At 36.5% G+C, this 72,089-nt stretch overlaps 1 protein-coding gene, 1 non-coding gene and 2 pseudogenes across 3 annotated transcripts; 3 read left to right on the top strand and 1 right to left on the bottom strand.

Moving 5' to 3' along the window:
• The first annotated feature begins 10,188 nt into the window (after positions 1-10,188).
• On the top strand, positions 10,189-11,072 carry LOC148874516 (protein IQ-DOMAIN 13-like). Its single transcript, XM_088961737.1, has 2 exons — positions 10,189-10,260; positions 10,362-11,072. The coding sequence occupies exons 1-2, from the start codon at positions 10,189-10,191 to the stop codon at positions 11,070-11,072; spliced, it is 783 nt and encodes a 260-aa protein (XP_088817863.1).
• A 10,730-nt stretch (positions 11,073-21,802) lies between these two features.
• Positions 21,803-23,739, top strand: LOC148874515 (cytochrome P450 CYP82D47-like; annotated as a pseudogene). Its single transcript, XR_016094898.1, has 2 exons — positions 21,803-22,909; positions 22,988-23,739. The product of XR_016094898.1 is annotated as a cytochrome P450 CYP82D47-like (transcript).
• Positions 23,740-25,785: 2,046 nt separating this feature from the next.
• LOC148874514 (short-chain dehydrogenase reductase 3b pseudogene) lies at positions 25,786-27,034 on the bottom strand (annotated as a pseudogene).
• A 29,103-nt stretch (positions 27,035-56,137) lies between these two features.
• On the top strand, positions 56,138-56,244 carry LOC148874513 (small nucleolar RNA R71). Its single transcript, XR_016106389.1, has one exon. It is a non-coding gene; the product is annotated as a small nucleolar RNA R71 (small nucleolar RNA).
• Positions 56,245-72,089: the final 15,845 nt, after the last annotated feature.

Raw genomic sequence — 72,089 nt, 5'->3', positions numbered from 1 at the left:
TTACCTTTTTTCTCCACTCATTTAATATCAAGAACCAATTACCCTATTTGCCCCCATTTTATCAAAATATTTAAATATAGAGGGGTAAATTTTGTCCTAAGAAAATTCTAGAAATATTCTTAAGGCCATTCATGCTTTTTAAGAATATTTTTTTTTCTCAACTCATTTAATTTCCACTTTTCATTCCAAATGTTTTATTGCGGTCAACTGTTATTAGTATTTATATATTTTTTTTCAGAAAAAGAAAATATTCCTAAAAGTCTAAAACTCTTGACCCATTCAAAATCTCACTCAAAATATGAATAGAGAGAAAATAAATTAGTATGGCCTTCCCTTTGATTTGGAACTTACATTTTTCTTTGATATTCATTGATAGCAAAAAACGAAGCAAGTGGAATGAATTTTTCTTATTATATTCTTACTAAGTTTTCCCTTCTTTTGTTCTTATATCTTTTTATGTTTTTCCCCTTTTTATTGATACCATACTTGAAAATCCACGACCCAACCTAACATCCATTCTTATTGTTTCGGATTCGGGTGGTGTTTATGTAATCTGCATCCAATTAATAATTTGATCAGATTCGGATTTGGCTGCATCTCATCTGAGTAAACACGAAATCTGATTATATTATATTTGTATTTAAAATTGTAAAATGTATTTTTATATATTATATTATAAATGACTATATATGTATGTATGTATGTATATATATATATATATATATATATATATATTGAGTATGTTATAGTTAAACTAATTTGTTAAGCATTGAAGTCGAAAAGCAATTAACTATTTAATTTTTCCGTATTTTAAAAATCAATGTGGAGTTACATAAATTTCCAATCAATTGTTGAGGATTCAAATTCAAATCCAATCAGAGTTTGAATCAGATTTGGATGCAAGTTTTTAAAAATCAAATCGGACTTGAATTTTAATAAATCCGATCCAAATCCAATCCACTTGCAGCCCTAAAGAAAACATTAGTAAAACAATCTATTAGTTTGATTAGAAATTATTGATTACAGTGGCTTTCAACTTCAATGGATTGGTTCCACTTAAAACTAAATCATCTTTACACACTATTGTTACCAAGTAACCCATGGTTCGTAAATTTGAAAGTGAGCCCTAAAAAGCAAATCACTTCCCAAGATAGATATTTTGGCCCTTCTTACAAACCTTGTATGCAAATGGATGGAAGTGCAGCCTGCGTTGTAACATGTAGATGTGTAGTCCATTCGTACTCTACAATAGTATGGAGATATAGAGATAAGGGAGAAAAGTAACATGCATGGGCACGCCATGTTACTGGCTAACACCCCCCTCAAGTTGAACGGGGGTTCTGGATGTAAAGCTTGTCCCTAAGAGCACCAAAGCATGTACTAATTGGTTTCATGAAGACATCAACAACTTGATCTTTGGAAGAGATGTAGAGGATTCTAAGGTTCTTCTTGGTAACATGGTCTGGAACATAATGGACATCAATCTCAATATGCTTGGCCATGCATGGAGTGGAGCATAGGACTACTAAAGAGATATGTGAATTCCGTATCAGGTATTGCTTTCTCTTATTTTGGTTTCAAATTTGGTCTGATTTGTTTTAAGAATGACTTTAGAAAAATGTAGTTTTTCTAAAATTGGAAATACAATTCCCAAAGGGAGAAGGAAAATTTTTGAAATTTTGCCCAGCTACCCTGCATGGTTCAGCCATCCATGCAGCTGCAACTTTATAGAACGTTTAGCAACGGTTTCATCTAACTGTTGTTAAATGTGTAGTTTTCATTTAAATTTTGAATGAATGCCATTACAAAAAAAATTTAGTGTCACCCTGTATGATAAAAGGGTTTTTACAAATATAACCTGTATAAATTTACACAAAATATCCATAGTAATCTTTGTTCAATATACTCATTTAATAATTTTTTTCATCACCAAAAAAAGAAAAGAAAATTGACAAAATTATACTCCTCGCATTTGAAAAGATGCTTATATGCACATGCAGTGCATCATACTCATGACCTTCGCTTTGGATCATAAACTTTAGTTTGTCAAGTTCAACAAAAATGAATACATAAGGACTGATATCAATATTAACTATATAAATTAAATAATGTAAGAGTTTTATATGCATTATACACTTACTATTGATTTAACCTATGTTGTGTGAGATCCAAGTGCAATTCCAAGAGTTACCATATTATCACATTTCCTTAACAAAACTTAATCATTAATCATTAATGATTTTAAAGATATCTCACACCATTTATGACCAAGTGCTTCATCACCCACCACCTTTTTAAGATTTTTACTAACAAGTATACCTCTAGCCACGTCTTTCTTATCATATCCGGTAAAGGAGCTTCACATGTTTTAATGCCTGTACATTAAACCATTTTATGATTATAATCATATTTTTAGAATAAATGTTTATTATATCATACTAAGAATACACTACAAAAAAAATATTTCTAGCGGCAGTTTTTGAACTAACTATTTGGCAACCAATGCTAGAAATATTAATCTTTAGTGGCAGTCAATTAAAACTGTCGCTTAAGACTAAACAATTGCTGCATAAGTGACACGGGCTGTGATGGTTTTCCACTTTTCCTCCATGCCTCTTCCTCTTCCCGCCCTCTCCTTCTCTCTCCTCTCTCAATCGACTCTCTCTTAGTCATCTTTCTCTATCTCAGTCATCTCTCTCTCTATGTTTGTATTCAATCTGAGCCTACGGTGATGATTAATGTTAAATTCTTCACACTAGAAGTGGCTTTGCATTTAGGCGATCAGGTCTTCTCTCCTCTCCCAATCTCTCTCTCTCTCTCGATCCCAATAGTCTAGATGAAGTAGCGGTTCAAATGGAACAATAAGAACAAGGTCTTTTCCCTTGAATTGGGCACCTTTGAAACTTTCACAATTAGTTCACAATCCTGTAAGCAAATAAAAGTTTCACTAAGAATTCAGGTTTGAAATGAGAGCATCTAACCAAAGTCTATATTGGTTGGCAGAAATTTGTCAATACTTTTCAAAGATTATTTAGTAACATGAACATAGGCGATCAGGACACCTAGAAATCTAAGCAATATTCAACAAAAAACAAGATCCATGCATATAGAATCCTCTAATCAGAACTGTCATGCAACCAAGCTGCCAAACCTCACATACAGATTGGATAATAGAAAAGAGGGCCTTGGAGTATGAAGATGTACATAAGTTCAACTCAAAATTCAATTAAAAAAAAAAAAAAGAAAACATCAGCTAGATAGCTTGTTTTCACAGATAAAAAGAAAAGGAAATAGAGGTGAGGAATCAATTTTTTGAGTGGTTATGGTTGGATTGAAGCATCGTGCATTTATAATTGATTTCCGCCTTTAGTTTTGCTTCTTCAATTTGATATGATATTTACCTGGTGAAGTTAAATATTTGGTTTCTATGTATGCAGGCAAGTGTACTTCAATGGCATGGTGACTGTGGTGAGCCAGCAGATCAAGTTCCAATTCACTCACTTTTTCAGAGAACCATTTAGAGGAAAGCCTGCTGGTTCTTGGAAAACCTACTGAAGATTATGGCAGTGTAAGTAGTTCAAATAATTCTCTCCTTATGATTGATTGATATGAACATGATATGGGGTCATCAATCAGAGTTGTGTTTCAAGCTTACCCTTCCTTAATCAGTCAACCCTGAAATTTCTATGTGGGTCTCAATAAAATGCTTTTTTTCCCTCGAGCTCTCAACCTAATGGGTCACAAAATAATACATTATTGAACCCCCTGGATATGTATGTAGGGGTTCACATGGGTTCCTAATCCTGTATTGTTTTTTTTTTTTATTTTATTTTATTTTATTTTATTTGAATTGCACATCACAGTAGTAAGGGCAACAGGGTTTGATGGGTCAGCTATGAAACCACCTACTTCTTCACTGAACCTACAGATAGACACCCTACTCAACCCACCAGCATTGTGGTTGGACACAATTCTGATATTTGGTAATCAAATCAGCAGATTGGAATTCCATTAATGCGCCATTAGACTGCTATGTTGTAGGGCAAATCTAGCCTCATTAGAGGTTAAATCCTAATCTTTTGAAGCTTCTTGTCAAAAATCAAAATGGAAACCCCAGCTAACTCTACAAGGATTCCAAACACTGATTTCCCCTACATTGAAGTGGGCTGAGGTATTGAAACCCCAGCTTACTCTACAAGCGAAGAAAAAGGAAAAGAGAGGGGACCCAACAAATATTGGCATCATCACCTCCAATGCCATTAACCACAGAGGTCATTGATTTTGTTTCCTGTGTGGGCCATGGATTTCCTTTCAGAGTGTGCAAAACAACAACCCAAACAGCATTTGAACAGAGCTATTGATTTCCCCTACAAATTTCAGCACAGGGACCCACCCCACTTGCACTGCTACTTCTCTTTGCTTTTCCTATATACTAATGTTCAACAGATCTAGATTTTCAGTATATCCAACAGATCTAGATTTTCAATCTAGTTTTAGTATTCTCTACTCTTTTCAGTATATCCAACAGAATGAAGCAACAGATCTAGATTTTCAGTATATCCAACACAAGTACAAGAACCAACAGGATTCATTAACCCAACCCATATAGTTGGGATAAGGGTTGGATGATGACTACCATAAACTGGGCTTCTTCTATCATAATGATACATGCCAGTAACAGATATACTGAAGTACTTATACCAACTGTCTTCATGAAGTACTTGTACCTTACCAGTAACCTCAGCAAGGGTTGGATGAAGTACTTATGCCAGTAACAGATAATAATAACAATTATTAATTTTCTAAAAACTAATATTTGTTTATCTGTTTAGAATTCCTAAAACCTCAGCAATCAAAGTGAAAAAAAAAAGAACTTGGACCTTAATATGCACCAATTCTATTTTACATAGTCTTCTTTAGCAAATTAAGTGCATCCAACAGGGATAAATAGTTGAATTTTGTGATGTAGAAAGTAAAGGAGAAGGTCCTACCACTTGGTAATGGTTTTCTGGAAAGATGAAAAAGAAAGAATTCAGATCTGACATAAGGGGAAATTAAAGAGTTTTATATCTGAAATATACAAGAAAATAAAGAAGAAAGGAGATATTGCACACACCTTTAGTAAGACAAAAAAAAGGAAGGTTTAAAGAAAGAAGAGATACTAGGAGAGAGCTCTCCTAACCACAATTAATAAAAGCATAATTATTGTTCATCAAATCTACTCTAAAATTTTAATCACAAAAACTCTATTCATAAACTCAGCATAAGGGCTCAGATTTTCTTTCTTGACTCATTGGACAGTCCTGATCCTCTAAACATCAAACATGTGGCAAGTTATGGCAATTTCTTTCTTTTTTTATCAATATTTTCTCTTTGTAAGGAACTTGTTATAGTTTCTTTATGGTCTTGGGGTTGGATGTATTTGAGTATACTGGTTTTTCCTCTAGCACAGGTTCTCTTTATACAGGGGTTCTATTGTATTTGGTTTTTGGATATTAATGAATTAATTTACCTTACAGTTTCTTTTTGGTATTTGGTTTGGATGTATTTGAGTATACTAGTTTTTCCTCTAGCACATGTTCTCTTTATACAGGGGTTACAAAAACAGTAAAGAATTTTTTTCAATCATAAAATAGGTATGAGCTATTAGAAAAACCATAAGTAGTAGTGGTTGTGGGAAGGGACATTGGGAAGTAGCCCAGGTATCCCACCACCTCAACAAGACTAGAATCATTCTTTCAACCTTTCCTCTACAAAGAAGGTTAGTTTACCTGTAGATAAAAAATAAATAAGATTCCAAAACAAACAATGGAACTAACTTTTATGGAAGAAACATCAGTAATCCGGATCCTCCTGGAGTAGGTGGGATGTTTAGGGATGGTAATGGCAGAACTCTAGTACTATTCTCAGGACCAATTAGAATTAGGAACTTTGTAAAACAGAATTAATGGATTCTTTTGCAAGAGATCGGGCTAAAGCAACTAATGAATATCAATAAAATAGTAATAGAGGGATTGCGCAGCATTAATGATTTTACAGGGATTGTGCAGCATTAATGATTTTACAGGGATTGTACAGCATTTGATTCTGCAGAAGCTTCATCACCAAAGATCAGAAATCATGGATAATAGCAGAAGAGGATAAGAAAACCATTTTGGTCTATTAGGCTTTCAGTAGCCAAACAAAAAAAGACCGTTTTGGTCTATTGGGCTTCTAAAAGCCCAAAAGATCTTTTAACTTTTTAGTTATTGTATTGTATTCTTTATTTTTTTTTTGTTTTTCCTCCAAGATTTCTAGAAGCAGCAAAGAGAATGGGAATGGAGGAAAGTCACCGTCTGGTGATTGAAGACTCCCTGTGAGAAATATAAACTCAAGAAATTATTATTTGCATATTCTATGGCTCTGCAATGCATTAATTGTTCCTTTGTATATTATTGTGATATAGCTGTTGCAGTATACTAACCTATTGGATCAGTTAAATCATGAATCATCTTGAAAACTAGCTGATGATGTCTTAACATTACCATGATCTTGAAGCATCCTACTCCTACTTGGTGCATAAAACATAGTATTTTATTTCCATTTAAGTCTCTTCTGCATCTGTTAACATTTGTATGACCAACAAAATAATTGATAACAACATAAACAACATCTGACTTACTGGTGGTAGTAAGTTATTGAAGTCCAACTGCTACTAGGAATTTGGAATTTAGGAACTAGTAAAAAATGTTAATGAGTTTGGTTATCTTGGTTGAAGAGTTGGAAAAGCTGTACTTGGGACCAAATAGAAATTTTCTTTCAAGTCATATATGTTAGACAGTGTATGCCTTTAGCTCCAATCAGAATGATGTACATTATGACATTTATTGTAAATGAATAAAATACATATTTGATTCATGTTACTATGGTGTGTTTCTGTTTAATACTCTTAAATTAGACACATATGAGATTCGTGTTAGTTTAAAATTTTTACAACTGTTGGATAGATCTAGGGAGATTTATCTTGCCAAAGCTGACATCGATGTGTCGTCAAATTGGTTAGGGTGACTTGTCTCAGTTGCCAGGGTGAGACCTGATGTACATGCAGTGTGAGTTTTCTTGAAACCCTAAACCAGACCAAAATTTCAGTATTGCCCTAGACTTTGGAGATAGATGGGCAAAACTGAAATGTTACACCTGACCCTTAGACTCGATTATGATACTATACTAGGTGTCAGATTGGGCTATCTTTGATATGCCAATCAGTGAAATCCTTAGATATGGTCAAAACCTGGGTATGTTGGTATAGTCCGAGAATTCGTCTGAGTGGGTGATCATAGTGACAGGATCAGGCCCATTGTCAGACAAAGTGAATGATTAGGGATGCACTCTCTAATGGAAACCAAAAGTACCGACAATCGATTTCAACCATTGAAATTTATTTTGCAAAATATATTTATATAAAGATATAAATATATATATATGTATATATATATATTATGGTTTCAAAATACTTGCAAAAGATTTTAATTCCTAAGATCCATGTGAGTAGAAAGTGTAGCACTGTACCTTGCAGCCGAGAGAGATGTCATCTTTTGTCGGGCAGTGTTTGATCATTATGGGCAGAGAGGTTAAGTGTAAGACCATTGAGGGTAATACCTGATGGCCTAACCTTGCATCTGCCCATAATCCTTAGGTTTTTATAAGGTGGATTGACCCAAGAACCATTTGGTGTAAATGTTGAGCCCATTAAGAGCCCATGGTGATGGACTCAGGGGTTCACTGTCTCCTACAGTGAATTTGGCCATGCCTTGTAACAAAGGCTAAGCTGAACCCATGTGGCTGATGTGTAGATTAATGTTTGGGTCCCACGCCATACAAAGATAGCCAATTGGGCAGTAGGTTAAGAGGTTAAGTAAGCACATAGACTTAATGGGCCTAAATCCCAATTTGAATTAGCTTAATAGATTAATTAAATAAGGACGGTTCTAGGATTTGGATCAATAAATATGATAAGGGATTATCCCTATCCACTCAAAGAGTCCAGATCCAAATAAAGATTTGAATAAGGAAACTCTTAATTTGATTAGGAAGGTTGAACTTGATCTACAAATAAGATAAGGGATTATCCTTATTTCTTAAAGAGAGTCCAAATCCAAATAAAAGATTTGAATTAGGAAGCTCCTAATAGGGTTAGAAAAACCTTTCTTTAAGGCTATAAATAGGAGAGCATGGCGAACCCACAAAAACACAACAGATAGTCTATTGAATCAAGAGATAAGATAGTATACAGTTCGACTGCTTTTGTCTTTTGCTCTTGTTCCTGTTCTTGCCGCCCTACCCAGCTCGATTTCTACCAGTGGGAGTGATCAAGAACAGTTCTTGATATTGCCTTTTGTTTGAAGAGGCAATCTAAAGTCGCGTTCATCAGCCATTTGTCATATTCTTGCTGAAGAATTCAGTTCTTGTTGAAGAATCGTCCTGCTGATTCTGTTTCAACTCACACTTTGTCATCTTAGGTGGAAGCAATCTTTGGTTTTTCTCCTTGGGCGTGAACACCTTCATTGGGGGTTTACTATTACTCTATATCAGGTATATCCCTCTACTCCCTTTTGGTTTCAGATATAGTCCAATTTGGTTTCATGATTGATACTTGAAAATACTGTTTTCTAAAATAGGGAATGCGATTTCCACATGGGAGAGAAAATTTTGAAATTTCACTCAACCTTCTTGCATGGTTCGGCCATCCATATGATGGATCTCTCATCCCTTCAATATATATCAATGAATGGCCCGTATAAGACCTGCAATAATCATAAATCTATATAGGTAGTACTTGGATTTAACTGAAGTTGAAGGCATTGTTGTTATTAACATCTTAAGACTGGACCATTTGGCAAATAAATGAACCTTGAAGCACTCATTTAAGTTTCATTGTTACATTTGATTTTATATTCTTTGAGGGAGCTTGTGACAGAATTAGAAACAGGAAACCCATGGCCATGTGTTTTACCCAATACTCATATTCATCTAGCCTAATTACCGTAGATGAGAAGCTACTTTATTTTATATACTAGATTCCAATGTTTGAGCAGGATACAAGTTAGTACTTGGTAAACTAAAATAGTAAAAGTTAGGTTAATAAGTTCCATAAAACTTGTAACTTAGGCATGGCGAGGGCTGGGTGGTTAACGGGGTGCATCAATGGAAAGTTTAGGGGATGCACAATACCCATTACAATTAGCTCTGATGAAGAGAGGATGAAGAGGATGACGTGGATGTGCCTAGAATAGATGGGTGAATGGGATACATAAGCTATTGGTTTGGGCATGGTGGATTCTTCATTGGGTCATGGAGTGGTGGTGAGATATGTCAAAATGCATTTGGTGGTGAAGCATGTTTTTATGTATCAGATGGTTTTGTTAGGGTGGTATTCTTCCTCAAGACCATTAAATCTTCCACTTGGTTAGGATTTTTAGTGAAACTCTTACTGTTTAGTTCCTTCACTGCAGTGACCCAAATGTACAACTGGCTAAATGTTCCTGTTTTAATCCATAATTAGCATGTAAGCTTTCTTTTAAAGAAATTATTTCAGCAAATAGAAAAAGAGATGTACATGAGAGGATGTACACAGATTTGAATGGATATAGCCATGCTATTAGAAATTTTTTTGTTGTTTTGGTTGTTTTAAGAAACTGCTGTGATTAACATTTCATAATGAAGGCAAAAAGGCATTTATATTCAAATATTTTTTAGCTGAAAAGATAAATGAGGGCCTGAATTAGCTAAGGTGTCATGTAGAGATTCCCAAAACAGCCAAAGTGAACTTCCTACTAGTGCCTTCACAGTTTCCTTGTGACCTGATCTGAAATATTAGGGGATATAGGCCCCTGGTCCCTACCTATTTGTTCTTTCTGCCTTAATAAAATGTCTCACTTTAAAGGAATAAGAGAATATTATCATAGTATATAACCTGGATCTTAACAGATGAGATCTCTGTTATTTTGAGATGACTTGTTCAGCTCCAGTTCTGCTTCTCTGCTATCAAAGTCATAGCTTTTGGATAAAATCCAAAATTGAAGTGCAATTGTTCTATTGTGATGGGCCATATCAAATCATTTCTTACTACTTCAACCACCCATTCAGGTTCAGGTCTTACCTAACAAAAAAATCAGGTTCAGGTTCAGGTTTGTCAACACTGGTTTTACCATGAATGAATTCATGGTAGCAGGGAGACTAAGATGCCTAGATGAAACTTTAGGTTATAGTGTGTCAACACTGGTTTTACATTATCGAAGTTCGCAACCTTGTTCTAGTCTCTAAAACTGCTTAAGGACTTGTGGACTTATGGAGTTTAATATGCCTGTTTTGCTTTCAACCAGTTATGGAAGGTCCCTCTTAAATCAGCTCATGCAGCCCTTATGGATATCAGATCAGGAGGACTCCCCTGGTGGTGGAACTGGATGGAACGACAACTTCCAGGATATCAATTCTTTGAAAGCCAAACAATTCCTGCAAAGAATGGTCTAACACCATCCAAGCGCATTTCGGAGCACAGTCCGCAACCACAATCAAGTAACTACAAGCAAGGAATGTTTGGCTTTGAGAACCTTGAGGCCCTTACACCAAGATCTTCAAAATCATCCATGCCCACAAGAACGAAACTTAGACCAACTCTATCAAGCCGAGCGCTACAAACGAGTAGCTCCACCCCAGTGAAGCATCCAAAGCAAAGAACAAGTGCAGCTGAAGTTTATACATTGAGAGATGATGAGAGCCTCACAAGCTGCCCGCCATTTTCCATGCCCAATTACATGGCACCAACAATTTCTGCTAAAGCAAAAGTGAGAACTCTTAGCAATCTCAAAAAAGGGTTACCAACTCCAAGTCTTGAAGCAAAGAGACAACTATCTTTTCCTTTAACCCGAAGCATTGGATCTCTGAGGTGGAACAAGGGCTTTCTGTTCTCAAACAAGGATTCCATGTCTCAAAAGATATCAGGGAAGCATAAGTCTACCCCTTCAATAGGTAATCTGAGTGTGGATTCCACCATATCTTTGCCTGTTGGAGTTGGAAGGAAGCCATTCAAGTGAATTTGTGTGATTTTTCTATCTTTAGTCTTATATTTCTTTTTCTATTTTATTCTTTTTTTCTTCTTTGGTGGGTGTTTTGCTTGAGATGTTTAAACTAAAGTCTTGTATAATTAGTGCTTGTATCAGAAATAATAAAACAACATTAGGGAGTGAAAAATTGAATACAAAGATCCTCACTGTTAAATAGTAATGATGTTTTTCCTCTGTCTTATTGCCTGTATAGCTTGAAATTCCCTCTCCTTACTTTTATGAAACTCCCATATTTTCACTATTGAAATGAACAAGGGACTAAGGGAATAAAACACTGATTCCATCAAGTTTCTTTAGGCTGCATTTGTTTGCAATGCAGATCAAAACCACATACAAATTTTGCACCCACTTCAGTTTTTTGTTTGTGACTATAATTCACACTTTTGCCTGATGTAAAACTTGCACTTTTTGTCTCCTTTTCATTCATTAGCAGTGCAAATTTTGCATATGAAAACTGATGCAAAATTTTCACCATTTCATCCTACCTTAATTCTCTCATGTAAAGTGGGGACCTCATCAATTTGCTTCCAATCTTACTCCCCTAATATGGTGCAAATACAAAGTTTAGAAATACCATATAGGAGGTTTTGCACTGTACATATTTGTATTTGCACTCTTCCCAAACTGAGTCTTAATAAATTTCTCCCCGCCTCAAACCACATCATTTCACTTTTTACAAACAAACAAAACAAAGTCAAATCAAAAGCAAAAATAAACAAAGTTTTATAGTCGATTCATTTGTACTATAAGCCCTATATATCTACACCAGTTAAAATGAAATTTGCAGCAACCAAATGGAACTAAGTATCATAACACTACTTCACAATGACATTCGTACTATAATAAAGTATAAATCACTGAAGAAAACTTACACTGTCATAATAGAATCAAATGAAAACGGATGATATTTTCATAAATAGTGAATGGGGAAGATGATAGGGCTCAGTTTCATAAGAGTGAAAATACAAATATATACAGTGCAAATAAAAGGTTTAGAGATACCATATACAAGGTTTTGTGTTGTTTGTATTTGTATTTGCACTCTTCCCAAACTAAGCCTAAAAGTTATGGATGTTGTGAAAATAGTAGCAATCTAAATTATTAGTTCCTACTGGCGCAACAAAATGAACCAAATGAAGAAAAAGGAACAATAATACCTGATTTTTCATGGCAAATGAAATCCAGACCAACCCTGAGCAAAAAAAAAAAAATGCACCATATCTTTATTGAGTAATATAGATTAATAATATATTAATAATTATGAAATCAGTAATAATAATAAGTATATTATTAATATTTACTAATAATATTCTTATTATGTGTGTATTGATTTTGAAATTAGTAATATTAAATTATTATTATTATTATTATTATTATTATGAAATAATTAATTTGCTATAATTATGATTTCTAGTTAATTCCTGAAATAATAATTGCTTTTATATTTTTTTAGTTTAACAATAATGGATAATTGAAAGTTTATAACTTAACTTTAACCAAATAAAATATTTATTAGAGAATAATAATAGTATTAATTATAATTAATAATAATAATAATAATAATAATATAAATAAGTAACACTAATTACTAATAGGATTGGCTGATTATCATTAATAATTAGTAACACTAATTATCATTAACTAATTAACATTCTGAAGTAATAATTATCATTGTTATAATTAAGGAATTAATTATAAGTATGTAATTATATTCAGTAATTAAATTTGATCAGAAATCATTATTATTAGTAAAAATTAATTATAATTATTGATAATAATAATATAAATATATAATTATATTAATTAATATACGCCTTAATTATAATTACTACTACTAATAATAATATAATTAGTTATTTCATATAAATGTATGATTTATAATTTCTGATAATATTTCTAATATAAATAATTAACATTAAAAATTTATTTTCAAAATAATAAATATGAGTTAATATAAATATAAAATGATTATTTTCGAATTATTAATTAGCATTATGAAAATCGTTATTAATTATCATTCCAAATTAATAATGAGAAATATTATCAATAATTATTTAAAATCAATAATTAAGTATTAGCAGCAATTTTTATAAAAAATTATTATTATCAGTGAGTTATTATTATTAGTAATTAATAGATGAAATTAATTAACTATAAGTCATTAATTATTATTAGTACTCCTCTCTTTCAAAAAGCTGACTCATCATCATCGTCATTATCAATGACAACAACTTGATAAATATATAATTTGATAAAAATAGATAAATATCATTAATTTATATTTTTATCTTTTGAAAAACTGAATAAGAGAAAAATAAAATGGTCAGAATTGCAAAATAAAAATTATTTGGATTTTTGCAAAAAAAAAATATTGAACATAAAAAAACAATTATTCAAAAATAAGGTCGTTAATCAAAGAGTATTTAAAATTATTTAGTAATAATCATTTTAATAAATTAAAATTATTAATTAATTATCCATCCGAATTAAAATGGGTAATTTCAGCAAATATTTTTAAGTAATTAAATTTTTCTATTAACATTTTTTTAATAATAATCGGTATTATTAATAGATTAATAATATATTAATAATCATGAACTCAGTAATAATAATAATAATATATTATTATTATTATTATTATTATTATTAAACTAATAATATATTCTTATTATGTGTGTATTGATTTTGAAATCAGTAATAATAATAATAATATATTATTATTATTATTATTATTATTATTATTAACTAATAATATATTCTTATTATGTGTGTATTGATTTTGAAATCAGTAATATTAAAGTATTATTATTATTATTAAGTAATTAATTTATTATAAATACGATTTTTAGTTAATTCATAAAATAATTTTTGCTTTTATAATTCTTTAAGTTTAACAATATTGAATAATAGAAAGTTTTATAATTTAACTTTCACTATATGAAGTATTTAGTGGAGAATAATAATAGAATTAATTATAATAATAGTATTAATTATAATTACTTGTAATAATAATAATGAGTAACACTTATTATATATTTATAAAATAATTAATATGAATTAAAATTAATATAAAATGATTATATCTCAATTAATAATTAATATTATTAAAATACTTATTAATTATCATCACATTCTCTAAGGGCCTTCACAACAGAGGCTCCACTTCAGTCACATTGTCTAAGGGCCTTCACAACCAGAGGTTCCACTTCAGTCACGTTGTCTAAGGGTCTTCACATGGCCTTTTTTTTCCTTTAGGCTCAGTTTGGAAGGAGTACAAATACAAATTTGTACAGTGCAAATGCATACAAAATAATACAAAATACAAGGTTTTGTACTCTACAAATTTGTATTTGTACTCCTTCCAAACATAGCCTTACTATCAATATACGATTGCAATTCTCTATCCACCCCTATCCAATCGGCAATTCTAGATCTTCCTAGTTAAACCGTTCGAGTTGGTTTCTGACAAAACTCCACAACGAACCATGTCGTCTTCACCCTTTTCAGTTGTAACCGTTTTGTCCACCTCAGTCACCGGAAAACTGACTGTATCAACCTCCATTCCCACCGCCATCGAGTTCATCAGCGACCACCTCATTTGTTGTTTCCCTTACTAAAGATGCAGTTCTCACAGCCTCCGCGGTCATTCCTGAACCATCATGATTATTGGGGGGAACACCACCACCAAAGTATCTCACTTCTATTACTGCCCACCGTCTCTGCTCGTAGCCATGCATGGTCCCCATTGTAACTCCGAATCAATAGACTTGTCATCATTCTCTTCATCAACCTTACGTATACAATGTTTTACATTATGGCCCACTCTAGACTCTACCACAGTAAAAGCAGAAGACTGGTAGATGTTCATGCTTAATATCAGCCCAGATTGCTCTTCCCTCTCGACCAAACACTGGTGCCCTCCTACGAAGATGTCCACTCAAACATCTGGACACCAACGCTGCAACACCAAGATGAACCCATTGACTGCCCACGGGCCTTGTGAAAGGGTAATCCTAATATCCACCTTATTTGAGAAGAAGAAGAGAAACACCAATCCATCAGGGTTGGATTCAACTTGCACTAGACGTTGCAATTCCCAGACTAAAGGCTCCGAAGTCCGAACTACAACAGGGTGTATCACCTTCTCCCCGACCACCATTCCTATCAAACACTTCCTCCATCTACTTAACCCTTCCTCCAATTCAACACCCACATGTACTCCATCCTCTTCAATCCCCAACCTCCAAAATTCTTCATCTAATGCATCCACTCTAGATCCCATCATCAAATCCTCACAACCTACTCTTGAGCGTTTGCTATTTGGTTTGGTTCAATTTCTGGTTGTTTGGCTAACCAAATTGATCTGGTTGAGTTACGGAGTTGGTCACTCGAAATTGACCAACCACTAGTGAATGACCCCCGTACTAAGTACGGGGAAGTTAATCATATATATAAACATTAATGATTTTTATTACCATTTTTTACTACTGTTTATAAACTGCCATTTTTAAGACACACATAGTCTACGAGTCCACATAAATTAACCCTTATATGTCAAACCCGTAAAATTACATGGGTCATTAAATTCAACTTGAAATGTTTATTAGTTTAATTTAACCATTATTATTATTATCATTATTATTATTATTAATTTATTTCAGTATTTAATTAATTTTTTTTTGTTATTTGATAATAATATTAACTAAGTTTGTAATTATTTAAATATTAACTTAAAATATATTTTTTCCAACCGAGTATAATTATTATATAATAGATTTGTTAGTTCATATTTTTCATTTAAGAATAAACATTAATGGTTAACAATTTTAATGACTATAAATAAATATTGATTTTTATTTAAGGTTTATTATTGTATTAGGTAATTATTATGGGGCATGCTTTGAATAAACATTAATGATAACTGATTATTATTATTATTTTTAATTATTTATATAAATAATTAATTGTTATTATTATTTACTTAATTCAGTAATTTGAGTAACTATTTGATTTAATCAGAATTATTTCATTTTTTAATTATTTATAATAGACATTTAGGGTAGGCTCTTTATTTGATTTAAGAGACTTACCATGTTATATCTAGACAATGACCCCATACTAAGGGGCAACTACAGTATCATTTAATTTGAAATTTACTATTCAATAATAAAAAATCAATGTCCTATTGAGCAACCCACCCCCCAAAAAAGTATCAATAACTTTGAAATCATTAGTCTATTTATAAAATAATAAACTTAGATGGATGTTTACAACAATATCACCAATACGGCTTAATATTTAGAGACATATGAATGATAAAAAGCATTTATGATGTCCATTCAAAGAGGCAAAGAAGGAAGAAAATCATTCAAAGAGCTACTAAGAAAAACAACCCATGCTAAACAACATTTGCAGATGCATACATCCTCTAGAGTAAGAGATGAAAAATATATGACTACAATCAAATCATCATCATGTATGGCTACAATCAATTGATAATATAATTAGGACTCCGAAGCCCATCCAATAGAGGAAACATGAAAGAAAGGAGAATAATGAGACCATCCTAAGTATGGAAGCCACCCCCAAGTTAGGTGACAATGCTTCTTTTGGTTGATAATGGTTATGGATTTTAAGTCTAAGCTCCCCACAATGCACGTAGACTAGCTAGAATTTATCTTTAGGAAAAAAATAGGGAAACCTATTCATAACCTAATGGTATGTTTGAATTATGGGAATTGGGAGATAGAAATAGGAAATGTAGGTTGAAATTATAATTTTGGGCAAGTTGATGTGTCAAATTCAAGTCAATTAGAATACTCATAAATTTTTAGTTCATTCATTTAGTGGTAATTTGAATATTTTTTATTCCATGTCTTTATTGAGTAATATAGATTAATAATATATTAATAATTGTGAAATCAGTAATAATAATAAGTGTATTATTATTACTATTATTTACTAATAGTATATTCTTATTATGTGTATATTGATTTTGAAATCAGTAATAATAAATTATTATTATTATTATTATAAAATGATTTTATCCCGATTAATAATTTACATTATTAAAATACTTATTAATTATCATTAATTCATTAGCATTCTGAAGTAATAATTATCATTATTATAATTAAGAAATTAATTATAAATAAGTAATTATAATCAGTAATTAATTTTTATCAGAAATCATTATTTTTGGTAATAATTAATTATAATTATTCATGATAATAATAATATAATTATATTAATTATAATTGTTGATAATAATAATAATATAATTAATTATTTCATATAAATGTATGCATTATAATTTCTGATAATAATTCTAATATAAATAATTAACATTCAATATTTATTTTCAAAATAATTAATATGAGTTAATATAAATTAAAAATTATTATTTCTGAATTATTAATTATCATTATGAAAATGATTATTAATTATCATTCCGAATTAATAGTGAAAAATATTATCAATAGTTAAGTATTAGCAGTAATTATTATAAGAAATTATCATCAGTGAGTTATTATTATTAGTAATTAATATCTGAAATTAATTAATTAGAAGTCATTAATTATTTTGAGTTCCCCTCTCTTTCAAAAAGTTGACTCATCATCATCATCAATGACAACAACTTGATAAATACATAATTTCATAAAAATAGGTAAATATCATTAATTTATTTTTTTATCTTTTGAAAAACTGAGTAAGTGAAAAATAAAATGGTTATTATGGCAAATGAAAAGTTATTTGGATTTTTGCAAAAAAGAAAAATTATTGAACATAAAAAACCAATTACTCAAAAATAAGGTCATTAATGAAAGAGTAATTAAAATTATTCTGTAAATTATAATTTTAAGAAATTAATAATTAATAATTGTCTGAATTAAAATGGGTAATTTCAACAAATAATTTTAAGTAATTAGATTTTGCTATTAACATTTTTTAACAATAATCAGTATTATTAATAAATTAATAATATATTAATAATTGTGAAATCAATAATAATAATAATAAGTATATTATTATTATTATTATTATTATTATTATTATTATTATTGTTGTTGTTGTTGTTATTGTTGTTGCTATGTGTGTATTGATTTTGAAATTAGTAATATTAAAGCATTGTTATTATTATTATTATTACCTACTACTATTATTTTTATTATATTTTTTATTAAGTAATTAATTTTTTATAATTATGATTTTTAGTTAATTCATAAAATAATATTTGCTTTTATAACTCTTTAAGTTTAACAACATTTAATAATTGAAAGTTTTATAATTTAACTTTAACTAAATGAAATATTTATTGGAGAATAATAATAGTATTAATTACAATTACTTGTAAATACTAATGTAAATAAGTAACACTAACTATATATTTATAAAATAACTAATATTAATATAAAATGATTATATCCCAATTAATAATTAACATTATTAAAATACTTATTAATTACCATTAATTAATTAACATTCCAAAGTAATAATTATCATCACTAGTGTTAGTAATAATTAATTATAATTATTGATAATAATAATGTAATTATATTCATTAATATAATATTATTAATTATTTCATATAAATGTATGAATTATAATTTCAAATAGTAATTATAATATAAATAATTACCATTAAATATTTATTTTCAAAATAATTAATATGAGTTAATATAAATATATAATGATTATTTCTGAATTATTAATTACCATTATGAAAATATTTATTAATTATCATTTCGAATTAATAATGAGCAATATTGCCAGTAATAAATTATTAGTGATTAAGTATTAGAAGTAATTATTATAAGAAATTATTTTTTTTGAATTAAAAATGAGCAATATTATCACTAATTAATTATTATCAACAATTAAGTAATAACAGTAATTATTTTAAGAAATTATTTTTAGTAATTAATTATTATCATTGAATAATTATTATTAGTAATTAATAATTGGAACTAATTAATTAGAAGTAGTTAATCATAATTAATAGCTGTAATTAATTCAATAGAAGTAGTTAACAGTAATTATTATTATTAATTAGTAGCTGAAATTAATTAATTAGTTTTTAGTTTAGTAGTTAACAGTAATTAATAACACTTCCTCTTTTTAAGGAAATGATTGAAAGTGGGAAATTCTCATTTCTCACAACTCTATATGGTGGTGCATTCGACTCTGCATGTTAGTGGGCTTTTTTCTTGAACTACCAATAATCAAAATTTGACACATGTCTAGTGGGTTCTATTCTTAAACTATCGCTATTCAGATTTTGACACATGTCCATTTTGTTCAAATCCTTGAAATGATAGGTGTCTGAATGTAAATGGGCCACATGTCTGATTAGGGAGACTTATATTAGATTTCCAACCGGCTTTCTAATCCCGCTATATAATAATTTAATATTTGATGTGATAAGTGGTCTGTCAGAATGTCAAACCAAAACATAAAGGAAGAAAAAAATAAGTTTGGTGCAGACCGGATCTGCTTACGACATACTTTTTCAACACTTTTACCATGAGACAAGGACCCACGATATGTGTGGACACAAATCATGTTGGAAATTTTTTTTTAAGCATATTTCATCTTGTTTCAATGAGCCAAAGCTCTTGTACGCAAATTTTGTGTATCGAGTATTGAACAACGTTTGTAATGACAATTCCAACCATAAAAGTGTTGAAATAAATTTATGTATTCTTTAGAATGAAAAATAAACTGAGCTAGACAGCAGCATCATTAAAAATCAGGTCAATCCTAAGTGAAACAAGAATGTCCCCATACACAAAAAGGAGGCATATCCAAATTCGAATTTTAATTTGAATTGAAATTGTTCAGTCACAGCTTTTTTTGCAGCCAATTTCACAAGTATATCGCATTGAATATGATCATTTTGCATGTCTACATGAAAAGTTCTAAAAGTTTACCATCCAACACATCAACCAAAGTTAGATTTTGACTTATCTAGGTGAAGTTATGGCTTGCTAATTCTTCTAAAGGGTGCAGTTTGACTACCAGATTCTAAAGGTCCACAGGAGTGAGACCTTCATGATATCGAAATAAACAAGATGAAGAGGCAAGTTCAGCAACTCCAACAACATCTAGACAACTTTGAAGTCTTGAGCCATGATGAGTCCCTTCATGACTCAGAGGATGAACACTCTCATCAAGATGAAGAAGATATTAACCCCTTCTATCATAAGAAACGAGCAAAGAGTCTTTTCCTCGTCATCATGCTCAAAGGATCAATAACTTCCAACAAGATCTTAACATCAAAATAGAAACCTTAGAGTTTGAATGAATAATTCACAAACCTAGTTAGTTAGATTCATTATTAATTATTCAGCTTGGATTGTAAGTAGTCATCTTATTAATTAGTTAGGTTCATTGTAACCTGTCAATTCATCAGTGGAAGATTGATCCTAATCAGGCTCCACGTGGAATTCTAAAGAAAGCCGAACAAGTAAGAGTGGTGATCGACAGAAATATACAGCAATGGAATTCATTTAATCCCTAACAAATACGACTATTTGATTAGTGTTTAGTTTTTATTTTTTTCTTTTCGTATTTATTTTATACATTAGTAATTAAGCACATGAAATGCACATGATTTTTTTTTATATTAATTACTTGAATTTTAAATATATCATAATTAAGATAAAAATTGAAAATTAACAAAAATAATAATATGATTAAAAATAAATTCAAATTTTTGTTATAAATGCGCATGTGTATCACATGTGAAAATTTTAAATTACAATAACAATTATTATTATTATTATTATTATTATCATTATTAAATTTTGTATTCCATTAAGTTTTGCCATGAATAAAAATAAATTTTATTTTAACAATTGTTTTTATTTATTATGATGAATATATAACATTAAAAATGTTCCTAAATGTGATAGAATTTTTAACTTTTTCATTGTTTGTGTTTTATCTTTTTTAAATATTTATTATCCAATTATGATATCATGAGTTTCTTTGAAAAATTGGATCATTGACCCATCATCTAAATAAGAAAATAGTTTTACTTTTGAATTTGTTTTAATTTATATATCATCTACATTATATAAATAATTTTTATTTATTATACTTAATTTTTGTTTGACATAATTAATATATAGTTTTTTATATATTATTTTAATTATTTGTACTTTTTTATTTTTTTAAAATTTATTATTTAACTATCATATCATCCATTGATTTATTTGACCCAAATCACTAACCCACAATCCCAAAAACAGAATAATTTAATTTGTCATCGTTTATTTTACAACCAAAGATTTACGTGCCCTGCCCTTGTAGGCTACTAAAAAACACAGAAAAAAACAAATGTAAAGATCGAAAGCTAGCGTAAATTGTCAATATTAAGGTTAGTAAGAATGAGACGCAACCCTTGGCTTTTCTGAATGCAATTAATCTAGACTTGCAGCAGCCCTTTGCTTATCTGAGACACTCATGAGTCCCATCAATCAGCCAACAAAATTGGTGGAATTTTTTTCCGGATACAAATTTTGTACTCCAATCAGCTTTGCATCTATTTATTTGTGACTATAAATATTTTGCATTCTACTCATTGCAAAATTCTCACAAACAGAATCAACCAATTAAAAATGTCATCATGAGAAGATGTTTCTAATAGACAGCGACCGGGATATACTGTGGGGCGGAGATGTGATCTCCCAAATATTGCGTGTATGTGTCCACAAATTAACTATGACGATAAGATAAAACCAGCCAGTGGAACTTCTTATACAAGTAATTAAGTATTACAATACTGTCTCCCACCTCAACTTCATTTCCATTTTGGCCACCATGGATTCTCTTCTGCTCCTGGTGAAATCCCTAATAGCTGGCCTCCTTGTTTTATCCTTCTTTCTCTACTCATGCCTACGCTGGGCAAGGACTCAGAAGAGCACTACCGACGGCAAAATCAAGACAGCAGCCCCTGTAGTGCCTGGTTCATGGCCTATTATCGGTCACAAAGAGATACTGGGTGGACATGTGCTGCCACACATAATATTTGGAGGCATGGCCGATAAGCATGGACCGGCCTTCATAGTCCGGCTCGGTGTGCATCGACTTCTGGTGGTGAATAGCTGCGAGGTAGCCAAAGAATGCTTCACCATCAATGACAAAATTTTCTCCAACCGTCCTAGCACCGTAGCAATAAGGCTCTTGGGGTATAACCGTGCAATGTTTGGCTTGGCCCCTTATGGGTCATACTGGCGTGAGATACGCAAGATAGCCACTCTCCAGCTCCTGTCCAACAATCGGCTAGAGATGTTGAAGCATATTCAAGCCTCAGAGATTGACATGTCCATAAGACATCTATATGAGCTATGGGTTAATAAAACTACTGCTACAGCATCCCTAGATCAAGGCCGCCCGAACCAAGTCCTAGTGGAAATGAAGCAATGGTTTGGGAACTTAACACTAAATATTATAACTAGAATGGTTGCAGGAAAGCGAGTTGCTGGTGTTACTGATGAGGGAGATGATGCACTGAGGTGTCAGAAGCAATTAGGGATTTCTTCCACTTGCTGGGGTTATTCATACTGCCTGATGCAATCCCTTTTCTTGGCTGGTTGGATCTGCAGGGTTACAAGAGAGCAATGAAGAGAACAGCCAAAGAACTAGACTGTTTTCTTGATGTATGGTTGCAGGAGCACAAACATAGGATTCTCTCCAGCGATGCCAGAGATGAGAAAGACTTCATGGACATCATGTTGTCCATCCTGGAGGATTCAAAGCTCCCTGATCACAATCTTGGTACCATCATCAAATCAACATGCCTGGTATGCATATTTGATATTAATTAATACCTCTCTCTCTCTCTCTCTCTCATGTGTGTGCGTTGGGTTATTATTTTGCAGAATCTCATCTTGGGTGGTAATGATACTACAGCAGTGACTCTAACCTGGTGTATCTCCTTGCTACTCAACAACCGTCATGCCATGAAAAAGGCCCAAGAGGAGCTGGACATCCAAGTTGGAAGAGAAAGAATTGTGGAGGAATCAGATATTGAGAACCTGAAATACCTTCAAGCCATCATCAAGGAAACATTTCGCCTATACCCAGCTGCTCCACTATCAGCACCACGCATCTCTACCGAGGATTGCACTATAGCTGGCTTCTATGTACCGAGTGGCACACGCCTAATAACAAACATTTGGAAGATTCAAAGGGACCCAGCAGTGTGGATGGACCCATCCAATTTCAATCCTGAGAGGTTCCTTACAAGGCATACGAATTTGGACGTTTGGGGTCAACATTTCGAACTCATCCCTTTTGGCTCAGGTAGAAGGTCATGCCCAGGAATCAACTTAGCCCTTCGGGTGGTTAACTTGACACTGGCTCGTTTGCTTCAGGGATTCGAGTTTGCAACCCCATCAGATGCACCGGTTGATATGACGGAGAAAGCTGGGTTGACAAACCATAAAGCAACTCCACTCGAAATCCTTCTCACCCCACGTCTTCCTTCCAACTTTTATGGTTTTTAATGACTATAGTATATAAAACTTGGGCAACCAGTAATTTAATGTTTCAAGCACTTATGTATGCACATGTAACTATCAAATATGTTCTAATTGCGTGTTTATCCAAAATCATAATCTATATTTTATTAGGTCCTTTCTCTCCCCCCTCTCAATGATTCATTTGGTTAAGGGGAATCTCTTTCCCTACATACCGACCTAGTGTCGTATTATAAGATTGTTGGATTTTAATCTTATAAGAGATTAAATTCAATGGATTTGATTGGTCAATTACACTCCTTAAATTGGAAGTGCTTTTCAATCCAATGTGTTTGATTGTTGGGAGAGTTTGGAAGCGCTTTTCACTAGATTTAAGGAATTCTTAACAATCATTTATATTGGTTTTTCACTACAAATTGAGCCTAAAAATCTCCCGTATTAGGTTTCCACAACAGCTTTGAGATAAATGTACTTAACATCTTCCTTCTTTCAATCCTTGGAATCCAAAATCTCTCGTAATGCCATTCCCATGGAGAATTGAGTCATTATTTCGAAGATAAATTCAAATTTCAAAATTAAAATAATGACTCATTTCCTCTGAAAAATGGGTGATGACTTTGTCTTCTTTGAACCAGCCATGAACTTCCCGGAGCTCATAGTGACCAATAAGAGGATTGTCAGAAAATTTCATAGCAATTCTTGCTCTTGGCTTTTCAAATATTTCCTATATCCGTGCTTGGATGCAATAATGGTATTTTCCTATTTTCAGCATTCACAGTTTGTTTTTAGCTACTTATTATTGGGTCCAACCACTTGAGAAAGTGAGCAATGTTCCTTGAGACTTGATATGGTGTTGCTTCTTGTGTAAGTTAAATGTAAAAGAAAGAAAAAATAGTTTTAAGATCTCTTTTCAAGTTTTTATTTCAATTCCTTTGCATTTAAAGGTGTTTCACTATTAGGTAAGTGGTGCAATTGTCCATACTCATTAGAAAGCATTATCACCGACCGATAAACATGAAGATTTGGCAAATTATAATCTCAACATCCATGTAGTCCCCTTCTTCAAATTTTACAAAGGGGCTGAGAGTTTAAGAGGACAAAATGTCCATAAACCGTTGCCTTTATTGTATATCCATTTCAGTTTACTTCATAGAGAAGACAATGAACAATACAAAGTATAAAAAAAAAGTAAGTTGATTTCATAAATTAAAGAAAATGGTAGTTTAGGTATTTAAAAAACTTCAAGCAGTTGGATGAGAATCTTTTTCAAAGTTTACTGATGGAGCACTAACGAAGGGGATCTTTATCTAATGGCTAAAGTTCAAGGGGTGTTTGTCACAAATTAAAGTACAAGGGGCTTTGTCACTATCCCCATAGTACTGGGGGTGTTTGTAATTTATCCAAAAAGCTTTTTTGCCCTTAACTGCTCTTTAAATCTTTAAAATATACCATACCCAAATCAAGTTCCAAACCCGATTCGTTATTTCTTACTCAAGATTAGATGTGGTCTTTTCACTGGTGTACATCAAATGTTGTTTAGAGGATTGCTACCGCTATCAACCACCACATGGAAACTTTGCAATCCATGTTCAAGCACCAGAGAGATAAGGAAAGCCTTCCACTTATTGTCGTTTTTGAAAAGCAGAGCTCTATCTTGTTAGAATTAGTCAGGTGCCATGGTCATTCAAACTAAGGGTGCAAGTTGGGTGGGATGGGCTGGGTTTATGCCCAGGCCCAATCCTAAGATTTGGGCCTAAGGCCTGAGAATGGACCAAGCAAGAGGTCAAGCCTGATCTTTCCAACCTGAATCCACTCCACATTGTAAATTGATCACACAACTTGGGCCCGCTCAAGTTGCATCCCTAATTCATCCCAAGGAACAAACCCATGGCTTTGTGAATCACCTCAACTCCTTAAGCGAGTGCTCCTAGACTCTAAAACACTAGTGATCTGCCTTTTACTTGGGTCCCAAGTATGTCATGTTTTGTTCAGAGGTCACAATCATATGCGAATTCCAATATTATTTTTCACAAAGTTCCTACTCAGAGAGAGAGAGATGCTAATTTTGCAATCTGTTAATATATATAAAATCCTCCTGAAACGATCTAGACAAAGCTTAAATTGGATAACAAATTGGTTAATCGAGACACAAGAATTGTCCAAATTTTGGGGTTTGCTGAGTTTGTTGGATTTCAAGATACGGAACAAGGACTGCTTTTATAGAACTTGGGCTTCACACAGGAAGTGGATACATTTAAAAATGATGTTCCAAACTCAACAAAATAACATTTAAAATTTAAAACACCACTTCATTTTAGTATCTTCGTTCTCTCTACCCCCTCCTCCTTTACTGTATGTCTACCCAACAACCGTCCTTGATATCGATCGATTTAGAAGTTTCCAATTTGGATTTACAGGGAAATAGCACAACGGAACCGTGAAGAGCAAAAGCAAAAATTAAGCATTCCTGAATGAAATATTATATATGAGCAACGACAGTGAACCCCCCATCAACGGCCAAGTTATGTCCAGTGATATAAGCCGAATCATCGGAAGCAAGAAATAGAGCAGCGTCTGCTATATGGCTAGCTTTCAACACGATACCCTTCAAGTTGGATACAGCACAGGCCGAGCCTCGTATCTTTCTTGCCACCATGACACGAGCCGCGTGCTTTATGGCGGATGCCATCCCGCCCACATTGATGCCCATGGTCTTGTCCAACTCTTCCATCTCCAATTCCAAAATCCCACTTAAAGGACCCACGATCCCTGCGTTGCTGAACAAGATGTCCAGGCTTCCATACTTGTCCAAGGTGAAGGCCACTGTCTCCTCCACCTGCTTCTCGTCCCTCACATCACAGTGCTTGTATGTTGCTCTATCTATGCCTATGGAATCCACAACCTGTTGACCCAGTTCATCCTGGATATCGGCGATCACTATTAGAGCACCGTTTTGAGCGAATAATCTTGCAGCGGCCTCGCCGATCCCACTCGCAGCTCCGGTGATTAAGGCAACTTTGCCCTTTAACCTAAACAATATTATATTCATGAATCATGATCAGATTGTGGCATTAATTAATTGTTCAAGAAATTATTCAATTCCTTCTCTTAATTGGGTTGGGAGATGTAGAGACTAGAGACGAGTCGAGCTCGTCAAGAAGGATGGGATGATAAGAGAAATTAAGATGACTTTACCTTTGGCTAGACATTGCAGTAGGGGTCCCTGTGATGATCCTTTGGCTGTTGAGAGCTAACCGTAAGTGAAGATATGAGTCTTTAATGATCTTAGCTTTCAGCCAGGCTCACCATTTCCAAAGATATATGGATCAGGCACATTGATACCCTTGTGCAAAAGCACCCACATGCTAACTTGACTTTGTCATTACAACGAAAGCAATCTGTGAATTGACATAAACATTGACAAATAAGGGGTGCTTTAACACGAATGTTGGTTTCTTTAACTATGAGTCTATGAATTTGAATTTTGTTTGTATATAAAAAATAAATAAATAAATAAACTATGGACTTTTCTATATATAGTCCTTGTTGCACGCTTGATTAATACGCCGCCCTAAGACTGTGGAAACTTGAAAGAGATAAAATCAAAGGAAACATCCCAGCAATTGAAGAAATGAAACAAAGAATGTTGAAAAGTAAGGCTGCATTTGTTTTAAGTGTAAATTCAAATTTACACGTATGGAAAATTTGATCCCCGTTTAGTGATCAAAGGAAAACTGAACTGGAGCATTTTGAAAATTTTCTATTATGTTGTTTGGTTGTTCCAATGTAAAAGTGAAACTTTGAAACTCTGCTCTGCTATTAACCTTGTCATGGGTCTCATCCCTGCTTTGCTCTGCGAGGAAGAAAGAAAAAAGAGCCTCTGAAGTGCACTTTAAGCTATGTTCTGGTTTGACATTCAACACAAATCTGATCCCATCCCTCCCCTCCAGCATTCGTCGGATTATCTACTTCGATTCTGATCTCATTGTGGTCGACAACGTGGCTATGCTCTGGGAAATCGATCTGGGCACCCACGTTCTGGGTGCACCCGAGTACTGCCACGCCAACTTTACCAGCTACTTCAATGATAAGTTCTGGTTCGACCCATTGGTTTCTTTTCAACATATGGATTGTATGTATAGCAAACAAGAATTGAATGATGCACTCACCATGACTTGAACCAGACATTTAGAAATTACAATAAGCTTTTGTTCATGTAATTATTGTAGATACATACAAAGAGCATTACAAGGTTTTGTAGGTACATAATAGTGACAATAGGACGAACTCTTACATATTGCAATATCAAACTAGCTCGGACTCGATCTTATCTGTTGGAGATTAAAATTCAATGGGTTTGATTGGTCAATTACATGAGAAATTGCACCTATACACTTGTTTGGAAAATTAGCTTTTTCTCTTACAAAACCCAGTTTTGAATTTGTTCCACATTGAAAAATTATAAGCTTTGTTTTTAGTATTTTAATAGGAGTTGTTTTAAACTCCTTAGAAATAGTAGAGGAGAGTATGGAGGTTTGATACCATGGAACGCGTGTGTACATGTGTGCGCGACGCAATGAGGCGCACTTTGCTCGCAACACGCACTTGCGTGGCTTGTGAAGGGCGACTTTGGTTTTGGTGCAATTTTGACTGTTGATGAGATCAACGGTCATGATTCAATCGGGTGTGATCAAGAGGCACAATTCAAAGTTAACAGTCATTAACTGTTAACTATTTTTTAAACAGTCACAATTTCAAAAATTGTGACTGTTCAAAGTGCCTTCTCTGAACCAGCACCTACCTTTTCTTCATACATCTTCATAAACTATTTAAGGAGCATGAATTAGACTTCAAAAATACACATTTTTGAAATCCACTTTTTTCTCTCTCTCTCTTAGTCCGGTCTGCTATAGTCTCATAGAAGGTTTTTTCGGAGATTCTTCAACTTTGTTGGTTGCAGATTCTCACCCAAGGCTCTGTTGTATGTTGGGAACGGATTTGCTTGTAACCCAACAGCAAACTCAGTAAAACTGAGTGGGGGCAAATAACGTTCTAAAGACAATGTCTTCAGACGCGCCTCAGAGCTTCTCCTCCAAAGTTACAATTACCCCATTTCCCAGCAATTTTAGAACATTATTCTACAATGGAGGTAGAAGCAAGCATGACTTCGATCAAGATGATGAACCGAGATCTTGTTCCATTGGACCAGTTTGATGGAGCAAACTTTAGCTGATGACAAGACAAGATGATCTTCTTTCTGACCACACTAAAACTATACTATCTGTTGGACCTGAATCTGCAATCATTTCCTAAACCCACTGACAAAGACTTAGAAAAACTAAAGAATGAAAGAGCTAAACGAGAAGATGACTCACTTCTATGCCGAGGATACATACTGAATGCCTTATCAGACTAGCTCTACAACTTCTACAAGAAACTTACATCTCCAAAAGAAATCTAGAACACCCTAGAATTCAAAAACAAAATGCAAGAAGCAGGTACTAATAAGTATCTTATTGCAAAATACTTTTTCACCATGAATGACCATAAACCCATACTAGAGCAAGTTCATGAAATGCAGGTGATAGTCAACAAAATTCGATCCCTTGACATCACACTTCCTAAGTCTTTCCAAATGGGAGCAATCATTGCCAAACTTCCACCCTCTTAAGAAGAAGATTCTGCACAAGGATGAAGAACTTACCTTGGAGCAAATTCAGCAACACCTTCGTATTGAAGAAGAGTCTCGGATTAGAAACAGTAGGGATAAGACCCTAGTAGGTATGCTGAACTCTAAGGTTAATTTTGTGAAAAATGGATCGAAGAAGACTAACCTTGCATTACAAGTAAAGAAGAAGGATGGAAACTTCAAGAAGAGCAACAATAAGAAAGGATCCTGCTATGTTTGTAGAAAGAAGGGGCATTATGCTCGAGTCTGCCGACATCGAAAAGGTAGAGCCAAGTTTGCAAGCATGGTAAAAGACAATCTAGTGGCCATGATTACTGAAGTCAACATGGCAGAACCATTTTCTGGATGGTGGTTTGATTCAGGCGCCACAGTCCATGTTTGTAAGGACAAGTCCTTGTTCAAGACTTCAAGACATATGAAGAAGTGATTGATGGTTAGGAGGTACAGATGGAAAACCAAACATGTGTCAAAGTTGCTGGAAGATGCAACATAGAGTTGAACTTCACCTCTTGAGAGACATTGACTCTGTTGAATATTCTCCATGTTCTTGACATTAGAAAGAACTTGGTCTCAATAAATCTTGTCTGTAAGAGGGGATTCAAAGTTGTTTTTGAATCCGACAAGCTAATCCTAACAAAGAATGGGATGTTTATTGGAAAGGGATATGGTTGTAATGGTATGTTCAAATTAAGTATTTATGAAGGAAAAATTTATACTTATATTGTTGATTCTTTCTCTTTATGGCATGATAGATTAGCACACTTGAATTTTAAATCCATAAAAAACATGGGCAGACTTGGTATAATTGCTTATAGTAATGAATTAACTGAAAAATGTGAGATATGAGTAAAATCTAAAATGGTTAAGAAACATTTCCCTAGGGTTGAGAGAAATTCTCAACTTCTAGAACTAATTCATTTTGACATTTGTGAACTTAGTGGTGTATTAACTAGAGGAGGTAATAGAAACTTCATAACATTTATAGATGACTTTTTTATGTACACCTATGTCTATCTTATGAGAACTAAGGATGAAGCCTTTGACATGTTTAAACTGTACACGTTTGAAATTGAAAATCAACTAGAAAAGAAAATTAAAATCCTTAGAAGTGATAGGGGTGCTGAATACTTTAAAAATGAGTTTAATTCTTTCTGTGAAGAATTTAGAATAATACATCAGTGTTTTGCTCCCTATACCCTTCAACAGAATAGCTTGGCCGAAAGAAAAAATAGAACACTTACAGAAATGATAAACTGCATGTTGTTAAAAGCTAATACACCCTTAAACCTGTGGGGGGAAAAACTCCTAACAACCTACCATTTATATAACAGAATTGTTTCTAGAGTTAATAACAAATGCCCATATGAATTATGGACAAGAAGAAATCCTAATTTAACATATCTAAAAGTGTGGGGGTGCTTAGCATATTATAGAGTTCCAGATCCTAAAAGAACCAATTTAGGACTTAGAGCTAAGAGAAGTATGTTTGTTGGATATGCAGAACATAGCAAGGCCTATAGGCTTCTAGACTTAGAATCCAACATAATAATTGAAACTAGAGATGTTGAATTCTTTGAAAATAAACTGTGTTCTAAATCTATAAAAAGTGAATCTACAGAAAATGACAGAGAACCTGAAAGAGAAACTCATATCTCAATACCTGTTGATAATAATGAGACTAAAAGAAGAAATGATACAACTGTAACACTTACAATAGGACCTAGAAGAAGTCAAAGACAAAGAACAGAGAAACACTTAGGTTTATATTTTATCTCTACTCAGTCAATTGTATTTTTGGTTGAGGCTGATAGAGAGAATATTTTAAATAAGATACCCATTGTTCTAAACATTGAAAATGATCCAAAAACGTACAATGAAGCTATGATCTCTAGAAATGCTGTCTTTTGGAAGGAAGCTATAAATGATGAAATGGATTCAATAATGTCAAATAACACTTGAGTACTAGTAGACCTGTTCTCTAGGATCAAAACCAATAAAATGTAAATGGGTGTTAAGAAGAAAATACAACATTGATGGAATTGTACAAACTTTTAAGGCTGGATTGGTAGCCAAAGGATTTAGTCAAAAGGAAAGGATTGATTACTTTGACACCTATGCACCAGTAGCTAGAATAACTTCTATTAGAACACTCATAACATTAGCATCAATTTATCACTTATTTGTTCATCAAATGGAGAGGTTTATATGGAACAACCAAAAGGATTTGTTCTTCCTGGAAATGACAAGAAAGTCTTTAAACTTGTTAAATCACTATATGGATTAAAGCAAATACCTAAATAGTGGCATGAGAAATTTGATTATTGCATTCTAGGTTTTGGTTTTAAACATAATAGTGTTGATAGATGCATCTACTCAAAATTCACTAAAAATTATGGAGTAATTGTATGTCTTTATATCGATGATATGCTTATTGTGGGTACAAATATGGTTGGCACAAATAAAACTAAAAACTACTTATCATCTATCTTCAAGATGAAAGATTTAGGAGAAGTAGATACCATCTTGGAAAAAAAATTAAAAGGAATAGTAGGGGTTATGCATTAAGTCAATCACATTATATTGAGAAAGTACTTAAGAAATTTAAGCATTTAGGGTTTAAAGAATATAACATGCCATATGATTCTAGTATAAAGCTAGTAGAAAATATTGGTAGAACAATTGCACAACTTGAGTATGCTAGTGCAGTAGAAAGTTTGATGTATGCTATGCTTTGTACTAGACCTGATATTGCATTTGCAGTAAGTAAATTCAGTCGGTTTATAGGTAATCCCGATGCAGAGCACTGGAAGGCAATGGGAGAGTTCTTGGGTATCTCAAGAGAACCTTAGAACTTGGCTTGTTTTATTGTGATTATCTAGTTGTACTAGAAGGGTATACTGATGCAAGTTGGATTACCTATAATGGAGATAATAAGTCCACCTCTGGATGGATTTTCGTCTTTGGTGGGGGTGCGATCTCTTGGGCATCCAAGAGACAAACTTGTATATCTCACTCGACTATGGAATCTGAATTCATAGCCTTGGCGGCGGCTGTAAAAGAGGCTAAACAGATTATGAATTCATTATTGGATATAAAACTTTGTCCTAGTCCTATGCCTCCACCAATTTTCATTTACTGTGATTATTGGATATAAAACACGTGCCTACGCGTGTGTGTGGCACAATGAGGTGCTTTAGAGGCGCAATGTTTGAAATTGTGACTGTTCAATGTGCCTTCTCTGAACCGGCACCTACCTTTTCTTCATACCTCTTCATAAACTATTTAAGGAGCATAAATCAAACTTCAAAAACACACATTTTTGAAATCCACTTTCTCTCTCTCTCTCTCTCAGTTTGGTTTGCTACAGTCTCACAGAAGGTTTCTTTGGAGATTCTTCAACTTTGCTAGTTGTAGATTCTCGCCCTAGGCTCTATTGTATATTGTGAACGGATTTGCCTGTAACCCTATAGCAAACTCAGTGAAACTAAGTGGGGGGAAATATTGTTCTAAAGACAGTGTCTTCAGACACGCCTTAGAGCTTCTCCTCCAAAGTTACAGTGACCCCATTTCCCAATAGAGATTGTTTCATGTATTTATATACACCGACCGGTATGTACAACTGCATATGTGTATTGATAAGATAAATACAGGTAATGATAAGATAAGGTATATACAATAGTGCAATCGGATGGGTTACACATCTACATGTAACAACGCGGGCTGCACTTCCATCCACGTTGTAACATAGATGGTTTAAGTGTGGTACAAAAAGTAATGGAAAAGAGTGTTAACTCCCATTACTTATTTCTTCTATATATTTTCAACCCAAAAAATAAAAGGAAAAAACTTTCAACTTATCCACCAAGGCTTTTATCGTCGATGAGGAGCTGTTTTAAAAACGCAAAGAGGAAACAATCTCTGCATTTTCAGAAGAAACAACGAACAAGGTGGAACATTGAACAACTAAAAATCTATTCAGTCCAAAAACTTATAGTCTATTGGTTTAAGTGACGTACAAAAAATCTATAACAATAGTTTGTATCTACAGCGACTTCAATGGATTGAACACTGGATTATCACCCTTTTTCATAGTTGTTTCCACATTCTAAAATATCATGCCTAATAACTCAGAGTTTTTGAAGAAACGACGAACAAGGGAAACCAAATTTTGAGAAACTATTATACTGGTTGCGATGACAGTAAGATTTCTGTTCTAGGCCTGATTCAATCCATTAATTTTACTAGTAATTAGGCATATGTGTTTCACATGAGAAATTTTTCTTCATATTAATTATTTGAAGTTTAGATATATCATAGTTAAGATATAAATTTAAAATTAAAAAAGTAACAATATGATCAAAAATAAAATTAAATATTTATTATTCAAATATGACATTATGGATTTAATTTCTTTGAAAAGTCGGATCACTAACCCACCATCTAGATAATAAAATATATTTTCTTTTGGATTAGTTTTAAATTTAAGGAAAATTATAGTCGGAGCAAGCTGTACATTTAAAATTAGGCTACAAGTTGGTTCATAAACCAACATAACTTTGACAACTAGCTCTGCATTTCAAATTATAAAAACGCTTGCCATGTCATCGGGTTTGGACAAGATTTTAGGCCCATGAGCTTGGGCCTAAAATATTGGGACTGATTTTTTTCCAACCAAACTCGGGTTTTCTCAAAAAATCCCGGCCTGAGCCCGAGCCTGGCTTGATAATGTATGATATAATAAAAATATATTTTATATAATAGAAAAACATATATAATACATTTTTTTCTTTATTTTTCTTCTCTTTTTCCAAGTAATAATGAGATCTTTACACCAACTAGAGAACGATAGAGATTAAGGGAGGAGATGTTGACTGAGAGAGAGAGTGAGGGAGAATAATGAGAAGGATTAAGGGAGAAGAATATAGAGAGAGAGGAGAGAGGAGAGAGAAAGTTTTTTGATTTGGCTACAGATTGAAGCTGAGAGGGTGGGAAAGATAGATAGAGCAGGAGATTGAGAGATGATTGTGAGAGTGAGAGAGAAGGAAGGGTGATCGAGAGACAGATGGAGTGGGCGAGAAATTGAAAACCTATTTTTGGTATAGGTTTTTTGTTGTGTCCAACATGGACTAAGAGTCCCATGTTGGCAACAACCACATAAGCCTCTAATGACATGGTAGGGGATTTTATAACTTGAAATGTAGAGCTGGTTGTCAAAGTTTTATCGGTTTTTGGACCAACCTGCATCCTAATTTTAAATGTACAACCAACTTTGACTATAATTTTTCCTTTAAATTATATATTTCATTTACATTATATAAAATATTTTTTACTTATTACACTTAATTTTTGTTTGTCTATGGTATCATTTAACTCAAACCACTAACCCACTATCTAAAAATGAAAATTGTTTGATTTCTAGGTTGACATTAAATTTTGTATTACATTTTCATCATTGATAGAATTATTTCTTATGTATAAAACTTATTTTTGTTCAATATAATGAATGCACAATATTAGAGATGTACCCAATATTTTATTTTGTATAAATATAAAACATTAGATATGTACCCAAAATTTTCTCTATCTTCTTTTTTTTTGTCTCTTTGTAATTTCTATTATTAAAAATTTTATTATTTGACTATGACATCATTTCATTTCTACGTAGATTTTGAATTTGGCATTCCATTTTCATCATTAATAAAAATACTTATTACATTTCATAGTTATTTATTTTAATTTTTTATTATATTATTATGGCATTTTTTATTAATCCATTTGACCCCCAAATGATTGAATTGCTTACCCACCACCGTGAGGGAAGAAAATGGTTTTGTTTTCAAATTATTTATTTTTATACTATTAAAATTAATATTGTGGATTTAATTACAAGAATTTAATGATGAGAAAAATATATCTTAAATATAGGATTTAATAAGAGAGAATAGGAAAATATTTTTATTTCCAATTGATTTTAAATTTTACATTCCATTTCCATCATTAATAAAAATTTTTCTTATTTATCATACTTATTATTGTTTAATATGTATGTTAAAAATGTTTCCAATTTTTTTAATTTCTATTTTTTTCATGTTATCTATTTTTAATTTTATTATTTAATAGTGGCAACATGGATTAACCCATTTGACCTGAAATGATTTAATTTCTTACAACCACGTAGATGAAAACACTATTTTTGGTAGGTAGATTTTAAAAGTATAAGCTTTTATGTTATTGGAATTATTAATCTATTAAGTATGGATTTAATTAATAGAACTTAACGATGACAAGAAATAAAAATGATTTAAGTACATGATTCAATGAACATGAATGCAAGTTAATAACTTAAATGTTGGATTTAATGAGAGAGAATTGAATGCATTGAATATCTTTAAATTACCTTTTTCTCAACTCATTTAATATCAAGAACCAATTACCCTATTTGCCCCCATTTTATCAAAATATTTAAATATAGAGGGGGAAATTTTGTCCTAAGAAAATTTTAGAAATATTCTTAAGGCCATTCGTGCTTTTTAAGAATATTTTTTTCTCAACTCATTTAATTTCCACTTTTCATTCCAAATGTTTTATTGTGGTCAACTGTTATTAGTATTTATATTTTTTTTCAGAAAAAGAAAATATTCCTAAAAGTCTAAAACTCTTGACCCATTCAAAATCTCACTCAAAATATGAATAGAGAGAAAATAAATTAGTATGGCCTTCCCTTTGATTTGGAACTTACATTTTTCTTTGATATTCATTGATAGCAAAAAACGAAGCAAGTGGAATGGATTTTTCTTATTATATTCTTACTAAGTTTTCCCTTCTTTTGTTCTTATATCTTTCTATGTTTTTCCCCTTTTTATTGATACCATACTTGAAAATCCACGGCCCGACCTAACATCCATTCTTATTGTATCGGATTCGGGTGATGTTTATGTAATCTGCATCCAATTAACAATTTGATCAGATTCGGATTTGGCTGCATCTCATCTGAGTAAACACGAAATCTGATTATATTATATTTGTATATAAAATTGTAAAATGTATTTTTATATATTATATTATAAATGACTATATATGTATGTATGTATGTATGTATGTATGTATGTATATATATATTGAGTATGTTATACTTAAACTAATTTGTTATATATAAAAGTCGAAAAGCAATTAACTATTTAATTTTTCCGTATTTTAAAAATCAATGTGGAGTTAGATAAATTTCCAGTCAATTGAAGTCTTTGAGGATTCAAATTCAAATCCAATCAGAGTTTGAATCAGATTCGGATGCAAGTTTTTAAAAATCAAATCGGACTTGAATTTTAGTAAATCCGATCCAAATCCAATCCACTTGCAGCCCTAAAGAAAACATTAGTAAAACAATCTATTAGTTTGATTAGAAATTATTGATTACAATGGCTTTCAACTTCAATGGATTAGTTCCACTTAAAACTAAATCATCTTTACACACTATTGTTAACAAGTAACCCATGGTTCGTAAATTTGAAAGTGAGCCCTAAAAAGCAAATCACTTCCCAAGATGGATATTTTGGCCCTTCTTACAAACCTTGTATGTAAATGGATGGAAGTGCAGCCTGCGTTGTAACATGCAGATGTGTAGCCCATCCGTACTCTACAATAGTATGGAGATATAGAGATAAGGGAGAAAAGTAACATGCATGGGCACGCCATGTTACTGGCTAACACCCCCCTCAAGTTGAACGGGGGTTCTGGATGTAAAGCTTGTCCCTTAGAGCACCAAAGCATGTACTAATTGGTTTCATGAAGACATCAACAACTTGATCTTTGGAAGAGATGTAGAGGATTCTAAGGTTCTTCTTGGTAACATGGTCTAGAACATAATGGACATCAATCTAAATATGCTTGGCCATGCATGGAGTGGAGCATAGGACTACTAAAGAGATATGTGGATTCCGTATCAGGTATTGCTCTCTCTTATTTTGGTTTCAAATCTGGTCTGATTAGTTTTAAGAATGACTTTTGAAAAATGTAGTTTTTCTAAAATTGGAAATACAATTCCCAAAAGAGAGAAGGAAAATTTTTAAAATTTTGCCCAGCTACCCTGCATGGTTCAGCCATCCATATGATGCATCTCTTCCTTTCAGTGGTATCAAAGCCAAGTTCATGTCTTGAACCAAATTTAGACCAGATCTGAAGCTGCACAAATGGGCAAAAACTATTCTACCCAATTTGTGCAAACTGGCAATTATTTTGAGAATCCGGTTCTCAGATTTGGGCAAATGATCTAAAAATTAATTCTTTAATATTTTTTTATAATTATGGAATGGTTCTGTGATCATTTCTTGGATATTTGGGCTGTATGTGGGATGGAGATCGAATTCTTTTTATGGTGCCAAGATTTGCACACCCTACATTTTATTCTATTCAATTTGGTCTGTAAATAATTTTTTTTAGACAAAATGTATAGGATTCGATCTAATGTAATTAATAGAAAATTATGGTTTTTATTTTTTTATATTGGAAGAATTGCTAGAGCGTGCGGAGGAGAAGAAGAAATTTTGCAAATACGAGATCCACAATCTGCGATTTGTAGAAAGTAATTCTGCTATCTACGATTAATCTTTTCTTGTAGGTTTGTAGATTGTCCAAGATCATCACACTTATAGCCCCATGATTATGTTTTCTTGATGATCTTGATTGTTAATTCAGCTGTAATTAATTTCATATCATATTCTTGATAATTGCATCATGTATTGGATACCAAACCCTAGGCCGATTTGACCTAGTTTGGTCCAAATTGTTTGGACCGAACCCATGGTTCAATGGGGTCTATTCTCAACCCCATGGGTCACGTTTTAGGTGACCCAAATTCAGTTATGGGCCAAGGGTTTGATGGCCCATCACATGATACAATTCGGCCCACTCCTGTAAAATCTTAAGTTAAAGCAGAATCAGCCAATTTTTAAGATAACAGCTATATGCACCAAACTACCTTTTGTAGTTTAGGCCATATACCTAGATGGTATTATTAGATAATACATGGGTTTTTAATGGGCTGATAATGTGTTAATTTTAATTAATTAGGGTTTTATAGTTTATTTAATTGATTGGATCAATTTATGCATGTAGATGTATGTGATGTCCTAAATGTGATTCGTACATGGGCCATAAGTACTTGGCCCATGTTTAATCATTAGTGGCTCTCTACGTACATCATGGTTGAATGAAGATCATTGCCATAATGCCCATAAGATCATTGGATGATCTCCCTTCTTAATGGGCTTCAATTCAGCTTCCTCCCCAAGAGGAACTGTGCAGAACCTAAGCACGTTTTTGGCCCATTTGAATCTAACTTTAAGAAAGTCAGTGGGAGCCACTTTGGTTTGACCTAAATCAGATCTAGGGACGTTTAAACTTGTTCCCTCCAGTAATATAAGTGCAAGTGATAGGGAATTTCATATGATGAATTCTTTAAAGGCCTTTTGTCATTAGCATGAAGATGGGTTGTATTAGCAATGAGGAGATGCACCATAAAATTGGGTTATCCATTTACTAGTCCAATTTGTTAGATTGCTTCATAAGATGATAAGGGCGTCATAGACCGATGTGGGAGGGGCCTATCCTAAAATGGAAGACTCTCTCATGGTACCTTGGGGTCCACGAATATGACGGGTCAGCACTTACTGGACAAAAAGATTTAACCTAAAATGGCAATGAACCTTGTCTAACAGAGGCCAAAGGGAAAGCTCATAAGATGAATGGATATGATCCTTCAAAGAAAGTGGTGGGGTTTTGCAGCTGAAACAGTTGACTCCATGCACCTATGTGATTTCTCACATTTCTAGAGACATAACCACATCTCTGCCACTGAAATGGGAGGGGAATCTCAAAGATGAAGAAATAAAATGAAATATTGATAAAAGCCCTTTCTACGTAAGTATCTTGAATCAGTTTTTAGGTCATGGACTAATATTTTGCCTTTTATTATAAATGGCAAATGGATAATTTGCCAAACCATTGGATGATAACAAGCTTAAAGGACCAAATTATGTTGACTGGTTCCGTAACCTTATGTTGGTTCTGACGTTCGAGAAATTGGACAAGGTAGCCAAAAACCGTGCATCGAAACATCCAGGTGATAGGGCTTCCAAGGCTCGTAAGAAAGAGTATCAAGAATGGGAGGAGAAGAACTCTCTTGCCCGGTATTACATCAGAGCTTCCTTGAGAAATCTAATACAGAGACAATTCGATAAGATCGAAGTGTCCAAGGATATCATGGATGGTCTGAGGATAATGTATGAAGAGCAGAATTTTTCTACTCGAGAAAAGGTCCTAAAGTTATTTATAACTGCACAGATGTTTGAGAACCAACAGCTTCATGACCATTGTCTTAAGATGATAGGCTATATCGATGAAATGGTGGCTCTTGGTTATGGGCTAGATGATGACACCAAAATTGATGCCATCTTAAACTCTCTACTTCCCTCCTTCAGTTAGTTTATTATGAATTACAACATGAATAAGCTAATGGTTAACCTTCAGAAACTCAGCAATATGTTGCAAAGGGTTGAAGAACTAATAAAAAAGGATAAGCCGATAGCCATGCTTGTTGAAGGTGGCAAGTCAAGTAAGAAAAAGAGGAAGACTAAGAAGAAACCTCAGAAAAAAACTGGCAAGCCTAAAAAGCAGAATAAGGACAAGACATCAGATGCTTGTCATTTCTGTAAATGGATCGGACACTAGAAGAAGAGCTGTCCTCAATATCTGAAGACCAAGAAGAAAGAAGGTAATTTTGAATCTTTTGACATAGAGACTAATATGTTGGTCATTTCTGCATCCTAGTGTATTGACTCTAGGGTTTCTACTCATGCTGTTAGACAGTTTTGTATGCCCTTAGCTCCAAAAAGTTTTGATGTACTTTAAACATTTAGTGTAAATAAATAAAGTACATGTTTGATTCATGTTGTGTGGTATGTTTCTGTGTAAGACCCTTAAACTGGACACTTAGTGAGACTCGTGTTAGTTTAGAATGTTCATAGCCATTGGATAAATCTGGGGAGATTTATCCTACCAAGGTTAACACTGGTGTGTTGCCAAATGTTGGGGTGGCCTGTCTCAGCCGCCAGGGTGAGACCCAAGGCACATACAATGTAGGATTATTTGAATCTTTGAACTGGACCAGATTTCCAATATTGCCCTGGATCTTGGAGATTGATGGGAAAAACTGGAAATTTACACTTGACCCTTAGACTCGATTATGATACTGCACTAGGTGTTGGATTGGGCTATCTTTGATATGCCAATCAGTGAGATCCTTAGCGGGGGTCAAAACCTGGGAATGTTGCGACAGTCTGAGAATTCATCTGAGTGCGTGATCATAGTGACAGGATCAACCCCTTTGTCGGACAAGGGTAATGATCGATGCACTCTCTCTGATGGAAACCAAACTGCCGACAGTTGATTTCAATCGTTGGAATTTTGTTTTGCAAAATTTATATATAAGATATATATATACACGGTTTCAAAATGTTTGCAAATGGTTTTAATTCATGGGATCCATGTGAGTAGAGAGTGTGACATTGTTCCTTGCAGCTGAGGAAGAGGTCCTCTCTTGTCGGGCAGTGTTTGATCATTATGGGCTGAGAGGTTAAGTGTAAGGCCATTTAGGGTTATACCTGATGGGCTAATCTTGCATCTGCCCACAGTCCCTGGATTTTTATAAGATGGCTTGGCCGAGGAACCACTTAGTGTAAGTGTTGGGCCCATAGAGTCCATGTGATGGGCTCAAGGGGTTCACTGGGCTTTCTAGTGAATTTGGCTAGGCCTTGTAATAGAGGTTGGGCCAAACCCATGTGACTGATTTGTAGATCAATGCTTGGGTCCCACGCCATACAAAGAAGCCCAACTGGGCAGCAGTTTGGAAGCCTATTGAGCACTTGATACATATTGGGCCTAAAGCCCATTTCGAATTGGGCTGATTTGATCAGTCACCTGAAGGGGCAGATCTGAGGTTAGGTTAAGCCAAAAGGATTGGGTCTTAACCCTATCCACTCATGGAGACCAAATTCAAATTAAGATTTGAATCTAGTAACCTCCTTATAAGATCAGGAGTGGCCTGATCTAATCTGCAGATAGGATTAAGAAGACTCCTTATCCAAATACAGACTTGGATTAGGACAACTCCTAATGGGATTAGGAGGTTTCTTAATCACTAAGAAAGAAAGAGGAGAAACCCTAATTCGAATTACAAGAATTCAAACCCTAAGGGATTTCGTAGATTACACTACATTCTTGAGATATGATCTCAGAAACACTAGAGAGAAGAAAGCAAGCATTCTCCTCCAGCAACTACCACCATCTACTGCCAGTTTGACATCTCTGTGAGGGAAAGATCAAGAAGGCTTCTTGATATCAATCTTTTGCTGAAAAGGTTGATCGTGTGTAGTGCTCATTGCTTACATCGAGTTCTTCAGAAGAACTTGGTTTGTGGGACGAACACTGCTGGTTCTGCTCCATTATCACTATGTCATCTTCAGTGGGAGCGGTTCTTGGAAGTTTCTTTGGGCGTGAACACCGACATTGGGAGATACTATTTCTCCGGATCAGGTATAACCCTTCCTTTCTCTTTTGGTTCAGATCTGGTTCAGTTTTGGTTCAAGTTAGATCCTTGAATATTATATTCTAAATATAGGGAATGTGATTCCCAGTTGGAAGAAAGGTAAAATATTTTTGAAATTTGCCCACCCATTTTGCACCCTTTTGGCATCCATATGATGGATCTTACCATTCTTTCAGTGGTATCAGAGCCATAGTTTCGAATCTTGAGTCAAATAAAATCAGATCTGAACCTGTGCAAATCGACAGAAGGTGTTCTACCCGGATTTGCGCAGATTGAATTTTATTTCTAGAAATTTGTTTCTTGATGTGGGTGATTGATCTGAAATTAATTTTTATAAATCAGAAATTGTTTTAGAACTTTATTTATTTATTTGTTGATTTATTGGGTTGTTCGTACATGGAGATCGAAGTGCAGATTTAGCGCAGATTGTCTACGCATTCTTTTAGCAGTTTCTATTCATTCGGTTTGTAAATAATTTTTTTTCTAGACTGAATGTATAGGATTCAATCAAGTTGTAATTAATTAATAGAAATTAGGATTTCTATTTTTTATTTCTTGATTGAAGATGTCGGCGGTGCTGGTGGATTTAGTACAACCTTGTAGTTTATGAAACTACAACCTTGTGTTCTAATCTCTGTTTTGCAGGTGGATTTAGTACGAATAGCCCCATATCTGATTTGTGATTGTCTGTATTCAGAATTATTAATTTCAGATCTTTCTTGGAATTGATTCTTGAATAGAAAATTAGTTTCGGACCATTTTGGACCAGATTGGACCAAAACTATTTGGACCGAATCTAGGGTTCGAAGGAGACTGTTTTTAGTCCTAATTTCTCCCACTTTCAGATCTGAAACTAATGTTTAATTGTAAGAATCAATTCGGCCCAACCTATAAAGCCCAATTTTAGAGAGTTAAAACTGCAAAAGCCCACTTTTGTGTGAAAGCTATATGGGCCGAATTGCTAACTGCTATTCAGCCCATATACCTAGATAATGTTAGTTGTTAATATTATGAACTTTCAATGGGCTTATTAATGGGCTTTATAGCAAGTGATTGATTGGATCCATTCTTCCATTTCATGTGATGTATGGATGTATGATGTGCTATGACCATGGGCCATAACCACTTGGCCCATGATGATACGATAGTGACTCTTGCGCACACCATGGCTGAATGCACATCATTGCCATGGTGTCCCTTACGGTCATTGGATGACCCCTCTCTTCATGAAAGTCAGTGGGAGCCACTTTGGTTTGACTTAAATTAACTAGGGCATAAATTTTGTTCCCTCCAGCAATATGAGTGCATGTGATAGGGAGATTCATGTGATGAACTCTCTAAAGGCCTTCCGTCATTAGCACGATGATGGGTCCTTCAGTAATAAGGAAACACACCATAAAATTGAGCTATCCATTTGCTGTTGGATCTGTCAGAGTATTTCATAAGATGATAGGGGCGTCATAGACAGATGTGGGAGGGGCTTCACCAGAAAATGGGAACTCTCTCATGGTACCTTGGCGTAACTCGAATATGATGGGTGAGCACTCACTGGACAGAAAGGTTTACCCTAAAATGGCTCCATGCACCCTATGTGATTTCCCACATTTCTCCATCTCCGTCACTGAGATGGGAGGGAAGTCTCAGAGATGAACAAATGGAAATGGAACATATATTAAAAGCCATATCCATGTAGGTAACATGAATCAAACTAAGGTTGTGGACTAACATTTTGTTGTTTTACTAGAAAATGGAAAACAATCAATTTGCAAAGCTTCTCGATGATAATAAGCTTAAGGGCCCAAACTATGCTGACTGGTACAAAAACCTTATGCTGGTCCTAACTTCAGAAAAATTAGATAAGGTGGCAAAGAATCCTGCACCGGAACGTCCGGGAGATAGAGCTTCAGAAGCCTGTAGGAGGGACTACCAAGAGTGGGAGGAGAAAAACTCCCTAGCCCACTGCTATATCATAGCCTCCCTAGATAATCCGATACAGAGGCAGTTCGATCAGATCGAACTCGCCAAAGAAATATTGGATAGTCTAAAGACTATGTATGAAGAGCAAAATCGTTCTACTCGCCAAAAGGTCCTGAAGTAGTTCATGACCGCGCAGATGACCAAGGGGCTGCAAGTTCATGACCATTATTTTCAGATGATGGATTACATAAACAAGCTAGAGGCCCTTGGCTCTGGGCTAGATCTGGTCACACAAATAGTCACCATTCTTAACTCCTTGCCTCCGTCCTTCAATCTGTTCATTATGAACTATAATATGAATAAGTTGAATGTCAGTGTTCAAGAGCTCAACAATATGTTGCAACGAGCTGAATAACTCATTAAAAAGGATGAGCTGATAGCCATGCTTGCTGAAACTAGCAAATCTGGAAAGAAGAGGAGGGCAAAGAGAAAGCCCCAGAAAAAGGCCACCAAATCTAAGAAGCAAAAGAAAAACAAGGCATCCGATGCCTGTCACTTCTGCAAGCCGGCCGGCCACTAGAAAAGGAACTGTCCCGCCTACCTGGAATCTAAGAGAGGTAATTTCAAAACTTGTGTCATAGAGACTAATCTGTTAGTTACTTCTATGTCTTGGTGTGTTGACTCTGGGGCTTCAACTCATGCATGTAATTCATTGCAGGGGTTCAAAGTAAGTAGAAGGCTATGTGAAGGGGAAGTGATGCTTTTCTTGGGAACTTCTGCAAGTGTTGTAGATGTGGCAATAGGAACCGTAGAATTAGTTTTTAGAAAAGGAATTCTTGTACTTAAGGTTGTCTTTACGTGCAAAACTTAAGAAATTTGATTTCTGTTTCCAAACTGTGTGCTGATGGATGTACTGTCTATTTTAGTAATATGATTACTATTAAAAGGAACAATAAATTCATCACATGTGGGGAACTAGAGAATGGTCTCTATGTTCTACGTCCTTCTCTAGAATCTAACTTAACCGAAACTACGTTGGTCAAAATCCCCAAGAAAAGAAATCGTGATATAGTTAGTCCAACGTGCCTGTGGCATTACCGACTTAGCCATATCGGTATTGATCGTATCACAAGGTTGGTAAAGGATGGTCCTTTGGATTTTCTAATCGTAGAAGATCTTTCCACTTGTGAGCCTTGCCTTCGAGGTAAGATGACAAAACGACCATTTAACGATGAGCCTGAAAGATGTACAGGCACGCTTGACCTTATTCATACTGATGTATGTGGTCCCCTGAGTGTTAGGACTCGTAACCAATACATGTATTTCATCACCTTTACCGATGATTATTCTCGGTATGGTTACGTGTACCTAATGAGACATAAGTCCGAATCCTTTGAAATGTTCAAAGAGTTCAAACAGGAGGTCGAGAAATAGTTAGGGAGAGAAATTAAGACCCTTCGATCGGATCGAGGAGGGGAGTATCTCTCTGACGAATTCAGAGACTACTTGAAGGTCAATGAGATAATATCACAATTAGCTACTCCTGCTACGCCACAGCATAACGGTGTTTCAGAAAGGAGGAATAGGACCTTGTTAGACATGGTCCGGTTACTTCTCATACGCTCGGAATTACCCACATCCTTTTGGGGATATGCATTAGAGACTGCTATCTACGTGCTGAATCAGGTTCCAACCAAATCGGTTCTAAAAATTCCATATAAACTTTGGACCGGAAAGAAACCAAGTGTTAGACACTTGAAGATTTGAGGTTGTCCTGCGCACGTTAAAAGAATGAGCGCGGACAAGTTGGAATCCAAGACCAGTCATTGCCTATTTGTAAGCTACCCAAATGACTCGGTGGGCTATCTATTCTATGACCCAAGTGAGCAGAAAGTGTTCTGCAGCCGAAATGCCCAGTTCTTAGAGACTGATTACATCCTGGACACCCATCGTCAGGAAATAGATCTTGATGAGGAGAGCTCAGGAGCAGTGGGAGGTGTCCCACAAGTTCCAGGTAGTGACCAACCTAGAAGATCCGATCGGGTATCCAGGCAACCAGTTCGTTATGGTTATGACCAGGATAGTTACATGGTGGAAGCCTTGACTAGTAAGGAGGATCCCATGGCTTACTTGGAAGCTATGTTGGACATAGATTCCCAGAAGTGGGTAGGGGCGATGAGAGCCGAGATGGACTCGATGGAGGCCAATGGCATTTGGACTCCAGTAGATCCGCCCTATGGGGTAAAAGCAATTGGTTGCAAATGGATCTATAAGAGGAAGAAGGGCCCCGATGGCAAGATTGAGACCTACAAAGCTCATTTGGCGGAGAAAGGGTATACTCAGAAAGAAGGCATCGACTATGAGGAAACCTTTTCGCCCATGGCCATGCATAAATCCATTAGGATCCTGCTAGCTGTAGCAGCATACCATGACTACGAGATTTGGCAGATGGATGTCAAAACCACGTTCCTGAATGGAGATCTTAGTGAAGATATCTACATGCAGTAGCCGCAAGGCTTCAAATACTGCTGGTCAGGAACACATGGTATGTAAAATTAACAGATCCATATATGGACTTAAGCAAGCTTATAGGAGTTGGAACATCCGTTTTGACTCTATTGTCAAATTGTTTGACTTTGAACAGAATCAACATGAGCCCTGTGTATGCAGGAAGTCCAGTGGGGATAAGGTCACCTTCTTGGTGTTGTATGTGGACGATATCCTACTCATTGGGAATGATGTAGGAATGTTGACTTCGGTCAAGGTGTAGCTTTCGCAGCAATTCTCCATGAAAGATCTTGGAGAAGCCTCCTATATATTGGGTCTTTGACTCTATAGAGATAGATCGAAGTGGATAATAGGATTATCCCAGGCTACTTACATTAACAAAATACATCATAGATAACTCCAAGAAAGGAAATGTTCCTTTCGGGCATGAGGTCACTCTCTCCAAGGAGATGTCTCCCAAGACTTCTGAGGAGATAGAGGGCATGAAAGATGTTCCCTATGCCTCAGCCGTAGGGAGCATCATGTATGCCATGCTGTGCACTCGCCTTGACATTGCTCAGGCGGTGAGTGTGGTAAGTAGGTTCCAAGCCAACCCAAGGCAGGAGCATTGGACTGTTGTGAAGAACATACTCAAATACCTTCAAAGGACAAAAGAGTTTTGTCTGGCATACTGAGCCGATTTCCAGTCGGATCCAGATGATAGAAATTCTACATTTGGGTATGTTTTCACGATAGGATCGTATGCTGTTTGGTAGAAAAGCAACAAACAGTGGTCCACGACAGACTTCACAATTGAAGCCAAATACATTGCCGCAAGTGAAGCTGCCAAGGAAGCCGTGTGGATGAAGAAGTTCATTCACGAATTATGAGTTGTTCCATCCAGCACATCACCCATCCCGTTGTTGTGTGAAAACAATGGAGCGATTGCTCAGGCTAAGGAGCCACAAGCCCAATCGAAGTCAAAGCACATCGAGAGGAAGTACCATGTACTGCAGGAGATTGTTGGTAGAGGGGACATACTGATTTAGAAGGTAGCATCAACAGAGAATGTAGCAGACCCATTGACTAAGCCACTCACACAGAAAGTGTTTGAGAAACACGTGGAAAGCATGGGACTCTGGCTTCTACCAGATTGGACCTAAGTGCAAGTGGGAGCTGTTAGACAGTTTTGTATGCCCTTAGCTCCAATCAGTTTTGATGTACTTTTAACATTTAGTGTAAATAAATAAAGTACATGTTTGATTCATGTTGTGTGGTATGTTTCTGTGTAAGACCCTTAAACTGGACACTTAATGAGACTCATTTTAGTTTAGAACATTCACAGCCGTTGGATAAATCTAGGGAGATTTATCCTACTAAGGCTGACATAGGTGTGCTGCCAAATGTTGGGGTGGCCTATCTCAACCGCTAGGATGAGACCCAAGGCACATACAGTGTAGGATTATTTGAATCGTTGAACCAGACTAGATTTCTAGTATTGCCCTGGACCTTGGAGATTGATGGGAAAAACTGGAAAGTTACACAGACCCTTAGACTCGATTATGATATTGCACTAGGTGTCGGATTGGGCTATCTTTGATATGTCAATCAATGAGATCCTTAGCGGGGGTCAAAACCTGGGTATGTTGCGATAATCTAAGAATTCATCTGAGTGGGTGATCATAGTGACAAGATCAGCCCCTTTGTCGAACAAAGATAATGATCGATGCACTCTCTCTGATGGAAACCAAACTGCCGGCATGTAACACATTGCATGTGTTCAAGATAAGCAGAAGGCTATGGACTACTACAACAGTTGCAACTATAGCTATAGGAACTGTAGATTTGTATTTAAGAGAAGGAATTATTACACTTAAAGATTGTCTTTATGTACCCACTTTGAGAAGAATTTTAATTTCTGTTTCAAAATTATGCAAGAATGGTTATTCTATTTTGTTTAGTAATACGATTACTATTAAACTGAATAAAAAATTCCTCACTTACGGAGAACTTGAGAATGGTCTCTATGTCCACCATCATTCTCTGGAAACAAACTTAACTAAAACTACATTGGAAATTATCCCCGATAAAAGATCATATGATACGGTAAATCCCACGTGCTTGTGGCATTACCGACTTGGCCACATTAACATAGATTGTATCACAAGGTTAATAAAATATGGTCCTTTGGATTTTCTAATTGTAAAAGATCTTCCAACTTGTGAACCTTGCCTTCAGGGTAAGATGGCGAAACAACCATTTACATGATAGCCTAAAAGATCTACGAGCACACTTGACCTGATATATATTAATGTATGTAGTACCATGAATGTTAGGACACGCAACCAGCACGTTAATTTTGTAACATTTACTAATGATTTCTCTCGGTATGGTTACATGTACCTAATGAAACACAAGTCTGAATCCTTTCAAAGGTTTAAGGAGTCCAGACAAGAGGCCGAGAAATAGTTGGGGAGACAAATTAGGGCCCTTCAATCAAATCAAGGAGACGAATATCTCTCTGACGAATTTAGAGACTACTTAAAGGACAATGGGATTGTATCATAATTAGCTCCTCCTACTACACCATAATTAAACGGTGTATCAGAGAAGAGAAATTGGACTCTATTGGATATGGCCCGTTCACTTCTCATCCACTCAAAACTTTTTATATCCTTTTAGGGTTACACATTAGAGACTACGATATATGTGCTGAATTGGGTTCCAACCAAATCCGTTCCTAAGATTCCATATGAGATTTGGACCAGTAAGAAACCAAGTGTAAGACACTTAAAGATTTGGGGTTGACCGACACATGTTAAAAGAACAAGTGATAATAAATTGGAATCTAAGACTAGTCGTTGCCTATTTGTAAGTTACCCCAAAAGCTTTGTAGGTTACCTATTCTATGACCCAAAAGAGAAAAATGTGTTTTGTAGTCAAAATGCCTAATTCTTGGACAATCATCGACAGAAAATTGTTCTTGATGAGGAGAGCTCGAGAGTAGTGGTAGATGTCCCATAGGCTCCAGATCATACCCAACTTAGAAGATCTACCTTGGCTTCTAGGCTTCTAGTTTGTTACAACTAAGATCATGAAAGTTACTTGATGGGGCCACAATCAATGATGAAGATCCCTTGACTTACACGGAAAGTAATGTTGGATATAGATTCCTTGAAGTGGGTAGATGCCATGAAAGCTAAGATGGACTCGATGAAAACCAACTAGGTCTGGACTCTCGTAGTCCCACCCCTAGGGTAAAAGTAATTGGTTGCAAATGGATCTACAAGAGGAAGAAGGGCCTTGATGGGTAGATTGAGACCTATAAAGCTCGTCTTATAGTAAAGGGGTACACTCAGAAAGAGGGAATCGATTATGAGAAAACATTTTCGGCAGTGGCCATGCTTAAATCCATAAGGATCCTACTAGCTGTAGCAACACACTATAACTATGAGATTTGACAAATAGATGTCAAAACCGCATTCCTGAATGGAGATCTTATTGAAGATATCTACATGCAACAACCGCAAAGTTTCATTGCTACAGGTCAGGAACACATGGTGTGTAAACATAATCAATCAATCTATGGACTTAAGCAAGCTTCTAAGAGTTGGAACATCCGATTTGACTCTACCGTTAAACAGTTTGACTTTAAGCAAAATCTGAATGGGCCCTGTGTTTATAGGAAGGTAGTGGGAGATAAGATTACATTCTTGGTTCTGTATGTAGATGATATTCTACTCATTGGAAATGGTACGAATATTAACTATGGTGAAGGTATGGCTTTCACAACAATTCTCTATGAAAGATCTTGGAAAAGCCTCATATATCCTGGGACTTCAACTCTATAGATATAGATCGAAAAAGATAATAGGATTATCCCAGTTTACTTACATTAACAAGATTGTTAAAAGATACAACATGGAGAACTCCAAGAAGGGATTTATCCTTTTTAGACACGGAGTCGCTCTCTCCAGAGGTATGTCTCCCAAGACTCCTGAGAAGATTGAGGGCATGAGAGAGGCCTATGCCTCAGCTGTAGGGAGCATCATGTATTCCATGTTGTGCACTCGGCCAGACATTGCTCAGGTTGTTAGTGTGGTAAGTAGATGCCAGTCAAACCCAAGACAGGAGCACTGGACAACTATAAAGAACATACTTAAATACTTTCGAAGGACAAAAGAGTTTTGTCTGGTATTTGGTGGTAGTTCACTATAACCTTAGGGTATACTAATGCCGACTTCCAGTCAGACCTAGAGGATAGAAAGTTTACGTCTGGTTACATCTTTATGATGGGATACTGTGTAGTTAGTTGGAAAAGCAGCAAACAATGGTCTATAGTAGATTCCACAACCGAGGCCGAATACATTGTCACAAGTGAAGTTACCAAGGAAGCCGTTTGGATGAAGAAGTTCATTCAAGAATTAGGAGTAGTTCCATCCAGCACATCACTCATTCCACTGTTATGTGACAACACTGGAGCCATTGCTCAGGTTGAGGAGCCCCGAGCCCATTCAAAGTCGAAGCACATCAAGAGGAAGTACCATGTACTATGGGAGATTGTTGGTAGGGGATGTTGAAATTCAGAAGGTAGCATCAGCGGAGAATGTGGCAAACTTATTGACAAAGCCACTAACACAGAAAGTGTTTAAGAAACACATGGACAGTATGGGACTCTGGCTTGTACCCAATTGGACCTAAGAGTGGGAGCTATTAGACAGTGTATGCCCTTAGCTCTAATCAGATTGATTTACATTAGACATTTATTATAAATGAATAAAAGTGCATAATTGATTCATGTTATCTCTGGTATGTTTCTATGCAATTACCCTTAAACTGGAAACTTATGAGACTCATGTTAGTTTAGAATATTCACAACCGTTAGATAGACCTGGGGAGGTTTATCCTGCCAAGGCTGACACTAATGTGCTACCAAGTCGGTTGGGGTGGCTTGTCTCAGTTGCCAGGGTTAGACCCGAAGCAATGTAATGTGGATTTGCTTGAAACTCTAAACCGAACCATTTTCCAATTATACCCTGGACCTTGGAGACAGATGGGCAAAACTAGAAAGTTAAACCTAACCCCTAGACTTGATTATATTACTACACTAGGTATTGGATTGGGCTGTCTTTCATATGCCAATCAGTGAGATCCTTAGCAGGGGTCAAAACCTAGGTATGTTAGGGCAGTCAGAGAATTCACCTGAGTGAGTGATCATAGTGACAGAATCAGTCCCTTTATCGGACAAAGTGAATGATAGGGGATAAAATTCTCCTTAATTAAAACCTAAACTACCGGTTTGCAATATATATATTATGTTTTATGAAAAAGATTTGCAAAGGTTTTAATTCCTGTGATCCATCCTGAGTATAGAGTGCAACACTGTACATTGCTACAAAGGGAGAGGTCCTCTCTTATCGAGTAGTGTTTGATCATTATGGGCTAAGAGGTTAAGTGTAAGACCATTTAAGGCTTATATTCCTAATAGGCTAATATCACTTAAGGCCATAGTCCTTGGGCCTTCATAAGGTGGCTGGACTCAAGGACCATTTAGTGTAAATGTTGGGCTTGTTAAGAGCCCATACTGATAGGCTCAGGGGTTCATTGTGTTCAATAGTGAATTCGGCCAGGCCTTATAACGAAGGTTAGGATAAATTCATATAGCTTTTGTGAAGATCAATGTTAGGGTCCCACACCATACAAAGAGAGCCAAGTTAGCTAGCAATTAAGAGGAAAGTGAGCCTGATGTCTAAATGGGCCTAAAGCCCATATTGAACTAGATTAATTACTTGGGCGAATCTAGGTTTAGATATGGGTTTGGATCAACAAGAGGATAAGATCAGTCTTATCCACTTAAGAGTTCAGATCCAAATAAAGAGGGGACGAATTGCATTATCTCTCACATTTTCTACAATTAGTTCTCTCCCTTTGTTCTTGCTGCCCTACCTTGTTCGATCTCTAGTTCTTTGACAGATCAAGATTCAATCTTGATTCTGAATTTTGCTAGAAAAATCATATCTGAACTCATGCTCACACTCCCTTGCCTAATCCTTGCTGAAGGATTGCAGTTCTTGCTGAAGGACTACATTGTTGATCCTGCTTCATCTCAAGCTACGCCATCTTTAGTGGAAGTGGGGTTTGGTGCACTTTTTGGGCGTTAACACCTACTTTGAGAGCTAAACATGTGGATTCCATATCAGGTATTGCTCTCTCTTATTTTGGTTTCAAATCTAATTCGATTTGTTTTGAGAATGATCCTAAGAAATGCAATTTTTCTAAAACTAGGAATATGATTCCTGGAAGGGAGAAAGAAAATTTTTGAAATTTTTCCTAGCCACCTGATGTGTGGCTCATTGTGACACTAGCAAGTGCACTAGCCGTTCAAGTAATAAAGTAGTGAGTGAAGTATCGTTCTCATGAGGATTTAGAAAACAATTACCAATACTAAATTGAGCACTTCTTATCTGATCAACAAATAAATCAAAACTTTAATGAAAGCTAAAAAAATCCTAAATTAAAATCTATCTAAATCATTGGCCCAATTGCCTTCAAATCAGGTTAGAAGAGTAAACAGTAAATGTCAATCTCAGAATTCTGCAATCTATCAATTTGGATCATTCGAATAAATCATGATTGAGCCTTGGTTTGGTGAAACCCCAAGGTCATGAACAGCCTCTCTCAAGCGCATGTTCATCCTATGCATGAGTGACGGTTCTTCTATATCTAGCAAGAATCTAATCCCCATGCATGCATTTCTTCAAACACTTCTAAGGCATCAATTCAAATTTGAATTGATCACCAACTGAATTGTGCAAGTTATCTCTAACCTTGCACTCAATTCAGTTCTTGAATAGTAGATCTGAATTCCTAGAGTCTCTCTCAAGCACTCTAGGAATTCCAAGCTGTAGATTAATTCGGCCAATCTGAAAATTGCAGATCCGAATTCTCTTTCAAGCAATTCAGATCTTGTAATCTCAGATCTGAGAATTCAGATCTGAGTTTTGAAGGTTAGTTGGCTGAATTAATCTACAATAACACCCTTATTCAAGAAACTTCAAGTACAATTCATGACCATTTGAATGAATCAAAAAGAATTAGATTGCTGAACTGAAATTTTACAAGCTGAAATACATCAAGGAAGAATGGAAAAAATGAGAAAGAAGAAAGAAAATATAACAAAGAAACTGAATTCGAATCAAAAGAGAATGAAACTACAATTGATTTATTACAAAAGATCTTTGAATCACAAACCCTCAATTCGAACTCACCTTCTCTTCTAACTTGATTGTCTTGAACTTCCTTCAGCCCTTCTTCTTCTTCTTCCTTGCGCCTAGCCTTCTTCTCTTCTCTTCTCTCAAGGTGGCCGAACCTCTAAGAGTGGGAGAGCCTTCCTCTCAAGCAATTGAACACCTCTCCCCCCTCCTAGAGGCCTCCTTATATAGTTTTTCAAGGGGGCTCTTGCCCCTTCTTGAAGTCTCTAGAATTGGGTGTATTACACCCCTCATGAACCTTCTAGAGTGCTCCCTCCTTCTCTTCAAGAAACTTCTAGGAGTTGCCGCCCCTAGCTCCCTTTGGGCTGCTATTTGGGCTACAAATTAGCTTGCTTTTGAGCTCATGTGGGCTACACTCTAGGCTGTTATTTGGGCTAAAAATGGGCTGGGCCGAAATTTCCTTCTTGCTAGGCTTCTTCCCTTGGGTTTTCCAAAGATTTAGCTTGCACTATTTGGGCCGAATGAAACTCCCTTGCTCTCATGGCTGGGCCGGGCTGAACTTGATAAATTTTGGGCTTTCTTTTCTTGCTTTTGCCTTCTTTTTGTTGATTTGGCTCCCCCTGAAATCTTTCTTGCAATCAAGCTAAAATAGGGCAAAATCTAATTAAACCAGCATAAAATTTCATGCAAAAACCTCATAAAATATAGATAAATTGTAGGTTCATCAAATACCCCCACACTTAAGCTTTTGCTTGTCCTCAAGCAAAGACATCAGCCATAAACTTAACATTCCCCCCTTCTGTTCTCACCATTTACCTGGTGAACTTTTTAAGATAGAAATGCATTGAGTAGTCGGGGAACTTTTGTAAGTGCTCAACTCTTATTCTTGTAAATTACCATTTAAGATATGTATCAGATCCAAGGAAAGGAGAATATGAATTTCATCATAGTCTAGCCTTCACTCCTAATTCATATATAAATTAGCTCCTTAATTGTCAAGGTTAATAATCAAATTTCACTAAGTTTCACATCTGTAACTAAATCTCAATGAGAGTTCAACTTTAGAGTGCCCATTTGAACCTCGGTTGTCACCACAATTACTTATTTCTAAGGGTGAGTGCATCTTATGCTCCATCTCACCCTTTTCTTCTTTCTTTTTTTTTTTTTTTGGTGTGAGTGCATCTTATGCTCCATCTCACACTGGTCACTTACTTGAGGTAGGTAAATAGGACTCATGTTCTGAGCTGCTAGTTTTACTATTCAGCTCAGAATAGCGGAGTCAATTTGGGCTTTTGTCCTTCTTTGCAATTATTGAACCTCAAGAATCAACACTTCAGATGTGCACTAGCTCTCTTGACCATTAACCATGAAATCAAGGGCTTCCATACACATGAAGATAGTTAGGGCTAGTCATGCTGAAAAGCATATTCAGCTCCCCTTTTCTCATGCATATATCAAATTGGGTCATTCACAAGAATAAAAACTTAACAAGTACATCAGTCTCCCTCAACTCATTGAATTCCTTCTTAAAAAAAAATCATCAAATAAATAGTAATGAACTTGAGGGGTTCCAGTCTTTTTTGGTTATGTCATTGCCTGCATATGTGTGTTGGGGTGCATGGTTTCAGCCCTCATACCCTAGCCTCGGGCTCACTCCCCCACACTTAAGATGAACATTGTCCTCAATGTTCGTAGTGTTAGGCAGTAACAATAAAACTAGCAAGAGCATCATCAAGTAATAGGAGGTATTTAGAGGACTTCCCTGAAGATCATTCTTAAATTCTGCAATATATTGTCGGTGGAAAACTTCTTCTGCTAGAAATCACTTGCAAACTAGAAGAGGAGATCAGTATCTTTATTCAATTAAATTCTAAGAAAAACTAACTAAACTTAAATGCTATGAAAAATAAAAACAAAAAGCAAGTAAGATAGTTTATGACTAAGTATCTGAATTGGGAATTCTCCCAACAGCCTCTTGTTCCCTTGGGTTTACCATGGTGTTACTAGGTAAGGTACCCGGAGCCCTTTTTGAAATCATCTGTGCCAGCTGCCCAACCTGAGTTTCCAAGTTCCTTATCGATGTTTCGTTATTCTGAAATCTATTTTCCGCACTAGCTATGAACTTGGTCATCAGCTCCTCCAAGTTAGATTTCGGTTCCGGCTGATAGAAGTTTTGGTGGAAAGGCTTAGGTGCATGCTGATTCAGGTGGCCTCTCCATCCGGGGTTATGGGCATGATGGTACTGATTTCCTGACTGTCTTGTAAAGTTGCCAACAAAGTCTACTTGTTTTGTGGACTGAAAAGACTGACTGCCAACTTGGAATTCAGTGCTATCATGGCCTCCCCCACACTTATCATACTGTACATGCATAGCTGCCATCTGCATCTCATCAAATTTTTTGCTAAGTGCTCCTATTTGTGCAGAGAGAGCTGTGTATGTATCCACATTATGAAGGCCATGCTGCTTTCTAACTGGTGTCCTTTCTGAATGCCATTGGTAGTTATTGGCTACCATCTCCTCGATGAGTGCATGGGCAACCTCGGGAGTCTTATTGTTTATGGAGCCCCCAGCTGCTGCATCTAAGATGGTCTTGTTTGAATCGTTCAGACCATTATAAAATGTTTGCACTTGCAGCCAAATCAGAAGGTCATGGTGAGGAACCCTCCTTAGTAGCTCCTTGTAATGTTCCCAGGACTCATAGAGAGATTCCCCCTCTTGCTGGAAAAAAGTAGTGATGTCATTCCTCATTTTAGCAGTTTTAGAAGGGGGAAAATATTTAGAGAGAAAACGGCTGGCCATTTCGTCCCATGTAGCTATAGATCCTGCCGGTAATGAGTTCAACCAAGCTTTGGCTTTATCCTTCAAAGAAAATGGGAATAACCTCAGCCGGATGGCATCATCACTTACCCCATTGTGTTTGAAGGTGTCACAGATTTCCAAGAAGTTAGCAATATGGGCATTCGGATCCTCATGGGCCATACCACAAAACTGAACCGTATTTTGTATCATTTGGATTATGGCCAGTTTAATTTCGAAGTTATTGGCAGCAATAGTTGGCCTGATAATGCTGGAGACAGTCCCGATGAGGGTGGGCTTGGCATAATCCATCATAGTTCTTTGTTCAGCCATTTCTTGTGCTTCTTGTCTGACTTGCCTAGCAGCTCTCAAACGGACACGGAGAGTCCGTTCAATCTCCGGGTCGTAAAGGATCTCTTCCAGTTCAGGTCTGCTTGTCATAAACTGTTAAGGTCAAAGCAATAAAAAGGCCAATATTCACAAAAGAAAATAAATAACTAATCCTATTACAACTGAAAATGTAAAGTGAAGTATTGGAATATACAAACCTACATCCTAAAATAAATAAATGCAGCTAACTAAAAGCAGATCAACATCTTATTCAATATACAGAATTCAGTAGCAATTTACAAACAGGTCTGAATTCAGTAATCTCTGAGTAGAACAATAGTTTACAAATTCCTCTTCTTTATATTGCTGAAATCAGGGACGGAATTTAATTACACAGATCTAAACTGCTGAGAGCTGAAATCTCAGTAGCTACTGAGAACAGTAATATACAGTTCTGAAATCTTAGCAGCTACTGAGGACAGCCAAATGCGGATCAGCAGTGATTGTGTTCAGGTCTGAGTTTCATATTAAAAGGCTCTTCTGTGCTACTGAAGGTCAATACACTAAACTGAAATCAATGTACAAAGGATTGATAGCAATTCAGACATCAGTTCTACACAAAATTGAGATCAGCTCTGAAATCTCAGAAGCCACTGAGAACAACAATAAATATAATAGCAGCTGCTGATAACAGTACAGTTGTGCTCAGGTCTGATTTCCATATTGGAAGGCTACTAAATATCAGATCTGAGCCCACTGTTTTGATGAGCTATGCATCACCAAACACCAGATGGAGTAGCCATACTAAAACTGAGCAATTCAGCAGGATAACCCACTGATATCAGCAATTAAACATGCTGTATACAGATCTGCACAAAACCGAAATCAATCAGTAGTAAAAAGATCTGAAATCAGACCTGTATTCACCATGGTGTGGCTGCTGGGATCTGATTTTCTTTTTCTTTTCTTTTGAGATGAAATAGAACACAAAGCAGTAATGCAACTATACTACTGAACAAAATCTCCCTTTTTTTTTTTTTTTTTGATAAACAAAACCAGCAATCAACTAAACTACCTAAACTAAAACAGGAACCAAAGATGAAGCAATTCAGCATTAGGAAAGAAGACCAGCTTCATCAGTAATGAAAACTACTGAATTCTAAGATGTAGAATTAAAAATCAGCAATGTATGCAGAGCTAAAAATTTGATGTGAGTGTGTGCAGATCTGAAGAACTACATCTACCAGCTACACTAAATCAGCAATCAAATATGAAGTAGATCATCAATGGGAAAGAGAGCTAACTAGATCAGTAGTGGAGTTTCATGCTAATTGCGGTACTGTAGCAGCCATGCTACAGCTCTGAATGCTAGTGGAATGCACTGCTGCTTTCATTGAATATTTGAGGCATCACAATTATTCAATCCAAACACACATCCTCAGCAAATTTAGATTGGGTACAAGTGGGTAAAGCCAAGAATTCAGTCCACCCAGAATTCATAGTATGCTCTGTATCAGTTCAGTCCTCACATCATATCAACTGCATTTCAGATTTGAATTTCTCTCATTCCTTGCTATCCATTCATCCTTGAGGCAGGTTGGATGTATCATAGGGTGGATTGGGGTAGTGATGGCACCCAATTCACCTCAAACTTGCATCGGTTCAGATCTGAGTTCAGAGGAATTCAGATCTGAACTGAGCAGATCTGTAACAGCAGAATTCAGATCTGAACTCAAGTCTGAGTTTGGATATGAATTCTCAATTGCCTTACCTTCAGTTTTTTCTACCAAATTGTTTTTGGAGAATAGCAGAAGTGCCCTAGGGTGAATTGGGGTGGTGATGACACCCAATTCCCCTCAAAATTGCATCAGTTCAGGTTTGAGTTCAGAGGAACTCAGATCTGAACTGTTGCAGATCTGCAATAGGAACTCAGATCTGAGTTCTTATCCGAATTCTCAATTGCTCCTCTTGATGTTCAAAAGATCTCTTTTTTTTTCATTTTATATATTTTTTTCTTTTTGTAATGGAAAAAGAAATAAAAGTCTGAAACACAAGCAATTCTTTTCGGCTGAGTGCTGCAGATCTGAATTCTGCTGATCTGAGTGCCGAATGCAACTCAGATCTGCAACACTCATGTTTTTGTGAATTTTTTTTCTTTTTTTTTTCTTTTTGAATGTAACAACACCAAGATTTAAAGGAAATGAAATATACCTTTATTAAAATGAAACTGAAACCAGAAAAAGAAAGTAATCTACTTAAGAAAGAAGAAACATAACTACAGTAGTACAGCAGTTGCAGTCCAAGCTGAAATGAAAAAGTTAGCAAATTAACCCAACTATGAATGCAATGCTGAATGAGATCAGATTAAGAATGCTCAATGTTTCCTAATATTGTTTCCCTAGATCCCCGGAAACGGCGCCAAAAACTTGATGTGTGGCTCATTGTGACACTAGCAAGTGCACTAGCCGTTCAAGTAATAAAGTAGTGAGTGAAGTATCGTTCTCATGAGGATTTAGAAAACAATTACCAATACTAAATTGAGCACTTCTTATCTGATCAACAAATAAATCAAAACTTTAATGAAAGCTAAAAAATTCCTAAATTAAAATCTATCTAAATCATTGGCCCAATTGCCTTCAAATCAGGTTAGAAGAGTAAACAGTAAATGTCAATCTCAGAATTCAGCAATCTATCAATTTGGATCATTCGAATAAATCATGATTGAGCCTTGGTTTGGTGAAACCCCAAGGTCATGAACAGCCTCTCTCAAGCGCATGTTCATCCTATGCATGAGTGACGGTTCTTCTATATCTAGCAAGAATCTAATCCCCATGCATGCATTTCTTCAAACACTTCTAAGGCATCAATTCAAATCTGAATTGATCACCAACTGAATTGTGCAAGTTATCTCTAACCTTGCACTCAATTCAGTTCTTGAATAGTAGATCTGAATTCCTAGAGTCTCTCTCAAGCACTCTAGGAATTCCAAGCTGTAGATTAATTCGGCCAATCTGAAAATTGCAGATCCGAATTCTCTTTCAAGCAATTCAGATCTTGTAATCTCAGATCTGAGAATTCAGATCTGAGTTTTGAAGGTTAGTTGGCTGAATTAATCTACAATAACACCCTTATTCAAGAAACTTCAAGTACAATTCATGACCATTTGAATGAATCAAAAAGAATTAGATTGCTGAACTGAAATTTTACAAGCTGAAATACATCAAGGAAGAATGGAAAAAAGGAGAAAGAAGAAAGAAAATATAACAAAGAAACTGAATTCGAATCAAAAGAGAATGAAACTACAATTGATTTATTACAAAGATCTTTGAATCACAAACCCTCAATTCGAACTCACCTTCTCTTCTAGCTTGATTGTCTTGAACTTCCTTCAGCCCTTCTTCTTCTTCTTCCTTGCGCCTAGCCTTCTTCTCTTCTCTTCTCTCAAGGTGGCCGAACCTCTAAGAGTGGGAGAGCCTTCCTCTCAAGCAATTGAACACCTCTCCCCCCTCCTAGAGGCCTCCTTATATAGTTTTTCAAGGGGGCTCTTGCCCCTTCTTGAAGTCTCTAGAATTGGGTGTATTACACCCCTCATGAACCTTCTAGAGTGCTCCCTCCTTCTCTTCAAGAAACTTCTAGGAGTTGCCGCCCCTAGCTCCCTTTGGGCTGCTATTTGGGCTACAAATTAGCTTGCTTTTGAGCTCATGTGGGCTACACTCTAGGCTGTTATTTGGGCTAAAAATGGGCTGGGCCGAAATTTCCTTCTTGCTAGGCTTCTTCCCTTGGGTTTTCCAAAGAGTTAGCTTGCACTACTTGGGCCGAATGAAACTCCCTTGCTCTCATGGCTGGGATGGGCTGAACTTGATAAATTTTGGGCTTTCTTTTCTTGCTTTTGCCTTCTTTTTGTTGATTTGGCTCCTCCTGAAATCTTTCTTGCAATCAAGCTAAAATAGGGCAAAATCTAATTAAACCAGCATAAAATTTCATGCAAAAACCTCAAAAAATATAGATAAATTGTAAGTTCATCACCACCCTGCATGGTTCATCCATCCATATGATGGATATCCCTTCCCTTCATACTACGAATGAGTGCATTAATTTCATTAGCCATGACAAAGTGCCAAAAAGGATCAGTGTTGGTTGGGGTAAAAGATGATGGTTCAGGTGGAGAGAATAAAAGAGAATGCTTCAAATTAGTGTTGGCATATCAAGGTGCTTCCGACTTGGCTTAGATATGCTAATTTGGAATCATGAGTAACTAAGAGATGATGGTTCACAGGTGCAAATGGCATAACATGCAAGGTGGCCACAAGTGGAGCATCGGTGGGAAGCTTCAGGAGCAAGACAAGATGATCTGCATGTATTAACTTCATCAGCAATGGTATCTAAGCAGGATGGTGGTGTGGGTGCTGGGGTTGACTAAAGAATGGGAGGTGCACTAGTAATTGTTGAAGAAGAAGTGGCCAAAGATGGTTGTCGAGTGGATCAATCAAGACATCTATAACCTTTGTGGTTAGAGTAGTCGAGTACATGTATTATTAGCTTCATCAGTAGTAGTACCTAAGTAGGATGGTGGTGTGGGTGATGGGGGTTGACTAAAGAATGGGTGGTGCACTAGTAGTTGTAGAAGAAAGAGAGGCCAAAGCTGATTGTCGAGTGGATCAATCAAGATATCTATAACCTTTCTGGTTAAAGTAGCCAAGAAATACACATGGTGTAGAGCAATAGTCGAGATTGTGTTTGCCATATGCATGGAGGTGGGGAAAGCATTCATACCCAAACACTTTGAGCATGAAGAAATCCGGTTGTTTAGCATATAGAACTTTAAGAGGGTAGTGCCAGTTGAGAACCTTCATAGGAACTCTTTAGAGAGAAAAACCACTATAGTGAAGGCTTCCGACCAATAAGACTTGCATGGGAACAACTACATGGGTGAGAATAGCAAGGCCGGGGTCAATGATGTGATGATGGTGACATCCAATGGACTAATAATTTTCATCCAACTCTATGTCTTGACTAATAATTAGCTTCTTGCTCTTTAGGCTAAAGATTCTATAGCCTTTTTATTGTACATTGTATCCCATTAACATTCCCTTTTTTGTCCTCTCTTTTAGCTTGTCTTTTTTTTTTTTGTTGAAATGTGGATATGAAAATGCATCCAAAAACTTTCAAGTTTTGTGTCGACGATTTCTTTTGCTTCAAGCTTCAACAGGTGTCTTATTTTTATTACTCTTGTTGAATATATATTAAGTAGATAAATTGCAGTATATACTATTTCTTCCCAAAACATCTTAAGCATACCTTATTCCAATAGCATTGATCTTGCCATCTCCATTACTATTCTATTCTTCCTTTCTGAAACTCTATTTTGCTCTAGAATGTAGTCGACAGTTAACTGATGCTCCACGCCTTTGCCTTTGCATAACTTGTCGAACTCATTACAAGTATATTCTTTTCCATTATCACTTCTTCTCACCTTTATGCTTTGGCCGCTTTGATTTTCAACAAGATTCTTGAATCTTATAAAACTCTTAAAGACTTATGACCTTTCATACATAAAATAAACCCATGTCATTCTTCTATAATCAAATAAAGAAAATAAAGTACATGCTATGCTCGAAGGATAGAAATGGTTCCCTATGTTGCTTACCAAGTAAGCATCCTTCATATATGTCGTTCATCACTTGAATGGATAGTATATTCCTTATCATGTTTTTCTAATTAAGTACAATTAGCCCATGCAAATTGAAGTAAACAAATCTCTTATGCATAAACCATGATTCATCTTCCTAAAACTTGATCATTATCTCAATGTATTGCCATTTAATTGGAAAATTCCTTAAAATTTCAACTCAAGATTCCCTCATTTACTTATCCATCAAATCAAGATTTTGTTTCGAGCTCACTTGTTAATCTAAACACTCATAACCCAAATCCCCCTAAACCTAACACCTCTAAATCAATCAGACCACACCATTAAACTCTAGACACACTAAAATATTCTCCATAAATTTTCAACTCAAATTTTCCACATTGGCCCCTCCATCAAGCCGAGATTCCATTTTGGACCCTCTTGTAAACCCAAATTTCCACGATCTTGACCTCCTTGAACCAATCAAACATTACCACCAGATCCCAAATACTCTAAAATACCCACATGTAAAATTTCAGCACAAGATATCCCCTTCATCGCACAAAGATTTTGTTTCGAGTAGGGGCGTCAATCGGATTGGATTTGGTCTAGTCCAATCTGATCCAACATTGGTCCATTTACAAATGGATTGGACCAAATCCAATCCAAATCTATACAAACTGGATTGGATCCAGTCCAATTGAAATGCAAATGGGTTGGATTGGGTCCAACCCGGTCCAAGCTAAATGAAAATTCAAAAGTTACTTGAAAACCCAGAAAATGTGAAAAAGTTACAAAAATATATTAAATTGTCACAAAAATATAAAAAACAAAAAATTATTGTATCAACCATTTATTCCAGGTAGAAATTATTGTATCTAATCAACATTCCTTTCAAAGAAATTACTGTATCTGATCAACAAGACCGTGTTCCTCACTCCTCTTCAACCATATGTTCTGGGGAGAACCAATTTTATGCTCTTTGGTGCATATAATTAAACTGAATGGTGAATCTGATCAATTACATAGGAGAGTTTACAAAAACAGATTGCTGCACAACTTCTGATTAATTACAAAACTAGAAACTGCTACCAAAAAAAAAATTATCAAATATCAATTGGCCAAAGAATTTCAGGACAACCAAACTTTTGTGTGTGTTTCAAGCTGCAGCAAAACTCTCTACCTTCATAATTGTTAAATGCTGAAGCTAATACCCTGCAAGATGGATCAAAAGATTGAGAACCATAATCAAGGGATTCTTTCCCCCCTGAGTTGTATAAAGCAGATACAAGTAAACTACAATCTACCCTAGTGTCCAGGTTTAGCCTTAAGATCTGTTATGAGTTGGAGCCTCATTTTTCAATCAAACAATGGATCTCGCCATTGAAAGAAATATGTTGTGCATTTGACACGGAAGACCTGCTTGTTTATGAATGCTAATTGCCAAGGTTTTATGTTGATTTCAGTTTGGAACATTGTTGAAATGCTACAAAATGCGTAATGCAAAGTAGCAAGTGTTGGAAAAATGCTACAACAGTAGGAATTATTAAAAGGAAGAGTCAATGAAAATTTTGGTATGTAGCACCTAAAGGCCCTTATTACATCGATAGGTAATTAGTTGGTTTTGAGATGGCATTGAGGACCATTAAATTCCACTGATCTCATTAGAGAGGTCAACCTATTTAAATGGATCTAAAAATTGGTCAAACTCCTGAGTTGATAATTTGAGGAGAGTGGGGATATCTTTGCTTTATTAGGGGTTCTTTCTGGAATAGTCTTCCCTTAGTGTTTTTTTCCTCATGTCTACTACTTTTGATCGTGTACTTGGGATCCATCTATAGCACCAGTGAAAAGAATTGATCTATTACAAGTTAAAGGGTCTGAGGAATTAGGAGTAGGCCAAAAGGGACATAGGTTGAAGTAGTAAGGAATGATTTATGGGCCCATAAACTTAACAATGGATATGGCACTGGACAATGTGGAATGGCATGACAGGATTCATGTTGCTGACCCCTTGTAGTTGGGACATGTCTTAGTTGAGTGGTGATATACCTGGTTGGGTCTAGTTTGCCTCCTTTTCTGTTATGTTATTGGGTCTTGCCTGCTGAGATAGATCAGATTGATTTTTTGCACTTCTAAATCTTCCTTTTTCACTGTTAATGGATTCTTATCTCCTCTTATATATCCACTGCTAAAAAATGATTAAGCATTGAACGTGTTGCCCATCCCTGGCTCTTCAGCCTAATTAATAGTGATGGGACAAAAGATATCGGAGTGAATAATCTGCCTGGGGGTTGTTTTGTGAAGTTCTTTTTTACCTTTATTATCTCAAAAATGGTACATGGGAATGATACTGAATGACATGTTTGAAGTTTACTGTGAGTGGCAGGGTTCAAGTCGCAAGAGATGATTAAAGGGCTCATAGTTTAACATATGGAAGTAAAAAATCTGTTGTTTTCTTACAGAGTTTTCTGAATTACCATTCTAGTTTCCCAATCAAAACAACTTTCTGATCCAAATAATAATCTGCCACAGGCTTCAGATACAAATTCTAAAACAAGTTCTATTGGTAATGAACCATTTGTAGCTTTGCAAGACTTAAGGTCAATAAACAAGCTAGCATTTTCCTTTCTAGGCTAATACAATTACCTAATACAATTCCTTATATTCCTTTCTCGGTCACAGTCTTGGGCTGATTAACGACCACGTGCCACTTGAATTCTTTGTGAGTGATGCCTCTCTTGGCCGCGGTGAGCCGAATTGCAGGGTCCAAATCGGGTATCTGCAAGCAAGCGTCATTGAACCGCTTGATATAGCTCCTGATGGACTCCCCATCCCTCTAGACTAGGCCAAGGAGGCTCTCCTGAGTTCTCAGGCTCCGTTTCCTGGTGACGAAATGAGAAGTGAAGACTTGCACGAACTGTGCCCAGCTTTTTATTGACCCAAGCGTGAGATTCTGGTACCATGTGCGGGCCACTCCTTTAAAGGTGGTGGAGAAATCCACGCACATGCAGGACTCACTGGCCCTTGCCAGGTGCATCTGTGACTGGAAAGTGTCAACATGGTCATTCGGGTCGAACGACTCATCATACTTGTCCAAGGGGGGCAGTTTAAAGTCCTTGGACATGGGGACGGAATTGGTGCTGCTTGCCTCTGTGTTGTCAGGGATAGTCTTAGCGGGAAGTGGCTCAAACTGCTAGTGATGACTACTGATAGAGGGGTCTTGCTTGGAATCTGTGGCCAAGACCTTGAACCAGTTCTCCATGAGTAGGGGTCCGAACTCTGAGAGCCAAAGTGATGCGGGTCTGGTAGGTTGGGACACTCCTGACCTGACTACTCATGGCAAGGCTGGGGTAGCTGATCTTTCCTTCCTGTCATGGGATGAGACTTGACTCTTGAGAGGGTTTTGAGTCTAGGAGGTCTCGCCCTGGTGAGAAGGACGCTCGTTCTGATGGCGGGGCCTGGCTTGCTGCGTGGCCGGATGTCGAGGAGGAAGTGGTTGCTGAGCCTGAGGCAACTGAGGGAACTGCTGCTAGTAGTGGTATTGGGAAACTTGGTGCAGCACTTGCTGCTAATAGAGCTGAAGCTGCTGGACCTGTTGCATTTGGGATTGCATGGCCCGCATGCATTGCATCAGGTCCTTGAGTTGGTTTTGGCTGGTCGCCGGAGGAACAATAGAGGATTCGGTGAAAGTTGTCCCAACTAAGAAAGGAAGAGGAGCATTTACGGGTGCTACTACCCACAGCACGTTCAGACTAGGGATTCCATCAATGGAAAGGGGGACGGTGAACTGTCCTATGCATACCACAGGGACTAAGAGTTGTTCTCTGATGGTGTTCATCTTCATGCTACGTCCGGCATTGCTAGAGGAAGCCATGAAAATTGGTCTGCAAGTTGGTGGAAGAAGGCTTTTGGAAGCGTTTCCCACAGATGGCGCCAAATGATGCAGCGCGATCCGAGCACTCCTACCTTGCAAAATCCTGATTCCTACCTGGCGATGGACGGTACCTGAGAAGAAGAGGAAGGTGAAGGATTCCCGAGGAGCTCGCCAGGCGGGAACACTCTAATGCTTAAGTTAGGACTCTTGAGGGTGCAGTAGGGAATGTAAAGGAAGCTAAGAGAGCAGATAACGCTTAAGTCCAAAAAATTACCTCCACCCCTTGGGGATTGGGGCCCTTTTATATTGCAACTCTGCCAAATCATGCGCAACAGCCCCCGTCAAGTTAGGCATAACCGCCTCTCTCTACTGCAGCCATTACTACCAGAGCTGAGGTGGTGGATTCAGGCAGCCGTTGTAGGGTATGGACCCGTCAGGCGAGAGACATCTATTAGAGATGGCAGGCATGGCATCGCCTGACGAGGGACGTGGGCACAACCTCCAGATTCTGCAGGTACGATTGTCAGGCAGATATTTTCTAAGTCACTGAGCTATCTTGCACCGAGTTGTCTTCTACTGAGCTACCATGTACCGAGGTACTGGTGATGCACCGAGATGCTTCCGCTTGAGGCGAACACTTAGAGACAAGTTTAGGGGAGCTGATGGTGCCGGCCCGGAGTGTTTCCACTTCGGGATACTTAGTCGTAGGTCAGGGTGTTCCCTTCTTGGGGACGAAGAGATCTGAGCCCACTAGGAGGAGCTCGGGCCTTGAGAGGAGCTCAAGACCCCTCGCTTGGGGGGAGCTTGGGATGCTCCACCCTTGGAGAGAAATAGGGGTAAGCTAGGTGTTACTTCCCGGCGAGTTGCCTTGTCCGCCAAGTTGTTAGGTTGGGCTCCAGTGAGCTCGTTACACCGAGTTATGTCCATGCTGTCATGTGGAGTCATCACTTACGCTAGGTCACCAAGTTATGTCCGTGCTATGAGGTCGGGCCAAATCACCCTCCATCAGATTCCAAGCTTGTCTCTTTATAATCACAGACTTATACTTCCTTAAGGGTCCTGATGCCTTCATCCCCTGGCATAGTAGTCCAGTATCCAACCAGCCCCAGTTCTCAGTCCGACTATGAGATTTCCATCAAGAACTGCCTCATCAAGCAGGCTGCCTGGGCTTACCTCTAGCCCATGTCTTCGCTCGTGGACTCCTCCGACCGGCATCTCTTCTGGCGGATGTGGACTAGGTTTTTCGGTGAGTACTTACGGAATGCGGTCAGTGCATGTATTGGGTTCATTAATCAGAAATTTATCCCAAGGATCACACAGGTCTTTGGTCCGTTGCTCGACAACATTTGGGTAGGATGGAGACATGAAGGGAAACTTTTGTAATGGTAGATACCTACCTCACTGATGGTGATCAGTGATGGTAATGGTGACTAATGTAGCATGATTTGACTACTCCCAGCTGGAGGGTGATCTAGCTTCCAATCGAGCAGCGAGCTAGATGAATCTACAAGACAATGGATCAAAGAACCCAGGGTGGCTAACCCGGTGAGGTCGCTCTGATGCTTAAGTTAGTATCTGCGAGCTAAATACTTTGAGAACTTGAGAGCTTGAGAGCTAGAAAGTAGAGTGATCACACGTACCTCTCTTTTTTTTCTCCTCTCTCCTAGGTCTTTGGGTTGGTGCCAGTATATAGGCATTATTCAGTTTGGGCCTCACACACTGCATCCAAGATTTTCAGGAGATCGTGCCTAATCGGTCCGAAATCCTATCATGTACATTGACCATCCTCTAGAACGTTCGGTACGTGGGACAACTTCTAAGAATCGTGGGAGAGTCGAGATATGCATGCCGAATTTGTCGGAGAGCACATCTCGCAGGTCACCACTTGGACCTCAGTCAAGTCAGCACACCCTCGAGGGAGATCTCTCCTTACGTCGAGGTCACTTCAGCCAGTGACGACGTGTTTCTAGCCAACTTGAGTTGTGGTCGAGGTCGCTAGGTTGGCGGTGAAGGCAGGTCACCAGGTCTGGGCGAAGAGAAACCACGATCTGGGACTCCAAGTCATTGCTTAGGTGGTGTCTATGTGTCAACTAGCTGTTCCAAGATGCCATGTGTCATGATGTCATTGGAGGGCCAAATTCGCCCTCATCAAATTGCCCCCCACTCTTGAGCTGAAAGTAACGTGGCAAAGGGAGGAGATTGCTCCTTTTGGCCCAAGATGACTGATTCGATCAGTTCGTAGTCACAAGCGTTTGTCATGGTGTCGAACTGGTATGCCGAATAGGTGTTGTATTTTGTCCTTCACTCCATTGCGTAGAAGTTTTCTAAGTGTGGATTACCACGAGGTGCCAAACTGTATGCACACTGATGAGGATAAACGTGAACTACTTTTTTATTTTGCCCATGTTGAAGACGCGACTAGGTATATGCTCGAGCTGACGTGGATAGGTGTGGATTACTAACAAAGTGTCGGGCTGACGAGTTAGGCTCTAATAGGAATAACCCGATCTCAATATACACCGAAGTGAGCAGGCATTGTAGGATATGTGCCCATCCTACCTGCGCACAAGCTATTTATTTATTTGCTTATGTTGAAGAGGCGATTGGATCTCATGTGGTGCCGAGGTCTTTTATTAGCACGGCACCTTAGCCCTTGGGCTCTGGGAGCGACTCGCAATCCACTCTCCTTATCCTTATTTAGCTGACGTGCAACCTAACCTTTCTGCCTAAGCGGGTGGTCATTCTGTAGTAACTTCTCATATGGATGTTTCAATGTCATCCCGTGGGGTTATCTTCTTGGGTGAGTGCTTGCGATACCGCAACGTACATGTTCTGTCCTCCTTGCGAGGGCATAATGTTGTTGTCGGTGTGAATTGGCAATTCAGGGCCATGGCTGCATTGCATCAGCTTCTTTAGTGATGCCGGTTATCCACTCCTACAAGGAGCCACTGGGAGCTCAACCGACAGGGGCAGCACTACTGACTTTAGGTCACCAACTCGCATGGGAGCCTTGGAAGGCTCGACCTGCAAGGGCTTCTGTGCAGTCCATTGGCTGCCAACTCCTGGGGAAGCTATGAAGAACTCATCTTCTAGAGGCGACCTCGCGAAATAGGGCTGATGAGGCATCATCCTGGCTGACTGCTGTTGAGGATGAGTTGAGGATGTTCTGTTGTTGTCTACATCAGGCTTCTCCCATGCTCAGATCTGGAAATTCATGCTTCATCTCAAAGAACTGCTACGCTTCAATCTCAACGGGAACCACTGATGGCTCTACCATGGGGAGAGGGGCATTCATGAAGGGATGAAAGATCCATCATATGGATGGCCAAACCTGAAAGAATGGTAGGATCCATCTAATGGACGCCATAAAGGTTGCGGAATGGGTGGGCGAATTTCAAGAGAGGACTGTGGGCAGGTGCAAGATTAGCCCATCAGGTATTATCCTCAATGGTCTTACACTTAACCTCTCAGCCCTTAATGATCAAGCACTGCCCGACAAGAGAGGACCTCTCCCTCGGCTGCACTCTCCTCTCACTTGGATCCCGGGAATTAAAACCATTTGCAAACAATTTGAAACCGTACATATATATCTAAATATATTAATTTTGCAAAACAAAATTCCAACGATTGAAATCAACTGTCGGCAGTTTGGTTTCAATCAGAGAGAGTGCATTCCCAATCATTACCCTTTGTCCGAAAAAGTGGCTGATTCTGTCACTATGATCACCCACTCAGATGAATTCTCAAACTGCCCCAACATACCCAGGTTTTGATCCCCGCTAAGGATCTCACTGATTGGCATATCAAAGGCAGCCTGATCCAACACCTAGTGAAGCGTCGTAATCGAGTGTAGGGGTCAGGTGTAACTTTCCAGTTTTGCCCATCTATCTCCAAGGTCCAGGGCAATACTGGAAATCTGGTCTGGTTCAAGGATTCAAGTAATCCCATACTGCATGTGCCTCGGGTCTTACCCTGGTGGCTGAGACAGGCCATCCCAACACTTGGTGGCACACCAGTATCAGCCTTGGCAGGATAAATCTCCCCAGACTTATCCAACGGCTGTGAACATTTAAAACTAACACGAGTCTCTATAAATGTCCAGTTTTAGGGTTTTACACAGAATTAAACCAAACAACATGAATCAAACATGCACTTTATTTATTTCCACTAAATAACAAAAGCACATCAAATCAGATTGAAGCTAAGGGCATACAAAAACTGTCTAACAAAACCTTGCAGGAAGGTTGGGCGAAATTTCAAAAATTTCTCTCTCTCTCATCTGGCAATCGCATTCCCTATTTTAGTAAATTGCATTTTCAAGGATCAATCTTGAACCAAACTGGACCAGATACAAAACCAAAAAGGAGGAGAGGGATATACCTGATATAGAGTAATAGTAACTCCCAATGAAGGTGTTCATGCCCAAGGAGAAAACCAAAATCTGCTCCCACTGAAGATGACACAGTGTGAGGTGAAGCAGAATCAATATGATGACTCTTAAGCAAGAACCCAATTCTTCAGCAAGAATGTAATGGAGGGCTGGTGGGCACAACTACAGATTGCCTCTTCTAGCAAGAAACAATATTAAGAACGGTTCTTGATCACTCCCACAAGTGGAGATCGAACTGGGTAGGGGTGGCAAGAACAGGAAGAAAAGAGCAAAAGATAGGAGCAATCAAACTGTGAGTTGTCTTCTCTCTTAAATCAGCAAACTGTGAGTGTTTTTGGAGGTCCGCCCTGCTCTCCTATTTATAGCCTTAAAGAGAAGTCCTCCTAATCCTATTAGGAGTTTCCTAATCCAAATCTTATATTTGGATCTGGACTCTCTTTAAGAGATAAGGATAATCCCTTATCTTATCTGTAGATAAAGATCTGCCTTCCTAATCAAATTATGAGTTTATTGATCCAAATATTTATTTGGATCTGGACTCTTTAAGTGGATAGGGATAATCCCTTATCCTATCTACTAACCTAAATCCCATAATTGCCCTTTATTTAATTAATCTTATTAAGCCAGTTCGAATGGGCTTTAGGTCCATTAAGTCTATGTACTCACTTAACCTCTTAACTTGCTGCCCAGTTGGCTATCCTTGTATGGCGTGGACCCAAACATTGATCTACACATCAGCCACATGGTTTCAGCCTAGCCTTGTTACAAGGCCTGACCAAATTCACTGTAGGAGACAGTGAACCCCTGAGTCCATCATCATGGGCTCTTAATGGGCCCAACATTTACACTAAATGGTCCTTGGGTCCATCCACCTTATGAAAACCCAAGGATTGTGGGCAGATGCAAGATTAGCCCATCAGGTATTACCCTTAATGGTCTTACACTTAACCTCTCAGCCCATAACGATCAAACACTACCCGACAAGAGAGGACATCTCCCTCAGCTGCAAGGTATAGTGCTGCACTCTCTACTCACATGGATCCCAAGAATTAAAACCATTTGCAAACATTTTGAAACCATAATATATATATATATATGTATATCTTTATATAAATATATTTTGCAAAAATAAATTTCAAAGGTTGAAATCAACTAACGACAGTCTAGGTTTCCATCAGAGAGAGTGCATCCCCGATCATTCACTTTGTCCGACAAGGGGGCTGATCCTGCCACTATGATCACCTACTCAGATGAATTCTTGGACTTTTCCAATATACCTAGGTTTTGACCCCCTTTAAGGATCTCACTGATTGGCATATCAAAGACAGCCCAATTCGACACTCAGTGCAATATCATAATCGAGTCTAGGGGTCAGGTGTAACATTCCAGTTTTGCCCATCTATATCCAAGGTCTAGGGCAATACTAGAATTTTGGTCTGGTTCAAGGTTCCAAGAAAACCCACACTACATGTACCTCAAGTCTCACCCTAGCAATTGAGACAAGCCACCCCAACCAACTTGGTGGTACATCAATGTCAGCCTTGGTAGGATAAATCTCCACAGATCTATCCAAT

The sequence above is a fragment of the Nelumbo lutea genome, chromosome 1 (genome assembly GCF_056320005.1).
Source record: "Nelumbo lutea isolate HS-2025 chromosome 1, American lotus-T2T, whole genome shotgun sequence".
NCBI lineage: Eukaryota > Viridiplantae > Streptophyta > Magnoliopsida > Proteales > Nelumbonaceae > Nelumbo > Nelumbo lutea.
This window is presented reverse-complemented; position numbering and strand designations above follow the sequence as displayed.

Excerpts from the sequence above, each read along its gene's own strand:
- LOC148874516 (XM_088961737.1), top strand. The coding sequence starts at position 10,189 with ATGAATGAATTCATGGTAGCAGGGAGACTAAGATGCCTAGATGAAACT. Across the intron at positions 10,261-10,361 it reads GTTATAGTGTGTCAACACTG|TTATGGAAGGTCCCTCTTAA; the intron begins GTTTTACATTAT and ends GCTTTCAACCAG.